The 72,089-nt window shown below is 35.3% G+C and overlaps 1 protein-coding gene, 1 long non-coding RNA gene and 2 pseudogenes across 2 annotated transcripts; 1 reads left to right on the forward strand and 3 right to left on the reverse strand.

The window, feature by feature from the left end:
* Positions 1–19,170: 19,170 nt before the first annotated feature.
* On the reverse strand, positions 19,171–21,216 carry LOC143538950 (uncharacterized; annotated as a pseudogene).
* A 1,246-nt stretch (positions 21,217–22,462) lies between these two features.
* On the reverse strand, positions 22,463–23,950 carry LOC143538954 (leucine aminopeptidase 2, chloroplastic-like). Its single transcript, XM_077032389.1, has 5 exons — positions 23,839–23,950; positions 23,262–23,357; positions 23,101–23,178; positions 22,944–23,004; positions 22,463–22,865 (listed from the first exon to the last, which is right to left on the reverse strand). Exons 1-5 carry the CDS (start codon positions 23,917–23,919, stop codon positions 22,546–22,548), a joined length of 636 nt encoding a protein of 211 aa, XP_076888504.1. The 5' UTR covers positions 23,920–23,950; the 3' UTR covers positions 22,463–22,545.
* A 15,543-nt stretch (positions 23,951–39,493) lies between these two features.
* Positions 39,494–40,711, forward strand: LOC143538955 (uncharacterized; annotated as a pseudogene).
* A 13,817-nt stretch (positions 40,712–54,528) lies between these two features.
* Positions 54,529–54,968, reverse strand: LOC143538956 (uncharacterized). Its single transcript, XR_013136350.1, has 3 exons — positions 54,875–54,968; positions 54,698–54,790; positions 54,529–54,616 (listed from the first exon to the last, which is right to left on the reverse strand). It is a non-coding gene; the product is annotated as an uncharacterized LOC143538956 (long non-coding RNA).
* Positions 54,969–72,089: the final 17,121 nt, after the last annotated feature.

The following is a 72,089-nucleotide window of genomic DNA, read 5'->3' on the forward strand; positions in this document are numbered from 1 at the left end:
ACAAAATTCAATAAATACAAATAAATATAAGCATGACAACATAAACATCATATATGCTCAATAATAGAGTTTTTTTTACCAAAATGAGTGAGTAGGAAAAATTATTTACTTAAATGGGTAAATTGAAAAATATTTACCAAAATGAGTTTTTTTTACTTATATTTTCTCACTCCTAATATTATATTTTCTATTAAAAGTTTCTATATAGGCAAGGTAGATAAAAAAATGAATTAAAAATAATAGAACTTTTAATGTTTATTTTCTCGTTTTTATCAAGCTTATTAAAAAAATATTCTCGGTAACTCTTATTTATATTCATATTTTTTATTTAACAAAACGATTTAAAGAAAAAGAAAATTGTTTTTTGTTTTTAATTGCTTTATTATATGTTATTTTTGTTGATTTTTTCATGTTTTTTTTCTTATATAGGAATTTTCAAAGAATTTTCAAATATTGAATTGGACTTGATATTGATATTGATAACGATATTGTTTAGTCGGAATCGGTTCGAGTAATGGCGATACTGGTATCGATGTTGTTCATCCAAAATCGGTTTAGTTCGTCATGGTACTAATAAAGTACCGATAGTCGTATAGCTTATAATGATAATAAAAAGTACTCTAGTTTGAATACAACTTTGTATTCAACAAAAATTATAACTGAATGTTGAGAAAAAATTATCACAACCGTGTACTATGTTTTTATTTTTAAAAATCAGCGATTGTAAGCATAATGATTAATAAGAAATTTTAAAAGAAAACTAACACTATAAAAAAGTTGTTTTCATACATCAGTTTTCATCATAAAAAACAACCTGAAAAAAATTTGTATTGCTATCATAAAATAAAATAATGGTACTATCAAATCATAATGTGCCCGATATAAAAGAAAAGGGCTAGAAGGAAAAAAACAAAGGAAAAAACAATAATAAATCAACGAAAATAATGAAAAATGCGAAGACATAACTTTTATTTTAAATTAGTTTTGATAAATAAATAATATGAATATAAAAGTCAGTTTCCGAAAACATTTTTTTAATAATTTTGATTTAAACTAGATACAAATTAAAAAAATATAGGTTTTATTATCATTAATTCATTTCTTTATCTATCTTTTTATATCGAAATAATTTTAATCAATAATTAAGTGTTAGAAAACAAGATAAAACTCATTTTGGTAAATAATTTTCAATTAACCCATTTTGGTAAATACTTTTTCCCCCTTCTTCATTTTTGTAAAAAATTTCAATTAACCCATTTTGGTAAATACTTTTTCCCCCTTCTTCATTTTGGTAAAAAAAAAGCTCTATTTATTGAGCATATATGATGTTTATTACTAAAAGAAAATCCGAATTACAAGGCGAATCAATAAACGGATTAAAATATAAATACAAATACAAATTAGACGAATGTTACACTTGGAACCCTCAAAAATTAAACCCACACACACCAATAGCTAAAAAAAACCCTAAAAAAACCATCAAGGTCTAAGAAAGAAATTCCCTAGTCTCTCACTTTTTAAAAGTTCTCTTTAAAATCTAAAACATGGATACATAACTTTTTTTAGGTGAGACGTTTATACTTTATAATATATATTTATAACGACATACGACATAAAGTTGATACGAAGTATTCGTTCACGTATATCATGACTAAAATTATAAAATTTTGTCTGACATGTAAATTACATGTATTGATGGTGACGAAAAATCATTTCCTCATTTATTAAATACTAATTGTTTAATCTAACCTAATTAAACTTCTAACTATATTAATAAAAGAAAACAATAAGGATAATGTGGTAATCTCATATTCATTTTTGGCATAATCCCTATCCTTATTCATCTTACCGATCCATGGGTTATGTGACAAAATCATTTGTCAAATGGTTATAATTTCCTTTCCAATTTTCTAATTTCTCATCTTATATATCCTACCTATCCACGAGTCAAAAACAATTATGACAAATAAGTTATAATTTCCTTATTCTCTTTTCTTATCTAATTCATCATTGTCACTTATGGGTAATGTCAAAATAATTTCGACAAATCTTGTATATCAAGGGATATTTTTGAATTTGTAAATTTGAAATTTTAGATTCCTTGTTGTTTATATTATATATTATATTTTTATTACCTTTCATTTTATTAATTTTTTATTTACTTTTATTATTTGACAAATTTCACGTAATTCATGGGTTGAGAAGGCTATTGATATAAACATGAAGTTGACGGTGAATAAACATTTTCATGTAACGTTAAGCAAATGATATTCATAAAGATATAAATAACATATTTAATATGTTAATGCAGCGGTAAAACAATAATGAAGATCGAATTACGTTGATTCAACGAATACCCGTGATGAACTTTCAAAACCCCAAAATCCAACCTAAAGGTCAGAGAAAGTGAAGAGAAAAAATAATTATTATAAAATTCAAATTTGTATCTCCAAATTACATAACCAACATATAAATAAATGTTCTAATACGAAATGAGCCTAAAATGATCCATGGGCCAAACACAAACCAAAAACAAAAACATAAAAACTGCTGAAAAAACATAAAAGGGCCTATAACTTTATTTAGGAGTCGTTTTTGGGCTTCGGACAGTGGCCAAACTGCTGTAGGCGTTTGCCATAACGTGTTCCTCGTCTCAAGCTTCGATTTGACTGGTAATGGGCCTGAAACGGAGCTTCATGAGCCAAGTTATGCTTTTTTTCGTGAGCCACCTTTTGTAGCGCGATCTTGAACCTCCAGAAACATAATAAACAGGTCCTCAATACTTGGGCCGACATCAAATGTATAACATTAAAATAAGCCAAATTATTATTTTCTCTTATGATCATCTAAATTTATTTATAGATTAACCACATGTTCTAGTAAGTGGGATGGTTGATGGCTGGTGCGAATGTGATGCAATTTCAAAATGATTATAATAAACTAAAAATATATAAAATAGATGGTCGAAAAATCTTATGTACATAAGTATCCCTAGAAGTTGGGCTTCTGGAGTCCATATTGGATAGAAGTTTCGGTTTCAAGATGCTATAACGTTATGTTTTGGACGTATATTTAGATTTGTAGAATGTAAAATGTGTTTTAAATTTTTGAGTCAGATAAGTTGTGTTTGTATCAACCTGTACATAAGTTTTAGCTGACCCATTTAATACTCAAATTAAGATAGGGGTCAACAGGATATACAATGTTTCAATTTTACATTAATTTTCTTTCATTTTAAGCAAATTCGATTTTCTTTCTATAATGGAAATGATACAAAATTGTTTTGTGGCTGTCTTGATATTTAAGGGGTGGCACATGTTGGGGACTTTAACATAGCTTTCTTTGGATAGTGGTGGTACTAATGATATAATAGATTTTTTTTTTAAGGCAAACTTCATTAAAAAAACACAACAACCGGGGAACTCTCAAGACGGGAAACCCCCTAAGTCAAACGTTACAAAACATCAAAAGAAAAAGATTTCCAACCCTTCTAATCCACTCCCCCCGATTTCCCCCTACTACAAAACCAAAGATAACTCAAAGCTTTGACATCCGCCACTAACTCTACGACATTCCTATTCTTGTGAGTAAAAATCCTCTCGTTCCTAGCTTTCCAAATCCGCCAACAAGTCACCACAAAAATCCCATAAAAAATTTCTTTCCTACTTTTCGACCAGCCGAACACTTAACCACTTCGAGCAAGTCTTTAACGGAAAAGAGGAACATCGGAGGTAACCGAAGCCAAATTGCAATGCCCTGCCACACACCAGTCGCCAGACCACAAACGGTAAACACGTGCTCCACTATCTCAACCTGTTCACTGCAAAAATCACAATTACTCTTACCGAGGATAATATTCCTTCTTCGCAACGCCTCTTTAGTAGGGATTCTATCTAAGAGAACCCTCCACATAAAAACATTACACTTTAAAGGCACCCACTTACACCAATGAAATTCAATTTTATCCCTCTCCTCCCCTTCTTACTAATCCATATTTTGGCCTCATGGACTGAAAATCAATTGGGCCGGTATCAAACCAAGCCCATTTATCCCTTGTATTAACGGTGTGCTGGCCCACTAATAAAGAGTGGCAATCAATGAGTTCGTTAAGTTCCTGGGCCGAAGATGGATACGCCCTCCAGTTCCATACACCCGGACCATGATCCCCAATTTTTTCAGCAACATTACACCGCTTATTTACTTCAAGACGAAACAGACTTGGAAAAAGGTGCTTCAGAGGAACATTAACCACCCAAGGGTCTAACCAAAATCTAATAGACGAACCATTGCCCACCAAACCCCGAATCATATTACTCCCACTAGAGTCACCCACTTTAATCTTTGCGCAACTCTTAACCAATCTAGACCACGTACCCGGAATACAAGTTTTACAAGGATACGTCCCCCACTGTCGCGTAGACCCATGAATAGCATCAATGACCCGTCTCCACAAAGAATCTTCTTCCACTCTATAACGCCAAAGCCACTTTAACAAAAACGCATCGTTGCTCTCTCCCAAACGGCAAATACCCAACCCCCCATGTTTCTTAGAAGTAGTAACCTTGTCCTATGCCACCCAATGAACTTTTCTAGTATCCTCATCGCCGCCCCACAGAAATCTTTTGACCAAAGATTCCAGTTTCAAGATGACCGCATTCGGCGCCTTATACAAAGCGAAGTAGTAAGATGGTAAACTTTCCAAGACCGATTTAATCAACACCAACCGACCACCTATCGAAAGCACCTTGGACTTCCACTTAGATAGCCTGTTCTTAAATACTTTGATCACGGGGTCCCAATTATTTATCCTACCCGTGTTCGCCCCCCACAACGATACCAAGATAGTTAAACGGAGTAGCACCAGAGGAACATCCCAGGGTGCGCGCCATATCATTAACCTCATCCATCCCTTTCCCCACACCAAACAGAATAGACTTATGAATATTAATTCGAAGGCCCGAACATAAGTGAAACACTCTAAGCAAACGCCGTAGCGTGTGATGGAGATTCAAAAGTAAACTTTAAAACTTTTGTTGCAAAAGGAATCAAATTTGTCGCCTACAATAAACCTAATATATTGCTTGGAGTAACATACTGAATTTCATTATTGTTTTAAGAAAAGGAGTGGCGAGGTTGATTATATATTGTCTTTTTAACTATAATGAATACATACGATTCTATCATATATATTCTCTTTTTAGTTCCATCAAAAATCTATTTTATGGTATAGATGCTTGGTTCGAGTGAAGAAAAAGACAGAAATGATTAAATCGATAATGTTTTCTAGAGTTATCCATTTTTCTAGAAGGATAAATAAGACATCTTTCACTATTTCAAGGGCTTGCTAAGCTTCTTGTTGATCGATGTCACTAACAACGTAAGAAAGATCAAAAATTGCTAATTCGTATAGGGCCATTGAATCGGCCCTAGGTACGTATTATGAATATATCATATCATTAATCATGCTTGTGTTCGTAGAGGCATAGGGTATCAAGGTAAAGAGTACAATATATTTTGAGTGACACTGTAAAAACCTTTTATATGTAATAAAAAAGTTTTGGTATAGGGTCACACTGTATATTATTGTATAATGGCACCGTATAATATTAGTAAGATGATTATGGAAGACAAAAACAAAAGAGTGCAGGATTTGAATTTTCTTTTTTATTTTTTAACATAAGTTGATTTGTAATATTATTTTTATTATTTGAAACTGATAATTGGTTAAATAGTCCGCACCGTTGACGTTGGAGGCCCTCTTCATAAGATAATATATTCCAAAACCGTAAAATACTACCAAGGTTAATAAACCAAAATTTTTTAAGTGGCACAATGAATTTCGATTAGGCCTTGCATTCTCACATAAACCCAACTCCCCATCTCTTTCAGTATATTTACATTCATGTTATCGGACCATTTTGTTAAACCTTAGATAAGCGAATTAAGAACACCAAACACGATATTTTGCATAAAACGTTTATGGGACTTTTTTCATTAATAAGAAACAAGAACAAATACTTTTGACTCTCTCTACTCTACCAAAAGAAAACTAATGATGGGTTAATATTTTACCCACAATTCTAATCCTACTCAAACTTGGAAACATAATTAAACTATACTTCTAATTTATTTAATAATAAATAAAAGATAACTATGACACTAAGTTATTCAACTTGGTCCATGAACTTTGGATCTCCACCAAACCGCCCATTGAGATCTTCCGTACCACCCTTGCACTTTTCGTATTAGTCATTTGGGTCCTTCAAGTTGGTGTTGCTCCAAGTTTTACACTCCCTCTCAATACCAATTTCCATTGTTCCTCCAAGATCCTTCACACCTTGTAACGCTCGCACTTCCTTGAGCTTGATTCTTGGATTCGACTTTATAACCCTACATTCGGGTTTCTTTTTCCTGTTATTAATTGAGCTAGTTTGGAGATTACCATTATTTAGAACTGCATTACCCGTTTTCAGATAGGAACCAACTTTTGCTTTCTCAACTTCATGACCAACTATCATGGTACTTAAAGCAATTCTTTCATCTCCGCTCGATGCATGCTCCCTCTCGAACTTAACTCCTTCATTCGTTCGTTCATTCGGATCACCCGAACTTTACATGAACCTCATGCAAACTCTAACGTCAACTTTGTTGGTTTGTTGATTTTTAACGTTTTCTATTCCACCATGACAACCCGTAACATGAGACGGAACCATCTCCTCATGCACTTCATTCAACACGGTTTCTTTCTCGTCTTGTTCGGTTACCGTCACGGTTACGTTTTGATCAACCGTACTTTCTTCTTTAAACACAATTTCCTCATCATCTAAATTCAAAATAACAATAGATGATTCCAAGGTTACCTTCAACGGATTCGACTCTGTCACTACTTCCTGACTTGTCCACCAACAGGAGCTTTCTTCAAACCATTCATCTACCAGGTTCGGCTTGAATTCGTGTCAACTCCGTATTTTCCTTGAACCTCGGCCATATTAGCCTCCACATCCCACGGTTCTTCTTCTCTAACAACAGCTGCATTACCTTCCTCCATTGGTTCTCGACAGTACTTTGCCATATGCCCTTTTTGTCCACATTTATGGCACCTAAACGGAAACTGCTTTGGTTTGTACCTTGATTCTTTGTCTCGGTTCTCTTCGTCCGATGAATCTTCTTCAGAGTTTTCATCTCGACCCTTTCGGTTCCATTCTCTCTTCTTGGGTCGGTCACGTTTCTCGTTCTCCCGATAGTTACTCTTACCTTTCTCGCCATAACGGTTATGATTTTTACTAAACCGATGCTTCTCCTTTCTTCCGACATACAAGGCTTCGCTCTCGGTTTTAATCGACACAACGGCTAACTGTTTTGCTAAGGCTTCTTGTCCAGAAAGAATATTCTCGAACTCGGTTATACTCGGTTTTGTCGCCCACCCTTGAATAGCGGTAACAAAGCTACGATACTCCGACCTTAAACCGTGGATGAGTATCCGCTTCATACGAGCATCGCTAACCCGAGACTGTGGATCGAGTTCTCTAATCTCGCGACATATATTCTTAACCTTGCGAAAATATTGTGAAATTGGAAGATCATCTTGGGAAACCGTCGTCAACTCACTTTCGACTAGTTGCAATCGAGCATCATTCTTCTTCGTGAATAAGGTCTCCAGCGTATCCCACGCTTGCTTTAGGTATTCGAGATCTTGAATGTGATCAAGAACATCATCATCCACCATTGTCTTGATGATAAACATCGCACGGCCCGCTTTCACCCGCCACTTCCGATACTGCCGTTAATATCGTTTGCAGGTTGTCTCGTCTCGGTACCGTTCGTTACCTGCCAAAGATTTTGACCTTGAAGATACGATTTAATGCATGTCGACCACTGTTTGTAGTTACTTTGGTTCAATTTCTTGATTCCTCCTACGACCTGAAATTCTGCCATCTTCGTTTAAGATTTCTTTGATCTGGGATGGGTTCTTCGCTGAGATCAGATTGTTTCTTTAAAATAATAACAATGGTTTACCTTCTTATCCATGCAAAAATAAGACACTTTTTCTTGTATCAAAAGAAGCTAATGTTGGCTTCTTTCTTGATCGGCAATGGCAGCACAAAAAAAAATAATAAATTCTTCAATTTCTCTTGAACGTGACAAACAATCGCTCACAAAAGAAAATATATATTTCTTGTGGGTGACGTCAATGATCCACAACCAACTCACAACTTAATTCACAATTCCATTTTAAGGTGGTGGAGCAGTAGGTTTCACGCCTCAAATTCCGTACATAACAATTAATTTGTTCTAACTAAATTGTTTGCTATTACCTATGTGATATCCACAAATTTCTCGCCGACAAAACCTTTGATAGCCGGATTCCGTTTGGAACGGGAACCTCACACTTTCTGGATACGTACTGCTGATTACTCTTAATCAATCTTTAAGTATTCCCCCGGTTTTCTCCACGTGGCGATCTTGAACCGTTTCTTGACCACAGTCGGTTTCTTTTAACACCTTCAACCGGAACCTTAACTACGATAGGTTTCTTGGCCTCTTATGTCTTTGGTTGGAAACTACTACTTCAATAAAGACTTGCCACCGGTCGGAAACACAAGCCTGGATCGTTAGGCTCTGATACCACTTGTTAAACCTTAGACAAGCGAATCAAGAACACCAAACACGATATTTTGCATAAAACGTTTATGCGACTTTTTTCATTAATAAGAAACAAGAACAAATACTTTTGACTCTCTCTACTCTACTAAAAGAAAACTAATGATGGGTTTATATAATACCCACAATTCTAATCCTACTCAAACTAGAAAACATAATTAAACTAGACTTCTAATTTATTTAATAATAAATAAAAGATAACCATGACACCAAGTTATTCAACTTGGTCCATGAACTTTGGATCTCCACCAAACCGCCCCTTGAGATCTTCCGTACCATCCTTGCACTTTTCGTATTAGCCATTTGGGTCCTTCAAGTTGGTGTTGCTCCAAGTTTTACACATTTTTCCTTTACTTTCTTTGTGCCTATATATATATATATATATATATATTAGGTACTTTGAGGCTCTAGGCAGGGGCATTATTTTTTTTTTTTGTTTCTTCTTTAAAGCTTAGAGCCGATGCAACTCAGATTTGGTAAGTGGTAACAACGGGACCAAACCTCTCAATCATAATCATTAGAGAATGGACACATCTTTTACACTGTTTGATACCTCAAGCCCCTATCGGTTTGTTAATTAAGCTAAATAAATAGAATGTTATAATAATATCATATTATTTATAATTGTCATTTTCTAATTTTGGAAATTTAAAAGAGAGATTCACCTATAAGTAATTTCTTTTTTCTTGCATAGGTAATTAATCGTTAGATAACAGTTAGGAAATATATATAAGTAGGGTATAGACCCGCGTGACACGCGGGTGGAATAACATGTCACTAAACATAATCAACTTAAACATCAATTTAAACAAACATATATTTCTTTAACTATTAAAACTTGATAGATTTACATTGTCACTAAACACATCACCATACCAACCAAAAATTAATAGATTTACATTGTCTTAATATTAAAACTTTCAAATTATAAGAATTTAATTTGAGCATAACAACCAAAACACATCAACAAAATAACTAATAATGTTCTTTGTTATTAAACCATCATCAACATCTTGAAAACTTCAACCAAAAGAAAATCACTTTTCCTAACACACCTGAAAATTGTTACAACACAATAGCAGATTATATAAAATATAAACCACACAAAATAACATGTATAATAATTAGTAACATATAAACATTACTAAAGTTGTTATATGAAACCAACAAATTTTAACTTCCAAATTATAGTTATAAGAAAGCGTAAAGAGGTGTTGACCATCTACTACTTGTATTAAATCTAACAACAATATCTAAAGAATTTATATTTTAACTTAAAGTTCATCATCAGACTCCAAATTGTCTGGAAAATCTTCATAATCACTTTCATAATTACAACATTCTTCTAACCATTTCACCTTCAAACTCACTTCCGCTTCCAACTCAATATGTGCAACTTCTTTTCTTGCATTAGATAACTTCAACAGGTCAAGCTCTCTCAACATGATCAAATTATCACATGACAATTCTTTCTAAGACCAATCTCATGAATTTGATGTTTAAAGAGGTTGTTGAACATCATGACGGATTCAATATTATCTTTTTGTGTCATGAATAATTCAAGGATCCGAGAGTTTTAATTTAAGCAAGATATTTGACATAATTAAAATATTTTAACATAATCTTGAATAATTCAAAAAAAATAACCTAGAAAGTATTTTGAGATTTATAAACTTTTAATGCGAGTTTTATTTTAAGCATCCGTTTTGACATAATTAAATTGTCTTCATCTTACAATTATTATACCCAAAATTATGCGTAAATTAAGGAACAAATGGTTTTTATTTTAAGCAATAGTTTTGACATAATTAACATATTATTATAATATAATATTGAATTCAAATTCAATTAGAATCGTGTAACCATTAATTGGTATTTTAATGGAATTTAAAAAAAATCTTGATAGTATTTTGATATTGGAATATTTTTAATGACGGATTTTTAACTTCAAATAACATTATGTAACCATTAATTTGTATTATAATGGATGTTTAACCTTAAACTGGAAATTATTTTAGGTTAATGTATATATTATAAATTTAGTAAAATGCAAATGTCATATTTATATAAAAAAGAATAATTTTACATAAAATATGAGACATTAAATTGTTATGTAAATTCAAATACAAAAACACACAAACACTAACAAAGATAAATAAAAAGTTAAAACATTTTTATAACTTATAACATGATAAAAAAACACATATTAATTAAAAATTAAGCATCTAATTAAATCAACATCCAAAAATTGTAATCTATAAGGAATACTTCAACATGCATAAAGTCCGAGACCTGAAAAATTACAAAACATATTAGTAAATATAGGGGGTAATAATAGTATTTTCGTGTTTTTATCATAAAATCGGTTGCTAAATAAGTATATATATATATATGTTTAACTCTAAAAGGTTTTGAAATATAATTTGTTATTATGGAAATGTCAAATCCGTTTTAAACTAATTTATTGACTGCTTAACAAAAATAGTTTGTAAAACAATCAAGACTTTAATTTGTTCTTATTTGAAATTCAAAATTTGACCACAAATTAAAACATAGTAAAATTTCTTAAACAAAATACAACAAAATTATATATACACAATATAAATATAAATATAAACGTGAATGAATAACTTAAATGTGGACATTTTGGAAACAAATTATTGTAATTATAAATTATTCAAACATTAACAAAAATAAGTTTATAAACACAATCAAGACTTTAATTTGATCAAACTTGAAATTTCAAAGTTTGACCATAATTATTTATTTAATATTTAAGTAATAAAAGTAATATTAACATTCAGTAATATAATAGCCACAACAATTTGCAACAGAACCTTCATCATCAATGTCTTGTGAAAAATAATTTTATGTACATGTATCACCATCAAATATTGTTTTCTTTAAATTACCATAAGTTTGAACATTTAGAATTCATGGTTTTAATATTATTGTTATTACTTGTAAATATCAATATATAAGAATGGTCAAACTTTCGAATTTCATCGTTGATAAGTTGGAAATAAATTAATAAGTTGGGAAACAAAAACAAATATATCATACAAAAGTTAAATTAGTTGTAGATAAATTGTGAAGATATAGATGATTTGAACACTTTCACGAATGCATGGCTGATATATCGCTTATATAGTCATTAAATATTATAATGTTATTTTTGATAACTTTCGTTTAAATAAAAATGGGTATAAATGCTAATTAATTTTCAGATCAATTTTATTTTATTTTGAACTTAAATTAAGGAAAAGTTAAATGCATTATAATGGAAAATATTTTTTGTTTAAATCTGTGTTTGAAATCGTATTTTGATATAAATTTGTAGGTAAATAATGTAACATAATTGAAATATTAAATTAAAATTAAATCTTATTTAAACTTATTAAATAACCATAACATATTTAATGAAGAAAACATTATATTTATACTTATAATTTTTTAAATGTTACCAACCAAAGTATAAATAATAACTGTTTACAAACATTAACAAAATATAAACATATTAAATAAATAGAAGCATACAAAGATTATATGAAATAAAAACACCAGCATGAAGATATTGATTTTGAGTTATAAATTTGTAAGTAAATTCTGAATATAATTGAAATTTTAAATGTTATTAAAATTATTAAATATTATCTAAAACTTTTTACATATATAATTATAATTATAACTATGTAGTAACAAAAATTATATATTGTTGAATAAATTGTGTAAATTAATATTATTATTTACAAAACATGCATCATATCATTGATTTTAATTTGAATGGAATATTTTATTTCAATTTTGGCAGATATTTTGGGTTTGAAAAATTATGATGACTAAATTTTTAGCGCAATAATGTATGGTATAATCAGATAATTTAAAGATAAAAAGTCAAATATATTACATGGTAAAATCTTTTGTGGCATATTTTTATGATTCATTCAACATATATACTCTAAAGATTAAATATGGAAGTTGTAATAATGTTAATTAAAATTGTGTAGTAAAAAATAATATATTTTTTTACTGTGTTGATTTAGTTAAATAGTTGGAAATTATGATTATTAAAATTAAACTCTATAAGTTATGAATTCATATTACTTTGAGAATCAGAATTTGATATTCGGTTAGACATATATATATATTTTTTATTTTTCACATCTAGAAATAAATATATTAATGAATTTAGTTGAAAGTGACATTAAAATCATAATAACTTGAAATCTTTAGAAATGGTTATTAAAAATTATTATTTTATTTAAGGCATGAATATTGAAAAAATTATAAAATGGTCAATTATTCATTAAAATTCGGTTATTTATAAACTGGTGAAAGTCAAACTGTATAACATATTTTTGTAAACTTTATATAAATGGTGAGAATCCGAATTTGAATGGTTAAAATCGGTTTCTAAAATGTCATATTAAATGTGTATTATTTAAAATGTAAAGTACGATAATATTGGAAAATATAATAATATTTTAAATTGCGTTGACATTGATGATTGACAGTGATATTAAATTTCAAATGATTAAAATATAATAAATGGACTTTGACCCAATAATACAAGATTGATTATATAAAAATCAAATAAATTACATAAATTGTGAAAAATACATGAATAATAACAAAAATATACATCAATATTAAACAAAAAATAAGAAATTGTATCAACAAATTCCCAATCCATAAAATTAACTATATCAAGTTGGAGACATAACCTGAAATGAGAAAATTAAATATTAATATTAATATCACAGTAAACTAAAATATTTGAAACATAAAAAAAGCTATTAAAAGGGTAGGAGCTTACACTGTTGCAGAAAATTTGATTATGGAAAATATGATAAACAATTATGTGAAGGGTTCGTATTATACAGTAGGATGTGAAGAATATACATTTTAGTAAACGTATTATGTATAGAAACTTTCTAAACATAAGTTTGAATATAATTAAATTGGTTTATTGCAAATATTTTTTTTCCTAAAATAACCGATTAATTATATTGAAAATGTATATTTATAATGGTTTACTATCTTTAAGGTTAATCAAAATCAGTTAACAAAGACAATAATAAGTTGCTTAATTTAAAAATGAAATAATAATAAGAATAATATATAAACATTAAACTCTCTCCTTAATTATCGTTTTTATAGTCAAACATTATAATATATTTGAATTTCAAATTAGTGAAAAATAAAAGATTAGTTTAAAATAAAAGATTAATATTTTTAGAAAATATGGAATATAATATATTTGGAAAAATAAAAGATCGATCATAAAACAAAGTATATTTAGAATCTATGATTATATACTATTATATAATTTTATTTAATATTATATAAAAACATAAATTATTTCCTTAATTATAGTTTTTTTAGTCAAAACTTTAAATATAGTACGTAATAATTTGAATTTGAATTTCAAATTATAGTCAAAAAGTCAACTAATAATGGAATCAGTTATCACCATTAGTATTTGTATAAAATTCTATAATAAATTTTATTTGGAAGATGAATATTATAATTTAATATGTATCTTAAACATCAATATTATAATTTAGTTTAGTAAGGTTAGTATATTTATAATTTACTAAATGTTAATAAAAAATTGGTAATTTTATAATTAATATTTCAGGAATATTAAATTAAAAATTAAAGATCATAACCCAATAAAACATTAAACAGTATTGAAACAAAACTGGCCGTTGGACGGAATTTATGATTCTTAATATTTAGTAAAGAAAAAAATAAAAATTTGGATGGAAAAATAACATAAAATTTTTAGAACTGGAAAAACAAACAATAAAAAGTTGGGCCAATTTGAAAAATAACATATTTGTGTTATAACATTGATATTATGAAATATTATAATTATAATTTATAATCGGATAATTTAAATGTGTCTTACCGGAATAACGAAATAATGATATTTTCCATGGATGAAGGTGATTTTTTATTTAGAACCTAGAAAACAACATGTAAAACAAAAATACAGGAAAGAAAAATATAAAACGACAAATAAATATAAAACAATCATTGTTATAGGAATAACAAATAACCGGAAAAACTTAACGGAAAAACTTACCGGAAAAATTTAACGGGAAAACTTACCGAAAAAATGTAAATACGTCCACATATTAGCTTCATCGCCGTTTTTGATTTACAACCTAAACTGATTTTAATAAAATCAGTTAACAATGAAAATAAAGATAAAAATGTTAGAGGAAATAATAACCGGAAGAAAATATAATGTTGCTGAAAATATATATATCAACAATCGGAAATTTTTTATAAAATATAAACTTACCGGAAAACGATTAATACAAATCTAGATCTAGATTAGTCGGAATATTTGAGAGGAAAGAAAAATATAAAACTTCAAATAAGTATAAAACAACCATTGTAATAGGTATAACACATAACCGGAAAAACGTAAATACGTCCACATATTAGCTTCATCACCGTTTTTGATTTACAACCTAAAATGATTTTAATAAAATCAGTTGACAATGAAAATAAAGATAAAAAGGTTAGAGGAAACTATAACCGGAAAAAAATACATATATCAACAATCGGAAGTTTATTATAAAATATAAACTTACCGGAAAACGATTAATACAAATCTAGATATAGAGTAGCCGGAATATATTAGATGGTGTAAAGAGATCCGGCTAATAGAGAAAGAGAGAAAAATATGTTTAGGGTGAAAAATTAAGAATTATTAACTCAAATATACATATGATTTATTTCCATTTTTGAGTTAATTTCCGTTGTCCACTTCCAATACAATGTGATTTTTAATATATAGGATATATTTTTCATTCTTAATGATATCAAGATAGCTTAGTTGGATGGTTTGTGTGCTATGTATTAAGACTTTCATCTCGCTCAAAGCCCATGTTTGAATCCCAGTTTACGCAACTAATTTTTGATTTATTAAAAAAAGGTTTGATGACACGTGGCATAATATTAGAGCACATGAGAATGAAAACATGATGACTGGATTGCACATGTGGATAGCCTAGAAGAATGTCATGTGTCCATATTGTATTGCTTTAATAGTATTTAAAGACGTACTTAATTGCATGTTCAAACTCACAAATAACATGACTTAAGATTCGTAAGAATATTTGATTCCGATGACTCTCTTATAAGCTATCAACATGTATAATGTTTCTTTGAATTTTCCTTATATCAAAAACATTCTTCACACCAATGACGTGACATTACTTTGATAATGTCGTCTCCATTATGCATGTGTGCTCGGAAGTATAACCGAACCTTTATGATTTACGTTAGGAAGACATGTATCCAAAATCATACACATGTTATCGATGATACTTAACTACTTTTGATCATTATTGAATACGTACGTTATATGCATGTGCATTCTTAGTATAGTGTATGCATTGATGATTACACTATATTTATTTTGTCTTACTGATTATAATTTTATTGTATCATTGTTGTATAAGATGCATATGTCGCTATGTTTTAACTATTGATACACACTGCATAATATGCATTCAACGTTCTTAGTATAGTGTAACTGTGTAAGCATCGGTGATCCCACTACAGGCATTAAGAATTATAATTTATTTGTTTGCATTATTAACTACTACCTAGCTAAGGGGGACAAACCCAACTCAAATGGATTGTTTTGGGTTAAGATGGATAAATTTTATAAATAAAATAGGTTATGATGGATAATAAAAATTCTTCAAGAAGGTCATGGTTTTTCGAAAATATACAAGTGAGTTTTATTTATAGGTTAAAATGGGTCAAAACAAAATACCCAAGTTATCCAAAATTTATCTAATTCAAAATACTCAAACTATCACGTGCGAAACAAAACCCATCCAAAACCCAAAAAACGATCAAAACGAAACTAAAAAACAAAAACGAAACTGAACCAGAATAGAAAAACGACCAAAACGAAACAAAAAAAAACCGAAATGAAACCGAAAACTGACCAAAACGAAACAAAAAAAAACGAAATGCAACCGAAAAGCTAACCAAAACTAAACTAAAACACCGAATCGACCAAACCGAAACAATCAAAATAGAAAAATGACCAAAACGAAACAAAAAAAAATCGATATGAAACCGAAACGAAACTGAACCGAAATAGAAAAACGACCGAAACGAAAAAAAATCGAAATGAAACCGAAACGAAACTGAACCGAAATAGAAAAACGACCAAAACGAAACAAAAAACTGAATTGAAACTAAAAAACTGACCAAAAGGAAACATAAAAAAGCTAAATGCAATTTAAAAACCGGACCAAAACGAATCAAAAACACTCAACCGACCAAAACGAAACAAAAAAACTGAAATGAAACTGAACCGAAATAGAAAAATGATACAAAAAAAAGCCGATATGAAACCGAAAAGCTGACCAAAACGAAACAAAAAAAAGAGAAATGCAATCAAAAAGCTTACCAAAACGAAACAAAAAAACTGAAACGTAGCCGACCAAAATAAAACAAAATGAATCGAAACGAAACCGAAAAAACTGACTAAAACAAAACAACACTGAAGCCGAAAAAATCGAGAAATTGAAACCGAGCAGATACCGAAACCGACCGAAATGAAAAAAAAACATAACAAAACCGAAAAAAACCCCCGAAAAACTCGAACCTGAACCGGTACAAAATGGTTTTTTTTAATGAACGAGGATGGCGGGGGAAACATTTTAGTTATTTTACATTTTGCATTTTCTATTTATATTTGAATTATTATTTTTTTAATTGTTTTTTTGTATATTTTTTGAGGGTTTTGAAAACCGTTTGTATTTCAACCTTCACTTGGGTCAAGATGGGTTAGTTTTATCCATCTTGACTCATATCCATCCTAACCCTCTATTTAAAAATCCATCATGACCCATACCCATGCTGACCCATATACATTCTAACCCATCACCCAAATCCAACCCAACCCACTCACATTGTCTGGGGCTGTCCAAACTGTTCGCCGCTCGTTCGTCGTTCGCTCGAAAATTGCTTGAAAAATGTTCGTTCGATTTCGGATCGGTTTGGAAGTGAGCCGTTCGGCTCGGTTTGGTTTAAAAACAATCCAAGCACGAGCAAAGCCTCGCTCGGTTTGGTTTGGTTCGGTTCGTTTTGCTCGAATTTTTTTTATTTATTAGTTTTATATATAAACTTTATGTATAATTTTAAAAGTATACTATATTTTTTAAAGTTTTTACAATTTCCTTCTTTTGTGTTGAATTCAAAGTTCAAAGTTAAACTATAGTCGCTCTTTTTATATATGTTTTATTGATAACTTTGAGTTTGATACATTTTAAAGGTTAAAGTTTAAACAATGTAGAGTTAAAAGTCTTGAGTTAATGATATTTTGAAGTTTTAGAAATTTAAAATTGGAAACTTTGTACGAAATCAAACAAAACCAAACCGAACCAAGCCGCTCGGTTTCAAAACCAAATCAAGTTCAAGCATAAAGATATCGCTCATTTCCTTAAATTCAATCTGCTCGGTTCGGCTCGCTTTCAAACCAAACCAAGTATGAGCATGCCCGCATACGGTTCGGTTCGGTTCGTGAACAGCCCTACATTGCCACCTCTACTTACAATGTTAATGATGACACATACATTATATCGATGTTTGTTTGTGATGTATTTCAATTCCTGAATGATTTGTATTTCGTTTATCATTATCGTTTGATTGTTCAAATTATGTTTATTTTCACTATATTCTCGTTTTATTTTTATGAATCAATTGTTTATCGTTTCGATTTGTTCTCATTCTTCGTTTTGTTTGGATCTAGCTCCTCTTTAAATTCATTATTGAGAAAAGTTGATACAAATATAGTAATCTAATCTGACATGTAAGAGAGAGAAGAAAATGACTGAAAGTTGATTTTCTCCCTATAGTGTTAAAAAAGCTTATATCTCATCCTCAATCACTCAAATATGCAACTGAAAAGTTGTTGGAACATTCAGATCTCACGCTACATCTTTGTAAGCATCTCTAGTTCCTCTTCGCGCTCTTGGTCTCTTTGTATCTTAAAAAAATGTACATTCTAGCTTTCGGCCTTGAATTGTGTATTATGGTCTTTAACCTCGAAACCCTTTTTAATATGTTGTTTGTTTTTTCATTAATACTGCTTAGGAAATTCACTTTCCTTGTGTTATGATATTGTTAGGGTGTAGATTTTCAACACGATAATAAACACACGGTTAAACATAACCACAAACACGTTTAGTATAAGATGAAATAGTTGGCTTGGTCCGACCAAGAAAGACATTCTTAAAATGTAACTTACGGCATCCGAAACTAGTAACTGAACAATGTAGTGCACAGAATAGAAAATATAACATGTTCTTCAAAGTTTGATAGCACCTAAACCTGAATAAGTATAAATTTAAAGCACTAGCTAAAAGAGTGAGATATGTAAACTTTTTTCAGGAATCAATTTAAGAAACTAACATTATAAAACCATTTTAGGAACTGAACTCTATTAAAAAAAATGGAAAATTGAACTAGATATTGTAGTGAACAATGATATTGCAGCAAGCAATTAATGCACTAGAGGCACTAAAGTCTAGAAACAGTTTAACATTGACGGACCAACGAAAACAGTATACGCAACTATATGAAAACATCCATTATGTCTTTAACAAGATTGTAAGAACACGTTACAGGATCCGGAAGTTACATCTGCAAACACGAGTATATGGATTAGTGAACTGGTCAAATGAGTCAAAGGTAACCTAAAGTTTATTAAAATGCTCATATTAGTAAAATATACCCGAGCAAGCCACGGCCTCGCCATGTTCTAGGCGTGACAGCAAGGTTAATCAAAGCCCCCTGCCTCATAACTACCATAGGAACAGGAAGCCCTTGATTCATTTGTGCTTCAGATGCAAGCTTTGGTAGCAAATTATCACCATACTCAACTTTCCCAAATTTCACGATTTGATCTCCAAGTTGTAAACCATCTTCTGCTGCTGGTGATTCCTCACTTATTTCATCCACCATTGCAAATGGCCTGCTCACATTCACATCCATCACACTCGTTGATGAACTTATACCCACCATACCTTGGCTACTGGAACCTGAAACACACCTTGTAACGATGAAACTGCAATCCAATTTAAGCTCGAGCGAGCAAGTGGCTCGGCTCGTTTAAACTACTATGTTTAACGATGCTGACCTGAGTCCAAAGTGGTTGAAGATTTAGAAGGAAGCTTTTGTGAATGGAGAAGTTCAATATTTGGCTTATTTTCTCTGTGATATCCTTGTGGTCATTCCTTAGTGCTGTATAGAAGTTCAATGGAAGTAATGATGTAGCAGCTAATACAAATTAGGAATCAATGACAATGCAATTAAGTTTTTGAAATTGGAATTAGAAAAAGGAAACTCAAAAGCATGTGAAATAGGCTTGGCATAAGTGAAAAAAGAATTGCTTTGAGTTCTACATAACCGAGTCAAATAATCATAAAGCTTAAAAAAGTAACCTACGATTATTGTATTTCAATGATAAGTAAACTAAGAACCTGCAAGTCTATGTCGGTCAGCTCGAACGACTGGAATGTCAATGTCAGACCTCGGAAACCCCTGCAGAAAACAAACTTTTCAGAAATGTCACTCCAAGTCAATTTCCAAACTCCCAAATGTGGTTAGGAATTAGGATCATGGCATTTTAGTTTGACATTAGAAAGTTATAAGACAAAAGATCTCATTTAACATGGAAAGTTGAATTACAAATACAGAGTTTAGTTCCACTGCAATAGATAGAGGTGTGTACAAATAGGTCAATGGACCTTTAACTGCTCAAGATTCTACAATTTTGACCAAAACAGAAGAAACTGACCGATACCCACAGACACAACGAATGTTTATGTCTAACTTAGTATGTAAAGATCGATGAGCATAATCATAGCAACAAGGTTCACATTCACTCCATAGAACAGCAATGATAATCTACCTCAACATACTAGTTATTATAATACTATCACAGCTTTCGCCAAAAGCTTTTCTGGTAGAGAGTCATGGTATTAGCGCTAAAAGAGCGCGAGGTGCACTGTAATTAGCTATGTGCACTGTAATTAGCTATGAGGGGCATGTTGTAAATACAAGATACGTAAGTAAGGAGTCAAAAGCAGCAAATTGGTCAAATAAGCAAGATTTGCACACGCAAGTAGGGTTGTTCAACGAATAATATTATAATTACTTGAATCGAATTATTCGAATTTTGAATTCAATTCAAACTCGAAATAGATTCAACAAATTCGATTCGATTCAAAATAGCCAATTCGATTCGAGTTTGAAGGAATTTGATTCGAAATTAGTCAAATAATCATTTATTTTAATTCCAATTTAAAAACTAGTACAAACTTGAGTTTTTCAACAAGAAAAAATACAAGTTTATATAAATCATTCACAGTCACATCCTAAATCAATAATACTCCAATATATAGAGAAACATGAATTAAATTATTATTATTATGTTAGAGTTATAACTTCAGAATCGACGAGATTGCCGGAGAGTCCAGGGCCTCCTGGTTGAGAAAGACGGTCGTTCATCTCCACCTTGTAATGTTAACTTGATCTATCAATACACACTCTCTCTCTCTATCAATACAAATCAACCCCTTGTACTATTTCCATTAGCCCTTGGAATATAAATTCCATGATTAAAGTTTTGTTTAGTTGTTAAAAAAAAAGATTTATGTTTTGATAAATATGAATTAGACAGTATTACCCATGAAAATACAAGTTCAAGTGTAGATGATTTATTTTTACTAATTAAGGTGTGAACGTTTTGAAAATAATAAAAGTAAAGTTTTCTTAAAACCATTTCATTTGGGTCGTTAAGTTGGACCATACTATGTGACTCAATTTCACTTATCGGATGAACCAAGCGTGTTAAGAGGCCCATTCAATTCGACCGCTTTGGAAGAAAATTACAAGCCAAGGCCTTGTTGGACGTGTCACCCAAAACGGCTGGTCTTAGGCTATGCGTAGTACAAAATGTGGCGTTTTGTGCCATGTGGCGCCCAGTCAGCAAAGAGTGAGTTTTTGTTTTAAGGGTGTAGTGGTGTTGTAGCCCAATATATATATATACACACACACACAAAAGAATATAATAATATTTTTCAAACATGCACATGCGACAAATACTCGTCCCCCCCCCCCAACTTATCGCCTGAGGGGTGGTGTTCCAAAAGTTTGTAGCCCCTTATCGCCTGTTTTGACACCCCAGTACGCATAGCCTTAATGGTTTAACAGTTTAACATTATTTTTTTCTTTAGTAATAAAATATTTGAATGAAAAACTCATAAATATAATACATAAACCACCAAACCCTCAAAACTGAACAACATAATCTTAGACTGATCAACTTGCTTTGGCTTAAATTGTTTGATCGGTTGTGATGTTTTATAAGAATAGGATGAGGAACCTGGTAATCTTCATAAACTAGTAAAGAGTTTCAACATGTACCATGGCCTCAATCTACAAGTTGTTGATTGCAAGTTACAACAAGGTAAATGTAGTGTTTAAACTGGCTTGTTTGTTAACACGTGATCCTAAATTTATAAACAACAAAACTAAACTACTTATGAGGAGACCAACTTAAATTGTACTAAATTCAATAACATTATTACTAGTTTTAAATCCCTTGAGACCACTTACCCCCAAAGAACCATATGCAATAGAATTTATTTTGGTATTGCAACAAGATGTAGTGTCCAGCTGGCCAAGACCTAAACTTTGTTTAAATAGATTTAAGACATCAAAAAACTTGTAAAAATAACATCCATCAAAACCACCTGCAAATAGCAAATCTTTCTCAAGTGAGAAAAACACAAATAAACGTTTTTTATTTCCTTCATTGACACTTTCTTATTTCCTTCAACACGAAGAGTTGGACACCACCCATTCGACCAAAGTAGGAACAGCAAACCCTGTTGCAGATTTCTTCTTATCGTTCCAGACGGGACCCGCCATGTCAATATGCAACCACTGTACTTTCTCATCAGCAAACTGCTGTAAGAAAAGAGCTGCAAGAATAGAGTCGCCCTGCCTGCCTCCGCTATTCGCCATATCCGCCACACCTGATTTCATCTTTTCCCAGTAACTCTCCTCCATTGGCATCCTCCAAAGCTTTTCTCCAGCAGATTCCGAGGCTGCAACCACCTCCTTTGCCAGCTCTTCACTCGGTGAGAAAACTCCTGTTTTAGCAGTGTTCAACATCAATATATACCATCAATAAATAATGATGATAATAATAATTTATTTATTGTACGTACCTGCAATGGACGGCCCAAGAGCAATTATGCATGCCCCAGTCAGCGTCGCCAAATCAACTATCTGCAACAAAATGTCATCGAGACAAGTTAACGAAAATATCAAAAAGATATATGAATAACAAATAAAAATAATAAAAAAACAAATAATAAATTATACCTTGTCCACACCTTGGTTACAAGCATATACTAATGCATCCGCAAGTGTAAGCCTTCCTTCAACATCAGTGTTGTTTACCTAAAACAAATATTAACATTGATTATATAAAGTTCTTCATTAATGAATATTTAATGGATTGCAAACATAAACAAGGGAAGCACCTCAATCGTCTTTCCATTTGAGGCTGTCACTATATCCCCAGGCCTCATTCCTGTTCCACTTATCATGTTTTCACAAGCTGCCACAATAAAATGAACCTGCAATCGAGTACATGTATGCTATAAATCACTCTTCACCTTCAATAAATTTTTAAATGTTCATATATTACTGTTGAGGGGAAGAGGAGTAGAGATACACCCAAACTCATTTGAGATGAGTGGATTGGGCAGTATTTAAGAGACTTGCATATTTCTTAGAATATTAATAGGAGTTCTGGAGACGGAGGATTAAGGTTAACAACAAATGACGTTTGGGGGAGGGTGCAGTTTGGACCACGCTTTCTCTTAGGGGCTTAATTTTCCCTTTAAACTTTGGCGACCATTGCATTTTATCTTGGGTCTCTGATGTCTTTATCTTTTGGATTGTTGCTATTATATTGTTTCACAATCTTCCCCTTTTTTTGTTATTAGTAGTTCACTATAACTGTATTTTATAGTGGTGGTTGTTTTACGTTAATGTAAATAACAAGAAAATCATTTGAAAACAGAAATGTTATTCAAAAAAAAAAAAAAAGTTTACCTCTACACCGGGCGGTTTAATTTGACCAAGAGCTTTCGCAGCACCCAAAACTGCAGCTGAGCCTCCCATATCAAATTTCATAAGCTCTATGGAGCAACCTGGCCCTGTTTTAATGTTGTAGCCACCACTGCAAGCAAAGAAGATAAATATTACATGCCGAAAGCAATTTCTCTTACACTAACTAATGATGATACCAAGGGTACTGATTTACTAGGAAAAGAAATAGAATTACTACCTATCAAAAGTGAGTCCCTTCCCTACCAAAGCCAACTTCTTTTTAACGGTCCCACTTGTTGGTTTATAACATAAATGAATAAATTTAGGAGGATTTGCAGAAGCAGCAGCCACACCAAGATAAGAACCCATCTTCAATTCTTTACATTGTTCGGTGTCCAATATTTTCACGCCGGGATAATCCGGGAAATCAAGTATCAAACGTGGGTGGCAAATCCGGTCATTGTTCCAAAGAGCAACGGAACGTGGCGGATGTGCATCGATTTTAAGGATCTAAACAAAGCTTGCCCAAAAGATTGTTATCCGTCCTGAAATTGATCTCAAGGTAGACGTTGTTGCCCCGTTTAAATTCAAATGTTTTCTCGATGCCTACAAAGGTTATCACCAAATCCACATGGCGGCATGTGACGAGGACAAAACAGCATTCCGGACCGATCAAGGCACTTTCTGTTATAAAATGATGCCTTTCGGGCTAAAGAATGCGGGTGCCACATACCAGCGATTAATGGATCAAGCTTTCAAGGGTCAGATAGGCCGAAACCTAGAGGTATACATGGATGACTTAGTGATCAAGAGCGTCGAAGGAGATCAAATGTTGAGAGATATCGAAGAAACTTTCAAAACTCTAAGGAGTATAAACATGAAGTTGAATCCAGCTAAATGTTTGTTCAGAATGGAAGAAGGAAAATTCCTTGGAGTCATAGTCACGGATGCGGGCTTCAAAGCTAACCCCGATAAGGTTCAGGCCCGCATGCCTTCTCCCTCTTCCCTCAAAGAGGTTCCGACACTTAACGGAAGACTCGTGGCACTCAACCGATTCTTAGCAAATCATGCGGCCAAGTCTTACCCATTCGTGTCAACACTGAGAAATTGCCTCAAGAAGGCACATTTCAAATGGACTACGGAGGCCAAACAAGCATTCTTAGACGTTAAGAAATGCTTAATGGAGTTACCCACATTAACATCACCACATGCGGGTGAACCTTTGACGTTGTATCTATCTGCTTCGAACATTGCCATCGGTGCCGTACTATTGACAGACAGAAAGAATGTCCAGACTCCAATTTATTATGTCAGTAGAACGTTGTCGGACCCGGAAACCAAATATTCGATGCAGGAAAAACTAGTGCTAGCATTGGTCTACGCTGCCTGGCGTCTCCGCAGATATTTCCAAGGTCATCCCATCAATGTGCTAACAGGTTACAAACTCAAAAACGTGTTGAGTAAACCTGAGTTATCTGGACGATTGGCGAAGTGGGCCATCGAGTTGGGTGAACATGTGATCGAATACAAACCCAGACCAGCAATCAAGGGGCAGGTGCTTGCGGACTTCGTTACTGAAGTCCCTCAACACAAAGAAAAAGAATGTTTAATTGAGCAACAACCCCACACACCTCCGGAACAAGGACAAGTTTGGTTATTGTTCACGGATGGAGCTTCAAGTGGCGAAGGATCCGGTGCAGGCCTCAGGCTAGTCAACCCTGAATGTCATGAATTCACATATGCCATAAAGTTAGACTTCAAGAGTACTAATAACGAGGCAGAATGCGAAGCCTTCTTGGCAGGCTTGCGGATTGCTAAAAAACTTGGGGTAAAATATTTGGAAGCGCGGGTGGATTCCATGTTAATTGCGGGACATATAAATGGAACCTATGAAGCAAAAAAACGATGTTATGGCTTCTTATCTCTCGCAAGCAAAATACTTAATCAGCCAATTCTCCTCCTTTAACATTGTCCATATCAAGAGGAGTGAGAACAAGTCTGCGGACGCTCTTAGCAAGTTAGCTTCGACAAATTTCGAACATTTTGCTAAAGATATCCGCGTCGAATTCTTGGACCACCCATCCGTTCCCCAAAATCAAGTTCTGGTAATTCAAACGGGTGTCGAATCATGGATGACACCGATCAAGGCTTATTTATCATCCGGAGCCCTCCTAGCACAAGGCTTTGAATTACCAACTGAATGATGGCGTGTTATACCGGAGGTCATTTTTAGGACCATTGTTGCGTTGTGTACATGCCGAAGATGCAAATTATCTAATACGAGAAATTCATGAAGGCATTTGTGGCTTACACGCGGGTCCCAGAATGACTGTTGCAAAAATCATGAACGCGGGGTATTATTAGCCCGGCATGCACTTGGACGCCGTACAAGAAATCAGAAAGTGCGATTCTTGCCAGCGTCATGCCCCCAATACCCTGCATCCCAAAAACGAACTGATCTCGGTAACATCCGCTTGGCCGTTCCAGAAATGGGCTATTGGTATCATGGGACCTTTTCCCAGAAGCACCGGGACGAGTCAAATATTTGATAGTGGCCATCGATTACTTCACCAAATGGGTGGAAGCCAAACCAGTGGCATCAATGACGGCATCAAGTGTTAAGAAATTCCTTTGGGAATTCATCATATGCCGGTTTGGTCTTCCGCAAGTATTGGTAAGTGACAATGGAACCCAATTTGCTAACAGCGGACTACAAGAATGGTTGAAAGAACTACAAGTCATTAAAAATTTTACATCTGTAGCTCATCCGCAAGCAAACAGTCAAGTAGAAAGGACACCGAACTATCAAAGAAGGAATCAAAGCAAGATTAGGTACTAAACGGACAGGCTGGGTGGACGAACTGCCTCATGTACTTTTGGCCTTTCGCACCCAAAAGAATTCTAGCAATTCAGAGACGCCGTTTAGTTTAACTTATGGCACCAAGGCCATAATTCCGGCTAAAATTGGGATTCCGTCCGCAAGAGTTTTGCTGATTGATGATAATGATCACGAACTCCGGTTAAATCTCGATTTGCTTGAAGAAAGAAGAGAACTGGCATCGATCCGCGAGCATAATTATAAGCGACAGCTTCAGAAGTATTACAATTCGCGGGTCCAGAAATGTGAGTTCGATGCGGGAGACTTCGTCTTCCACAACAACGAGGCTTCCGGCCAGGAACCTTCGGGCAAGTTAGCCCCAACTTAGGAAGGCCCTTATAAGATAAAGCAAGTTCTATCCAAGGGTGCTTACAAGTTAGAAAAGTTAGACGGGACTAAGATCCCTCGAACTTGGAATGTGGTGCAGTTAAAAAAATGTTACATGTAACAACTTCGTTTACCTTTACTTTGGCCTGCGCGCCCAAATAGATTAGCTAAATTTATGTAATTTCGCATTTTGTACTATGGCTTATGCCTGGGCTATGAAAATTTTGTGGTTGTAATATTTTATTGACAAAATCGAAAGTCCGGCAGAGCACTTATATTATAATGTATAAGACAAAGTGTACCGGAGAAAACAAAACTTCTTATTTATTATCAAAAGAGATTACAAACAGAAATACATATACAATTACATAAAGAGTAGATCTATATGTGGGGAGGTGCATCTTTAGTTCCGTTTATTGTATTTAATTATGATTATTCCGGTTAATAACTAAAGTTCCGTTTAGTTAGAATAATATGTTATTTAACATTTATTTAATTTTATCATTTCAGCTTATGGCTCCCAACTAGAAATGCTAATGTCATGGATGGAGTATTTGTTGTAAAAATGTCTTACTTTTTGTACAAGATTAGATGTATATATTTTTATTATTCATGTATTTTTGTATTTTCACAATTCATGTAATTTAATTGATTTTTGTATAATTAATCTTATATTGTTGTTGGTCAAAGTGTATTTAATAAATTTCCATGATTTTGAATATTTTCAAAATCGTTTTAATATATTTCTCTGGTTATTATTATTGGTCAAATTCTATTTAATATGTTTCCATATTTTTAATTTAAATTTAATATCTTATGCAACTAAATCACCAATGTCAACGAAATTTAACAAATTTGTATACTTTCCAATATTATCAAACTTTATATTTTAAAATAATACACATTTATGTGCTTATCCAAACTCATTTCTAAAGAATACTGTAAAAAGAAAGCTATGTTTCTATAATATATTAAACTATTCTCTAGCCAAGGTCATTGTGCAATTTGATTTGTATTATCAATATATCATATGTTGGAGACACTTGTCTTCGTGGATATAAAGATTATTAATATAGAACAATAACTTAAACCAATAATTTAAGATTTATACATACTGTTGGGCTCAATGAGAACTATTAAATATTTACGAACCACTAAAAAATATTTAGTTCACCTTTTGTATGTATTAAAAGATTAATACATTATTAGTATCTTACTACTGGAAAATAAAATGTGTCACTATATCAAATGGTTGCCACATCCAGACTGTTATTAGCAGCCATATGGATATGTAGTTAGGCATGTCAAAATGTAATGTTGTGCAACTTCTTGTCAAGATTTAGAACATGTTTGAGCTAATATGGCTTATTAGCATCTTGAGTTCAAGTCATAACAAGTTCAAGTCAAGATTAAAGTGTATACAAGTTATGGCTCTATGAATCGTTAACAAGTCATATAAGTCAATTGATGTTTCTAAGTGTTCAGTTATTAGCTATTAAAAATACCAATTTATTCCTTTTCATATTAATCTTTGACAACACCGAAATACTACAAATTAAAGTATAAACCTTGTATACAAGGAAGTATTTAGGGAGCTGTAAATACTAAATTTATAATACTTTTGTTAAATAGATAGTTAAATTGTATAGACTTTTGTTCGTGTTTATTTTAAATTACACTTCAAGTAGTTCTTCCTACATCTTGTCAAAGTGAAACGTACTTAAACTATCAAAAAAAACACGAGGCTCACAGTTGGATGTCAATTCTTACATGTTGAAGAGATAAAATAATTTGCGAATTAACTATTGGATATAGGTGAAGGGAATGTTGGTGGGTCTAAATGACGACGAATGAATGTACAAATTCCCAATGATATTTTAATTAACAATTCATTATATTCAGTATATGATTTAATAGACTTTGTATATCCTTCGATTTTAGACAAGTTCAATGAACTTACTTTCAAGAATTGACAATATTGTCGATTAAAATTATATATGTTTATTAGACGATTTTTATATTTTCACCTGTGGCGCTCACGGGTTAATAACCTAGTATATAATATAAAGCTAAAAAACATAGTATTTGAATTCTCATTGAAAGTTAAATGATTTAATTGAAATAAATTAAAGTTTGACTAAACTAATTGAGACAAATTGAAAGTTCAGTAAACTAAATAAATAAGACCAAAAAAAAAAAAAATTGAATGATTTAATTGAAAAAAACTTGATTACTATTTTACATTGTTACCTCTATTTTCCAAACACACAACTCTTTTTGTCCAGTATAAGTATTTTCTTAAGAAATATGTTTTCTATGCAAAGTGAATTTAATTTGTACATTGCATATTTGATCAATCGTGTATATAAAATTAATGCGTAAAATTTGTTTGTCAATGAATGACTATATTTAATTGATTAGGTACATATAAATAGATATATGTATGATAAACATTTTTAACTGCTCATGATTGTTTTGATATGTTTTTACTAATAATAATAATAATAATAATAATATAATTTTACGACATGAAATACTTAACAATTCATGCGAGTAAAATACACTATTTGTTGTCCATATATGTAGCAAAGTCAAATTATATTATGATTTTGAGCCTATGTTTATATATCACTTTTGGTGGTTGACAACAAGTAATATTAAACTTGTCTTTTCTAAAATAATCAAACAACTACCTAATTTGCTTATATTGAGCAAGCAGAAAAACTTGAAAATAAACCCGGTCCCTTTCCCTTCCCATCTTTCAATCCACTCCGCTAATAAATTACTACCTCCGACCTCAAAAATTCAGTCTTACCTCTTTAAAAAAATAAAAACCCTTGTCTCCATATGCCTCAAAAATTCAGTAAATCGAGATCACATGCTTCTTTTGGCAATAATGACAATGATTAATGGATGAGAAAAAGGACGGCAATCGGCTACAATCTTAAAAGGTCTCTTGTGTCCATTTCATATACATTAAAATAAAATTAATCATGAATTTAACAACAATAAATTCTACTTTTGAAAAAGTAAACAAAGTTACACTCCTAATACGAGAAAAAATGTCACTTAAGTTTTCAACACAAATCCGTCGGTCGGCTATGTTAAGTTTTGAACCAAATCCGTCTTCTTCGTACAATCTTAAATTTGTCTTGGATATTTAAATAAGTGTCCTTTTGAGCCAAATCCGTATCCTTTGACAAACTTCAACTCAACTTCGTCTTCTCCGACCAATTTCAACTCAACTTCGTTTTCTCTAACTATTTTCAACTCACCTTTGTCTCCTCCAACCATTTTCAAGTGTACAATTTCAACTCAAAATGGGGGGGGGGGGGGGGGTTGACATTTTTTAAACTTCGTCTTCTCATTAGAATTTCAAACCAAATCTGTCGCCGACTACAGATTTTAAGGGTCACTTTGAAAAGTTTTCAGGAAAAAGGGCTATTTTAGAAATGAACTACTTTAAGAATATTTTTTTACTAAGAGCATCTACAACAATACCCTAGGTTTGGATGAGTTGGCAATAGAGGCAAACAAAAGTGAGCTTAATTTATTGTTGTGGTGCAAAGTTTGTGAGAGTAGGTTTGAATATGCAAACCTGCAACAAGCAAGGGGGTGGTGGGTCCAATTTTCCACCCTCTCACATGCATATGTACATACACTATACATATATAGTTTTAAAGAGGTTTGTAAAAGTTTGTTGTTATAGAAGAAAGTTTGGAATCTGACGTGTCGGTTTGTAAATGTGTGTTGTTGTGGATGCTCTAAATATATGTAGGGTTATATTAGATTGATATAAATATAAAAACATATAGAACCGTTGAAGAGGGATGCGAATTGATGAGCTTAGGTTTGATTGGTTGGTTACGGTTTTGAGACACCAACATATAACATAATACTCGAAAAAGTTAATGATTTCATATTCAAGTAAGACAAAACACCAAACAGTTATAGTTACAACAACCAACACGCATCATCGATTTCTTCTTTTCTTTTCTTATTTACTAGTATAATTCTTTCCAACTTACATCCATCCGATTCATTCATTTGATTAACCCTACTTCATATTTCGATTCCTAAGTCTGATTATTGGTGGTGGTTGATATGGGTTTGATCTGGGATTCTTTGACTTTTGCAGGTAGGTTAAATGCCTCTCTCAATATATTTATTTACTGATGATATATCTTTAATATGTTCATAATTAAATTAACCTATGATCGAGAAAACACACGTTCAAAAATGATGTCAGAAGAAACAAGCACAAGCACGCTATTTTCACTCAACAACAACTTTTGCAAAAGCTTTACAATGAGTTAGAAGTTGAAAGGGAGTCTTCTGCTACCGCAGCCAGTGAAGCGTTAGCGATGATGATATTACGGCTTCAAGGAGAAAATGGAATCCGAGACTGGTACCATGCTGAAGAATCCATGGAAATATTTGAAGAATTAATTCACCAAAAAGAAACGGAAATTGCTAATTTGGATTATCAACTTCAATCCTATTGAAGAAACTCTGTGCCACCAAAACTTTTTAAATTGGCTTATTTGAAAAGGAGCAGTCTTGAAAGGAATCGATCGGCAAGTCCAGACTCTGATACTGAACGGTCGGACGAAAGTCATCTAAACTTGGATTCAGATAAACAAACATACTGGGAACAGATTCGGAAGTTAGATAAGATAGTTGAAGAGATGACAAAAGAATCAGAAAATGGCCAAAGGCAACAAAAGTCAACGGATGAGATGGTTTTAGATGCTTGTAATTTGAGTGTGCTTGACGTCCCTGAAACCAATGAGAATCTTGATATCGGGAAATCAATCTTGGAAGATGAAAACAAAATTGAAAAAGTTTCAACCTTTGTAGAAGATCAGGATTCTATAAAATCGTTTAAAAAACATTGTTTTTGAATAAAAAGGATAATATGGTTGTTGATTGTCGCATGGCGGTTAATGTTGTGGAAGGTGAAGGGTCATCTCAACAAGTGAGATAACCCAGGATGATGCTAATGTTAGGTCTTGAGAGCCTGTTATAATTAGAGGAAGGGAAGATGAGATGTTGAGATTGTTGTATGAGATAAACAGGAAGTTAGATTGTATACAAGCTGCAAGTGAAAGTGGTAAAACTGAAGAAGAGAAACAACCGTCTTCAAACTATGACTTACCTATGCTTCAACTTCGAGAGGTATTATCACATTTTCTTTAATCTTTAATCTTTATATGCATTTATAATAAGTATTGTGTTTGTCGTAATGTATGCACATGCAATGCTGCATTTTTGGATGTGATGTGAATAGCCAGCTTTCTAATTGATGACTTGATAAATGCTACCGTGTAAGTGTTTTTGTTTCTAACAATTAATGCGGTTTGGTGTGTATGGTGATTGGTGAGTAATTGGTGTGATTTAATTGACTGGTAGCAGTGTATATTTGTATGTGCTTTACATATATACTTGTATAGAAAAGTGAAAAAGGATGTGGAATGTATTTGGACAATTGGACTTGAAGTTGTAACTGGTATTGCAAGTTAATCTAGTGATGGTTGGATTTGTCACTTTTAACTACCTGTGCACAGTAATGCTTAAGGTGGCTTAATTTTGTGAATCATTGTATTCGGTTTGTTATTGGAACGTACAGACCTTCGTATTTAGGACCCGATAATATTTTGATTACATGCCAATCAATGTTTGTTAAAGTTGATTCACAAGGTACTGCTTTTGATTGTGGCATGGATACTAAAATGTGGAATGCTGAGCTGTTCCATAAACTGATCAATGATCATTACGTGGAGGATGCTGAAACTGAAACTCCTATGGGTTTTGATTGATGAGTGATAAATAACGGATTCATACACGGATAGGTGGGAGTGTGGAATTGTAGAAGACCTGAAGAAATGACAGTAAATCCAACTTCAATTTTAAAGTTTTTTTTTTTTTTAATTTTCATTTAATTACTTAACTGTGTATTTAATTTCTTAGTTGTAATTCATGCGGTTGATTAATTGTCACATTTAATTACTTAACTGTGTATTTATTTTCTTAGTTGTAAATTGATGACATATGGTTAGAATCTCTTATAAAAGTAACATATATATTGTGACCTTGAAAACTCATTCTCTCTCTTATATGCCACAAACTGCAATCCTGTTATGGGATGGTATTCCGTGGTCAAACCCGATGATTCTCAGGAATAATGATGATATGTCACATTATGATATAAGAGTATTCGAATTTGTTTATTGTTTCTTTTCTTTTTTAATTTAGCAACTGTAGACGTTAACGATTTAAAACATACCACCATGGCTTAATTTGCAAGATAAGACCAAGAAAACCACAGCCTATGATGACAAGTAATGGACTAGAAACGTTGACCGGTTACACTAATACTTTGATTGGTTACTAATTAACTAAATGATTAGAACACACTCCAAATAATGAACATAAAACGTACTTGCAGTAAACTATGAATAGACATCGTATCTAATACTTTGATTGGTTACTAATTAGAAAACCCATAGGAGTTTCAGCATCCTCCACATATCGATCGTTGATCACTAATACTTGGAATCAAGGGTTTGACTCTTGGGATTGGTAGGAGAAGTCAACTCAGTTAAGCGGTTGATCATTCAAAGTCAGGATAATAGCAATAACTACATCATGAAATGCGAGTCTGGATAGGAATCAACAGATCATGTTTTCACAGGTTGCGAGATTGCGGCGGTGATTTGGAAAAATATAAATTGGTGGTGTAAAGTTCCGCCGCCAATTCATGAGTTTACGGTTAGAGACTTGACCTTTCCAAAACGATGGATTTAGAGGTGCCAGAGAGGAGATGATCCACAGAATAATTATTATTACATGTTGGAGAATATGAAAAGCAAGAAATGAGAAAAAAAACCCATTTATCACTCACATATGTTATGAAAAAAAGCCATTTATCAAAAATATGATTTATGATATACTTTGTCATAAGCATTATTATTTTACTATGTATTCATTATTTCACCATATATGACCTTGGGTTTTCTCTTATATTTAAATTGTTTCTCTCTTATGACTTTTTTGAGTAGTGAATCAAATCTAAAAATGGGACCTTGACTTTGACTATCTTGTCAGATACATTGTTTCATAAAGTTTTGACCAATGCTTAAACCCAAGGTCATATTAATATGGTAATCAAAACAAACATAGGCAGCAGCTATAAACTTTACAAAAATCTAATATAGAATGGAGGGAATGCAAAACTCCAAAAATGTGTGTATAAGTTACCGTTTGATACAAGTTTTACAAAAGCTTTACAATGAGTTAGAATAGAAAGAGAATCCTCTGCTACTGCAGCCAATTTATAAACAGCTAACTAGGGAAAAACTAGATGAGTTTGTTGAAGGGATAGCAAGAGAATCAAAAAATGGTCAAAGTCAACAACAGTCAGCGAATGAGATGGTTTCAGATGCTTGTAATTTGTGTGTGTTTGAAGTCCCTGAAACCAAAGAAAATCTAACTATTGGGAAATCAATCTTGGAAGATGAAACAAAGGTTGAAAAAGTTTCAACCTTCATAGAAGATCAAGATCCAATGAAGTCATTTGAAAATACATTGTTTCTGAATAAAAAAGATAATAATATTGTTGCTGAATGTCGCATGGCGATTAATGTTGCGGAAAGTGAAGTGTCATCTCAACAAGTGAGATAAGTGTTCGATTGACGGGTATTGGTGTATATTTGTTTGTGCTTTTACTTATATACTTGTACATAAAACTGAAAAGAGGATTTTATGCATTTAGACTTGAAGTTGTTACTGGAATTGAAAGTTAACCTAGTGGATTTGTCAGTTTAACTGTTTGCGGACAATTATGTTGGTTGGCTTGATTTTGAGCATCAGTGTATTCGGTTTTACATTTTGCTACAAACCTTCGTATTTAAAAGCTTTACAATGAGTTAGAAAAGATGTTCCACAGAATAATAATTTTCTGTGGAATATTATTTAACCGTTTGATACAAGTTTTACAAAAGATGTTCCACAGAATAATAATTTAACCGTTTGATACAAGTTTTACAAAAGATGTTCCACAGAATAATAATTTTCACAGCAGCTTTTTCGTATTTAAAAGTGGGTCGTGTTTTTCATGTATAGTGGTCAAGTTTGTTATCTGCTATACTTATTATTATTTGATTTGTTATTTATCTTTAAGTTTGTGAGATTATTCTAACTCTAGTTTAAATATCAGGGCAGTGATAAATGTTTTATTATTATATAATTAGTTGATTAGTCTTATCAATTATCATTATCCTTTTCCATGTAACCTCTCTATATAAAAAGATTTGGTTTTCTGTTATTTAGTAATAGAAAATACTATTCACTACTATTTCTTCGTCTTAACAATTTCAATATATGTTGAATCAAAATTTGTCAAGATTGATACACATTTTAATGGGTTTGATTGTGGTATAAGTATTAAGATGTGGAATGATGAGCTATTCCACAAAGTGGTTAATGGTCGGTAGGCGAAGAATGTCAAAACCCGTATGATTTTTGATTGACGAGTGATAAATAACGTAATTAGCGGATTCATACATGGATAATTGGGAGCATGGTAGACGTGAAAAAAGGATAACTAGTGCAACTTGATTTAAATAACTATAGTGACTTCCCACAATCCCACATGATGAGGCGTATTTAGATTTTGCTGCCAATGTTAAAACTGAAGAATCTCAAAATGATGATGATATGTCACATCAATACCATTATATAGAGGTTGAAGTCATAAATTTGAAAGTGGCCAAAGTATACGGTTTTGTTACTGATTTTCGAACGCTTTAGAAATTGTAGATGTATAGATATGCAACGATTCAAAACATTTGAAAACATCCCCTAGTGAATTCTTTTGCAATATAACAAGGAAAAAAAAAAGAAAACACTCATGGTATTAAAGAAAACAACATTTAATGAAGTGGTTGCTATAATCTGTATATAGTAAGACTACAAAAATGGCTGCTTCTAGAGGTATCCATACCAAGAAACAAGTTCAAACGAAAGTGCTAACCAAAACCCTTGTCAAGATCACCTAGAACCAACTAGTATTATGTTTTAAGTTGCAAGTAAACTTTAGAATACTTCAACCAACAAACCCTATTTATTTTTGTATGTACTCTTGTAAGACTTGTGTGCTCAACTAACTAGAAAAATGAACTCTACGTTAAACGAAGCAAGATCAAATATAACTCATCCATCTTATCTTTGATCGAACTTGTTAGAGATCTTCAAAATTAGATAAAAAGACTTATCTTCATGGGCTTCAGAACCATAGAGAACAAAAGAGAATGTCCAAAAAGTCTAAATGTTGGCAAGCGTGTAACCGTTCAAATCATCTACCAATAGCGACATTTTGTTATGTGACGCATGTTGCGCACATATATCGAATTGGCACACCCAATGTGACGAGTAAAGTGACAAAAGTCTGGCTTGGGTTTTCGTGGAAGTTACCGTTGATGGTGATCTACCGGACCAAGCAAACGTTCACTTCCATCTTAGAATTAGAATAAGAATAAGCCCTCTGCATTTACTTGCACTTCATCTATTGAATAATAACGTACAGAAGCCCCCCATGTTGCTCATTGTTTAGTTCAACATAAAGGTGTTCAAAATATTGTTGCAGACAATCTAAAGAATAGAAATTGGGTTAAAGAGGTAAACAAGTTGCATGTTCCTTCAATTCCAAGGCTGAATGACGGGTTTAAGCAGGTTAAAGGAATAGAAAGTCTGCCTCATTACATGATCCTGCTACTTCTAAGCAACACGGTCAAAAGGGTTTTTCTAGTGGCAGAAAAGACCACTTTTGAGCGAGATAAGGTCTAACCATTCGGAGCTGGTCATCTTGGGTAGTGAATCGAATCTACAAAATATGGGATGCTGACTTTGACTATTTTAACGGACACATTGTTCCATAAAATATTTGACCAATGCTTAAACCTAAGGTCAATACAGGCACAGGCTGTAAACTTTGTGTAGCCAAAAATCTAACTAAATCTAATCTAGAATGTAGAGAATGTGAAACTTCAAAAACATTATTAGAACTTACAGTTTGTCACAATGAACCTAACTAGGTATCGTAACTAATCAATTAACTGCACCACTTACCAAACTGTTGATACAGCTAACTAATCAATTAACTGCACCACTTACCAAACTAACTGTAACTAACTACCTAAATACATTTTCTACTATTAGCACCAGCAAACAAACAAAACAACTAGGGTACATGAGATATCAGTGTGTAATTCATCATATCACTGCAAGCCACACAGATACTTGCTAAGCAGATAAGAAACCACAACTACACATCCATAGATACCAACATAAGCATCCAAACATAATCTTTTGCCATCAATCATCCATAACTTTTATCAATCATACAACAGCATCCTCCTGATGCAGATTCAAAAGTCACACACATTCATCCTAATCAAACGTCAGATTGCAAAACTAATCAAGAAGAGCAAACGCTGAAGTTAAATGCACTGTTACTAATGCAACTTCAAAATCACATTTTTCCAACCAGATAAAAAAAAAGCATAAAAATAGAATAAGTAGCCGCATAACATAAATTGATCACAAGATATACTATATAACAAGTAATCAGACCTAGATGTGTTTATAACAATTTATATAATATAAATCCTATAGAAAGCTTCTTAAATTCAATCGATAACCTAGAACTTCAATCAATAGTCAATACGCAAGCAAGCGGAGCATAAACCGAACTCGATAAATACATTATCAGATCAAGTGCCTATGATTCTTCAATATATCAAAATCATTATCCGGTTTCTATACACACACAACAAAGTTTGAACGATCGTACAGCTTGTAGAGTACCAAAAATCGAAACAACCTTACCTAGCTGGTGTCGTCGTCTTCCTTCTTTGACCCGCTGCTGCAACCGTGATCATGACAGTCCTCATCATCATCGTCGCTGGTGTCTTCATCAAAAGGCTTTTGTTTGTGGAATATGCAGCATTTCTTGGAGCTCTTCTTCTGCATGAATTCGTTATCGACGGTGCCTTCTTTCACGTCACCTTCTTCTTCCGTGGATTGAGCGTCAGCGTCAAGGTCGTTGTTGTTTGTGATGGAGTTGGATTTGCTAGGGTTATTGTGGTGGTTTCACAACTTGATGTCTCGCCAGGGTTTGGGGAAAACAAATGAGATTTATGATGATTTTATATTTATATATTAGCCATTTTTACATTTTTCAATTTAGTTCCTCATTACTTTTTGGCCACTGTAGTTTTTTTAGTGGATCCGGGTTAAACTTTAAGTAAGAATCATCGACATGAAAAAACGCTTTGGTGGAGTTGATATATTGTTGATAAACATGGTTACAGAAGGTGATCATTTTATCTAGACATATAATCATTGTCCGCTTTGGATTTAAAACCTTACCACATCGTACGACACCCATATGAAAGCTTACCACAACAACAACAACTCAACACATCGTACGATACCTTAGCACATCGTATGGCACTTTACCACACCATACGCCACTTTAGAACAATGTATGACATCTTAGGACACCACACAACACCATATATAGAGTGCAAAGGATTTGACTCGTTCAAATGATCCTTCATTGTCTTATGTTATATATCTCCAAATTCACCATCCAACATCTATATTTTGTTGTCCCACAAATCAAGATAGGAATGCGGAATACAAAATGAGGTAAGAGTTGTTTAGACGCGTTGTTTCAATAGGATTTTATGTTTACTTGAACACTTTCGGTGTGGCTCGCAAGAGTTGGCTAGTATAGATGAGATAATTATTATTTACGAAGGGAGAGACACCACTCTTTTTATTCAAAAAAAACCCACCAATACGCCTCGTATAAATAATAACTGAACTCTGGAGACGAAAAATGATTGCGTCATTTCGCTTCAAATCTAGACAGTGAAACTCCTCCTAATTAGGGTTTCATATATATTGTTTTGTTGCGGGTACAAGAAATCTTATTAATTAAATTAACCTCCGGTTAGCTCTAATCCCTCGATCTACTTTAATTTCTAGTTATCTGATTGAACCGGTGCTTGTGTAAGATTTCTATAGCAATTAGTTAGCTCGCAAGCAATGATCATCCTCATTTTATTGATTATTATTAACCACTCGTCCTCTAACTTTATCTTATCAAGGTTCATTGATTGTCATAATACTTTTCCCCGTTGTGAGTTTTAATCTCATTATCATAATTGAATTTGTCATCATAAACACAATCCGTTATAAACTTCTATTCAATTTAGTTGTTTATTTCACAGACGATTAGACTCGTACAGTTGCATTGCTGTCGAGATATGCGCTGACTTGAAATCTTTTCACTCGTTTCTAGTTTGGAAGAAGCAAAAAGCCCTAAATCTTATTAAAGATTTCGTCTTCCGAAACAAATTGCTAGCTACGATATCGTTCAGAAAGATGGATACAGATCAGGAGTGTGACAGTTTGATCACTTTAGATACAATAATTAAACAAATGCAAAAGAGATGTGAAGCCGTCTCGAAATTTTACCAAACTAAAGTCTATCCTGCAAGCGCACGCTCACTAGATTAGTCCAATCAGAGCTCGCTTTTCTCTCCCGCCTTTCATCAACCGACTCCACAGCGTCTGTTTGTGTCAACATCGGTCATATTGAATCAGTGGTCCACGTCCTTCAACAACCAAACATATCAGGAGTGTCACGTGTCTGCAAGACAATCGGGCTTCAAAACGCGTGCATGTTGATATAGTTTGCACTTTCGAAGGGAACCTGGTTTGGTATATTGTATCTGACAGGAACCCAACGTACATATCTTGGCACAGTCAACCAGAATCTTCTAGAAACAAGGGTTTACGTGATAGAATTCAACTTCTTCTTGAAGTTGCTCATAACTCTGTAGCATTAAAACCCGTTTCCATAATATTCTTCTTCTCAAACGGGCTCGATAGATTCACACTAGACAAGTTTCATACAGAATTTGAACCCGTTGACCTTAAGTCAAAGTTTTCTAACTTTGACTTTAGTTTCTCCAAAGAGTTAGAAGGTGAGTGGATAGATTATTCTTTCAAGATCGTATCAACACGCATCGGTTCTTGAAATTAAGGTTAATTGCCCTCAAATGGATAAAAATCAACTCCCGTTTATAAAACCTAATAACACCAATTTGACCGGTGATCTTACTTCATTAATGATGTCATCCAATAATGGAAAAACGGACACAAAAGCTTTTAGATACACCCGATGATGAACTGAAAGCCAGATTTAAAGGGAACACGGAATTTGTGATCGGTCAGGTTTTGTCTGAAATTGAGAGTCCAATACATATGGATATTATTAAGGTTATAAGTGGGAGAAAGTGTGTGATATGTGAAAGTGTTTGTGCTGAGTTTAAGGAGTTGGTTTTAATGTGTGGTGGGGTTAATGAGAAATTAAGGGCGGAACGGTGGCGGTGGTTGTACCAGATTCTCCCTCGGGGCGTATGATGAGCCTTCCGACTACTAGAAAACTGGGTTTGAAGAATAAGATTGTGTTTGGGACCGGGGATTATTGGCACGCGCCAACGTTAACGGCTAATATGGGTTTTGTGAGAGCGGTTTTGCAGACAGGTGTCTTTGTTTACTTTTGAGCATAGACCACGGGCTTTGAGCGGGGATTAAATCGGTTCATCGTTTGTAGTTGTATATGAGTCATGAAAATGTAACAGATTCATGTGTTCACATCACTTATCTAGCGCATTATTTAGTTATGAGGTATACGTTTCCATGTTTGTTATTATTAAACGTTGTTTTGAAAAGTTGTGAAGGGTTTTTGTCCCAATCAGTTTTAGATCATCGTCAACGATAATAGAATTTACTGATGAGTAGCTATGTGATGTATGAACTTAAATACGTTACTCATTGTCTACGTGCCTTAAATAGCAGACACAAGTATTGTCTTGCCATTTCTGCCTTAGATACATGATGACTAATGAATACAGGTAATGTGTGCGTCCATTTTGTGTGTAAATATTGATTTTTTTTTCATGTAACCGCCACCATAGGCACATTTCTTAATAATAAGCAAGTTGAAGAAACACGGATCTACTCCCCACTAGTGGGTTCTAGATCCGATGAGTCTACAGGGTAGGATATGGTTAACTGCCGGTACGATATGACCACAACTACTAAAGTCCAGTGACGTGAATCCTGCAAAACAGAACACCGTGAGCTCGTTACGGGAAGGATGAGGTGGGGGGTCTTCCCGTAACCACCCTCCGGCGTGAGAATAAGTACAGTTCTGACTTGAGAGATAAAGTACTTAAGTAAATTGAGAGAGTACAGTATGAGTGAATGAATACCTCATGATGATTGAGAGGGTATTTATAGCCGAAGGATGGGGGAAGGAGATTGGGCCAACTGTCCCTTTGGAAGATGCTCTTATAACCGTCTGGACACGTGTCCTCCTATTACTGGTTAAATTCATACGTTGCATGTGCATGTATAACAACCCGGACACGTGTCCTCTTGTGATAGGATAATGAATAACCCTGGCCATGTGCTAGGTTATAACAACCTGGACAGGTGTCCTTCAATAATAGGTTGGTACATCACGTATTGCTTAAGAGAGCATCTTGGTAAATCTTCTAGAGTGTTATTACACGCTGACAGCTGTCCCGGGGCATTACCTCGTAGTTGTTTATGCGGACGGTCTGTCTGTCCTGCGGACGACTTTTGAGGGTGCCAGGATGCTTCCGCATGCCTTATGGGAGTGTTTCTTCCGTTCATGGTTATACGGATGATTTGTATGCCCCGCGGGTGCCTTATGAGGGACTTCCGATTAACCCGCGGGTGTCACTTAAGGGTATTCGGGTCTTTTTGGTACCCTACCTCTATAAGTCCCCCCAGTCCAGTGTTTCTTCCGTGTGAAGTATTTTATGCGGGTGAAATTCTGGACTTAACATGGGTTTGGGGATTTTTGATTTTGCAAGTTGGTGAGAAATATCCTTTGTTGTTGTGGATAATCATGAAAAAAAGGACAAGTTGACCACTCGCAGGCGCGTGTGCAGGTGACAGGACGTTTTTGACGGCTGTTACTGTACCCGACTGTACAACTTTTTCCCTTTTTCGAATTTCCCGCGTGACGTGGCGATCTGTTATTGGACGGTTTTTTCTCTCTCTACTGTTTGCATCCCATCGCATTAATTGCGGTGGGTATAAATAGAGGGAGTTAACTTCTTTTTGAAGTTTTATCACCTTTGAATCTTAAATACAAACTTGTTTTCTTTCTTCCATCTATTACTCAATCTTTCCTGGTATTTGCCATGGCAACTGCTCAATCTGAAGTCGATGAAATAGAGGTTTGTTGGGACCTAGGAGAGTACCAGAAATTCATTACGACTTATGGTATTCCAGCAGAATGGGAACCGGAGTTCCCTTCTGCCGGCTCTATTGCTAGCTTCCCACCTCCTGGAAAGATGGCTTTATACGCCGATTATTTTGACCGTGGGAACTTTTGCCTTCCTATCACAAAGTTTTTTCTGCGTTTGATTAAGGCATTTGGGATTCATTTATCCCAACTTCACCCACACGCTGTCATGCGCATACGCCATTTCGAGTTCGTGTGCATGGCACACGACTTAGTTCCCCGGTTGGATCGGTTCGCTGTATTTTACAAGATGGCGAACCGAAACGGATGGTACACTTGCCACTGTGTGCCGGATAGAGTTATCGGCAATATGACCGAAGAAATTTCCAAGGATTGGAAGAAGAAATTCTTCTGGATCTCTGAGGACGTAGTGCCTGAAACAATGACTCGTCGTTCTCCTAACGACGCCTTTTATAGATATTACTCCCTCTGCTCACGAGAAGCGAGATTGGTTCCGTAAGCTTACCACTCCACCCACATCAATGCGGATGCTTCCTGAGGAAGCCCTTGTATGGGCGGGCATTAGCCGTTTGTGGCCTTCACCTTTCATGAAGCTCGTTTTCGTTGAATTAAACGGCCGTAAGTCTTACTATTTTGTTTTTTCCATATTTTTGTGTTTTGAGGCTTTGTTGATAACGTTTGCCGTTTGTTTTCAGGTTTTGGTTCGATGTTGAACGTTCTAGAGGATGATAGGGGCTGCGTGAGTAAAACTATTCGCGATGTGAAACATACGCCCATTCTGGAGAAGACTGCCCAGCATTTCCTCTTTCCGGTCAAAGTGCGTGCTGAACCGATTGTCTCGGAAGCTATCTTTGAAACAGGTGCGTACATCCTGAATCCTCCGCCTCTTAATGCGCTAACTTCCGATGGGATAATCGTTATTTTAAGTGACGATTCTGCCATCCTTGAGGAAGGAAGCTCAGATGATACTTCTAAAGTTTTCATCTGTCTGTCACTTGTTGGCAGAGCTGTACCGGAAGAGATCTCTCCGTGCTTCCCAGGCAAGTGACGCGGGTACTAGTGCCGCGGATGCCGGGAAGGAACCGAAGACGAAGAAACGTCGGACGCATCGTCCGAGAAGACCACTACCACCCAACCTTTCGGAGCGTTTGGGTACAGTGAAAGGTGCGTTTTTCTTGTTAACTTTTGCTGCTCATGGCAATGAGATTTGACTTATGATTTTGTTATGTAGATCCGTCCATTGCTGAACGCCCGGTGGCTGGTAGGCTGTCAAAGCCGACTCCGACTGTTGAGAAACAACTGTCACCTCCACTGGAGAAGGAGGCGGAGAAGCCAGTTACCCCTCCTGTTGAGACGGTCGAGGAGGGATCGAACGTTCAATCGATAACGTCCGGGTCCTTAGACCATTTGTTCCAGAATGTTGACGCCACCGGTCCTCAACAAGAAAACCCTGAAGCTGCCGCGGAAGGTTTTAGGACCAATGAAGCTTTGATGCAACCTCCTCCCCAATTTTACACTTCTTCCTCGTTCTTTTCGACGGGTGAGGGAGATGGTTTGGACCCTCTACCCATGAGGCTAGGGGAGGTTCATATCAGGGTGAGCCACAACAGTCTACCTCTTCTCCCGTTCGTATCGTGCCTTCAAGCTCTCAATTCTTTGGGAGCGTGCAGTTGGGAGGGGACTACGACTTGTTCGTCCCGCCGTGGGACATTGTCAACGGGTCTCGGGTTTCTAACTCCAAGACCTGTTTGAGTTTTGTTGAACATTGTATGCCGCCGGCGGAAAAGACATACCAGCTAAACCGTTCCCGCCAAGAACTCCACTCTGACTTGGCCGTTTCTTTGACTAACAGTTTAGCCTGTAGTCAAGAGATCTTGCGGGAGTGGCGAACAATGGGCGGAAAGCTTGGTGCTGCTTCCGATGAAGTAAAAGCTTCCAAGAAAGAAGCTGAGGAGCACCGCAAGGCGGCGAGTGCAGCTAGGTGCCAAAAATCTGACGCCGAGGCTGCACTCCAGAAAGAAAAAGATCGGAATGCCGATGCCGCTAAGCGGTGGAAGGAGGCTTGTGAGAGATCCAATGCCACCCTTGAAGCTTTTCGAGCTGAGACTCTAAAGAAGAAGGACGAGTTGGCGAAGGCACAAGACGAAGTGTCCCAACAAAGCGTCCAGATTCAAGAGATCGAGGAAGCTTTGAGATTGCAAGGGGAGCAATCTGAGATAAAAGACAAGACTGTTGTTGAAATGCAGTCTGCATACGACTCCCTCTTGCAATCTCACACTGAAGCAGGCAATCGTGCTTCCGCCGAGCTACAAGAACTTCGTAGTAGGGCGGAGCGCGCTGAGCGTGAAAGGCAATACTTCCTTGATCGTGGCCTTGACTCGGTAAGTTTTCCCTTGGATACTGCTTAATTTCTTTGTCTACTTCTTTTCATGACGTTTAACGAACTTTTTCTATAGGTCATCCGTCATGTTAAGAGGAGCACGGAGCTGACCTATTGCTTCGTGAATTTAACGACTGCTTCGGAAGGTGTTGGCCGGGTGACAGGCTTCAATGAAGGATTGGCGTTTGCACAATCTGGACAACCTATCGAGAGCCACCCGCTTTATGGCCTTGACGCGAAGCAGGAGTTGGACATGCGGGTTCAAGAGTATGATGGTCTTGTCTTTGCGCTGCAGAACATGCTTCCGGAATTTGCCTCATCTGAAGATGGCGTGAAGCATCTGCGGGTTTATATAGATGATGAATCTGATGACGAGTCTGATGATGACCAGTCAGGTGATGACAAAGCGGATGATGCGGGCCAACATGCTTTGGAAGATACGACGCCTCCGAACCCATAGGATAGGCATGAAAATTCGAACTTGCACTTTTCTTTTCATATTTTTATAGTCAATATTTCAGATATTAATGAAAAGAATCTTTGCAAAATATCTTTCTTCCAACTTTGGACTTGTGCAAGTTGAATGGATAGTACTGGTGACGTGGCGGACAGAAGATTTTAAGTGAGGGCTGACAGGACATCTGTTTGACAGCCTGTAATCACTTTTTCGAATCTCCCGCCTGACGTGTCTATCATCCGATGGCCCTTATTTTCTCTTTCCTCTTTTAGTCAGATGGTCGCATTAATTGCGATGAGTATAAATAGGCCTTAATGTCTCTCATTTCTTCTTCTCACTTACATATTTTTCTCTTCAATCAGAGAATTTTCCTGTCATATACCTGTCTTAAATACTTGTTTCCAATGGCTACCTAGAAAAAGAATCCTCCTTCTATTACTGAAGTCGGATGCGACATCAAGGAGAAAGACTTCGAGGATATTACAAACGTATACGGCTTTCCATTGGATTGGGAAGCCGAACGTCCAGCAAAAGGGTCCATTTACTGCTCCACCGCCAAAGAAAATGGCTGTCTATTTGGACTACTTTACCACGGGTAACTTCTGGTTACCCATGACGAAGTTCGTTAGGTCCATTATGAAAAAATACGGGCTTCATCTATCCCAAATTCACCCGTTTGGGATGCTGCGGATTCGACACTTTGAATTCTGTTGCCAATCTCACAATTACGAGCCATCCGTCAATATGTTTGCCATTCTTTACAAGATGACATATCGTGACGGGTGGTATGGTTTCGCTACTACCGAAAAAGGTTCGATTGGCTTTGAATGGCTCTGGAGTATCCACGGTGGAAATCCAAGTTCTTTTGGATTCGGGAAGATGTCATCCCTTTTACGATGACTCGGCGGAAACCGGAAGATCCACTTCCTGAGATTCCTGTCATTGAGTATGTGGGTCACAAGTGGTTCGACACTTTGACTAAAACGCCTACACCCATGCGTCCTATTCATGAAGGGGCCTTGGTACATGCGAAGATGAGTCGTTTGTGGCCTTTCCCTCGATTAGAACCATATTACGAGAAAAACGGGTGGAAGTAAGTACGTTGTTAATTCGTTCTTGGTATCTTTCCTTGCTTTTAACTTTTTTTGTTTTTCTTGTGTAGGTGAGGGTTCTGTATTTAACACTCTTTTAGACCGCGAGGGCGGTATGATGGTACGTCGCGAAGTTGATCAAAGGGACGCACCGTTCTTGGAGCGCACTCGAATGTACTTTCTATTCTCCACTACCCTGAGCCCGGAGCCTATAGTTTCTGAAGCAATGTATGCTCAAGGTGAGGAATTTGTCAAAAAGTGCGAAGGTATTTTTCAACCTCGACCTATAACTTCCGCTACTTCAAGCGGAGTGATAGTACTACTCTCATCTAGTGAGGAGTCGTCACTCTGCGAAGGAGGGTTATCGAATGATGCTATTAACCCTTCGCATTTGTCTGTAGGTTTGACCCGAAAGCAGGATTCGAAGGCCATCGCCGATCCGTTAGTGGGTGAGGAAGGTGGTCCTCAATCCATTGAGGGCGAACCTCAAGCTGCGGAAGCGGGTGCTTCAAAGGCAGCCGGGAAACGGAAGGCACAAGCTTCCGATGCTGTGCCTAAGAAGAAGAAAAAGAAGAAGGCCAAGGTTGAGGTTCCGGATCTGGGCGCTCGTTTTCGGGAGCTTTCTGCCCACGACGTTTCGAAAGGTAAAACTTGGCCCCTTATGATTATTCCTCAATTTCTCGCTTCTTGGAAGCATAAAGATTTTTATTCTTTGGAAAATTTCAGGTCTGAAGGACTCTGTTGCTTCCAAACTCCCTACTCCGCCTGCTTCACCAAAGACCACTATTCAAGAACCGATCGATTTATCATACTCTTCTCCTATTAAGGACAAAGAGGTTGACGAAGCTGAGCAGTTCCACACATCTCCACCCCGTGATGAGCATGACTCCTAAGATTAGGGTGGGGTCAGTGTGTTTAAACGTGGAGGAGAAGCTTCTTCCTCTCAAGCGGGTGAGGATACCGCTCCGCACCATCCCCGATGGTCGTTGCGGCGGAACTCAGTACTGAGTAATGCGGATGTATTCCAAGAGTATCTCGACGAAAGTCTTCCTCCAGCAGAGAAGGACAACGAGAATTAGACTAGAAATGACAAGCTATCAAAGACAAGGGACTAAAAGTGAAAAATAATATTTAGGGACCCATCGCGCTACGCGATGAGTCCAAGAAGACGTCCATCGCGTACCGCGATGGGCCGTGGTGACACATCAACACACTTGTCACACTCTGGTGACACGTTGAAGCAGGGAAGGACACGTGGCAGGCCACGTGGCGCCCATGCAGAAATGGCGGCGTCGCGGTACGCGACGGCCGAGGAAGAGGACCCATCGTGTACCGCGATGGGATCCAAAATCAGCTATAAATAGGGGGTTCACGGCATTCATTCCTCACACCAAATTCCTTTCTCTCTCTAGATTTACTCTCTCACTACCTCGGTTTCCGTGCCAACCCGACAATCGTTACCTCGTAATCCGTGCCACATACCGACGGTACCTCGAAGTGCGTGCCATCCGTAAATAACCCGACATTCTATCTCAAAGTACGTGCACGTCATGACGGCCATCATATGTTTCCTCGTTTTGCGTGCCAACCTCGAAGTTCGTGCTAAGCCCCGAAGTTCTGACAATCTAAGCACCAGTACGCGACATAGAGTAGAAGTGCTGCTCGTACAAACTTAGGTATCTAACTTCGAATACCCGTGTAAGGTAAGGGTTCTGACCTAAGTCATTATGGTATTATTATTATATGGCTTAGACCATAGTCAGGGGTATAGCCCAAACCTTGATCATAATTGTGTTTACATAAGCTTTAATCATACAAAGGATTATAATAGTGTTTCTTTACAACTAAGAAACATCAGTTTTACATTCATAAGGAAATATAGTTTCTTCACGATTAAGAAACATAGCATTCGTATACAAAGAATATAGTTAACGCTGTGTTCCAGAGTTGATTTTTGGAGGGAAAGGAAAGGAAAATGGGAGAATTTAAGGGGAAAGAGTTGTTCTAGAGTTTTATAATAGAAGGAAAGGAATTGAAAGGAAAGGAAAAAGAGATAAAATTGATGGTATTTACTTTCTTTCCAAATTGGAGATAATAGGAGGGAAAGGAAAAGAAAAGGGTTAAAATTACAGTATTATCCTCTTCTAATTTTAATTAGGTCAAATAATTCTTATCTTCTTCAACCAGACGTTCATCCTCATCATCAAAGTACTCCATAGAAAAGGAAGAAGAGGAGAGGAGGTGATCGAGCGGGATACACGAAATACTTTCCATATGCCTCAATCGCCATTTATCATCTCCAAATGAGTATATTCTTCGTGCAATTATGTCCCCTGGCGACCTGAGGTAAGTTAGTTCTTCATCTTGTTCTGTTAATTATTCATTTGTTCAAGGCTTCAAGCCTACACGAGCATGATCGAATCAGCCATTTGGTTTTGTTTTCAACTATTTGTAAGATGTTGATTGCAGATTAGTAAACTGATCATGTAAATTTTATGAAACTTACACATGTTGACCAGAGGAATTTTGTCAAATTTCTTGATTTCTTAATTAGGGCATAATCCATGTTTTGATATTGATTATGTAGTTGAAGTTATGGGGGATTTGATTTTGATTTTCATGACTGGTTCATGTTTGGTACTGCATTTGAAATTGCTCCTTTCTATTTGGGAATTTTGTTTTTGAACCTCCCAGTTTAGCAAATTCATATATTTGTAAACAAGAGCTCAGATGTTTTTGAGCTATATTTTAAGTGCAGATTGTTAATTTTATGGTTTAGAGAAACGAGTAATGGACACTAGGAAGTAACCTAAGGATATAATGGTAAAATTGTAACTTTCCTTTCTTTTCCTCCTAACTAGGGAACACATAAAATGTAGACTTTCCTTTCCTTTCATTAAACTCGGGAACACGAAACAAAATCACATATTTTCCTTTCCTTTCTCTCCCATTTTCCTTTCTTTTACTTTCTCTCTTTAAATGAAACTCTGGAACAGAGTGTAAAACATTGTTTCTTCATGTGTAAGAAACATAAGATTTTACATGCATAGCAGTCAATGAATGTTTCTTCTTGAAAAAGAAACAGATTATAGATGTTTCTTCATGAAGAAGAAACTCATCTTATGATTTGGTAAATATACAGAAAGACTACGGGTCTAAATATTTTATTCAAACAAATGATCAATCAAAGTTTAAAGCTATTTAAACCAGACTAAAGGTCTATAGTCGGATCAAGAGACGATCCGGATATTTATATACTAATTTTATTATATGTCAATCAATCAATCAATCAATCAGTCAGTCAATCAATCATTCATTTACAGTCAAGGTTTCAAATGCACACCGGCGGTACAGGTGAATACGTTAACCTTTTCTTATCAGTCAAAACATATTTATACTCAATAAGACGAACAGGTGTTTGTCTTAACGAGTCAATCAAATGTTTATATGAGATCGATTAATCTATAAAACTTTATAATACAAAGTAGAAAATAAAGACAACTCAGACCGAATACACATGTGTCTGGATCCAAACATAACTGTTCAGCCTAAATCATTCCAAAGCTACGTAGTCGCGGGCTAATGGTCATAACAAGTCTCCCAGTAAGGGCTACGTGGCTCGGGAACAATTGTGTGTGTAGGGCAGTGGTACATAGACCAGAAGTAGAAATGCTTCTGCTGAGCTTGTAGAGAAAACTATGTTTGTATTATAATCGTCATTCAAATGTTCTATAGAGTCATACGTGTTCACCAGCATATAGATGACGTATTTTTCCCCACATTTCAGGAATACAGATTAGTACAGGTAGCAAGACATTCATGGAGTTAGATGCTCGCAAGGTAATGATGGCTCAGTTTTAAATTATTAAAATATTACAAACGGTATTTCAACAAGCTTTATAAATCAAACACCGGGTATTTATTATCCGAGAAGTTTTCAAATAAATTAATATTCTATTCAACCAAAGTCTTCCGCTAAAATAACCCGTAACTCTGATGTATTTACAAAACAGGTACCAACTATTGGTCATACGCCTAGGCCCTAAGCCGGGGTGTGACAACGAGACGATCTTTCCATTCGTTTAAAACACATCTCTCTCACCATCTCCCGCTCCGCCATCCTACGATTTCCTATCTACCCCTCCTCACCCTCACCTTTGGACACAAATCAACCCATCTCCCTCCAAACAAACCTCATTACCTTCGGCAGACTCCATGCCACCCTCACCCTCATTTCACACCCCACCCCAACAAAGCTACCCTACATCGGCCCAAACCACATCTCAAATATCAGCCCAATCCATGCCCACATTACCACACACAACACCACCCTCTCCCAATGAACCGTCACCAGCCACGAACCATACCCCACCCACCCAACCTACGCAAACAGCAAACACTACCATCCAGCCACTTGTTTCAGTAGTGGCCCCCGACACATCCTCTCGTACCATGCGCACTAGAGTCATGGACGGAATCCTAAAGCCAAAGAAAATTTTTAACCTTTCTTCTAGCACCGTTATCTCGATTCCGAAAAACCCTGCCCACGCGTTGTCCACACAGGAATGGCGAACCGCCATGGCCAATGAATTTGACGCCCTTATTAAAAATGCGACTTGGGAGTTGGTCCCACGTCATCCACAAGTGAATGTGATCAGTAGCATGTGGTTGTTTAAACATAAATTTTGTTCGGATGGCACACTTGAGCGCTACAAGGCTCGGTTGGTTTGTGACGGTCGTACACGGCAGGTTGGTATTGATTGTGGGGATAGGTTTAGCCCGGTGGTTAAACCAGCAACCATTCGCACCGTTTTGTCCATTGCCTTATCACGGTCGTGGCCCGTTCATCAATTAGACGTTACGAATGCTTTCTTACACGGGAAATTGAATGAAACGGTTTACATGTATCAACCTATTGGGTTTCGGAACACGGAATACCCGAATCACGTGTGTCGCCTTAAAAAGTCTCTTTATAGGTTGAAGAAAGCACCCCGAGCTTGGTATCAAAGGTTTATGGATTATGTATTGACTTTGGGTTTTCGGCAAAGTAGGTGTGACACCTCTTTGTTTATCTTGAACTCAGGCACCGATTCGGCTTATCTTTTACTGTACGTAGATGGCATTCTTCTCACCACATCCTCAGATGATCTCCGCAACCAGTTAATGGCCAATCTGTCATCCGAGTTTGCCATGAAGGACCTCGGTCACCTCAGCTTCTTTCTTGGCATTTCTGTCACTCGTACATGTGATACTATATACCTTTCTCAGGGTAATTATGCTCGCGAAGTCATACAACGGGCGGGAATGCAACACTGCAAACCCTTTGCCACACTGGTGGACACTAATGGTAAGCTAAGTTCCATCGCGGGCACACCATTTGATGACCCTACACTCTACCGGAGCCTAGCCGATGCACTACAGTATCTAACATTTACTCGCCCCGACATCAGTATGCGGTACAACAAATATGCATGCACATGCATGCTCTCATGACCACCCATTGGGATGCTCTAAAGCGAATTTTGAGGTATATTCAAGGCACACTCAATCTCGGTCTCACACTTGGAAGGTCCGTAAACTCCTAATTGCTTGCTTACACGGACGCCGATTGGGCTGGGTGTCCGGATACCAGACGTTCCACATCGGGTTATTGTGTCTACTACGGGTCGAATTTGATATCTTGGTCATCAAAACGCCAACCCACTATCTCAAGATCCAGTGCCAAGGCGGAATATCGGGGTGTAGCGAATGTAGTTTCCGAAATATGTTGGCTTCGAAATCTCTTGATGGAACTCAATCGACCATAGTCTCGGGCCACTTTAGTTTATTGTGAAAACGTGAGCGTCATTTACCTATCAGGTAATCCGATACAACATCTGCGAACGAAGCATATAGAACTTGACATTCACTTTGTTCGAGAACAGGTACAGCGGGGTCAAGTTCGGGTTCTACATGTCCCGTCTCCTTTTCAGATTGCCGACATCTTTACCAAGGGTCTCCCACGCACGATTTTTGAAGATTTTCGGTCCAGACTCAGCATCCGTTCTCCTCCTGCTTCGACTGCGGGGGTGTAATAGACATTTATATTTAGTAAATATTGTAATAGATATCTTGTATGATTTAGATGATCTTGTATGATTTTAGATGGTCCTCTTTGATTTGGTTTTGTACCTACATATGGTTGGAATGAGAATGGGGGAGGCAACGATTCTATTACAATACTCTTTCAATCTCGCTTATGACTTTTCTTAACCGAGCCGGCTTCCCTTCAAATACCAAGGAATTTCTTTCCAACCAAATACACCAAATCGTAGTGAGACATACCGCGTGGAACACTTTTGCTTTGCGGTTAGGCAAACAAGAGAACCTATGTAATTCCAACAAGTCCCTAGTCGAGAAAGCATATATAGGCGGGACCTTACACCAACACGAAATTACACTCCACACCAACTGAGCAAATTGACATGTCACAAATAAATGTTCCGCCGTCTCAAGTTCTTCCGAACAAAACGGGCACAATAGCGAACCAATCGGAATGTTCCAAAAGAAACTATTTGAATAAGTTAAGGGTGGCAAACCCAACCCAAATGGATTGTTTTGGGTCAAGATGGATAAACTTTAAAAGTAAAATGGGTTAAGACGGATCATAAAAATTCTTCAAGTGAGTCAGGATGGGTTGGAAATATACAAGTGAGTTTCATTTGTAGGTTAAAATGGGTCAAAACAAAATATTCAAGTTATCCAAAATTTATCTAATTCAAAATACCCAAACTATCACATGTGAAATAAAACTCACCCGAAACCCAAAAAACGATCCAAACGAAACAAAAACCCCGAACCGACTAATACGAAACAAAAAAACAAAAACGAAACTGAACGGAAATAGAAAAACGACCAAAATGAAACAAAAAAAACCGGAATGAACCCGAAAAACTGACCAAAACGAAACAAAAAAAGTGAAATGCAACCGAAAAGCTAACCAAAACTAAACAAAAACACCAAATCAACCAAACCGAAACATAACTGAATCGAAATAGAAAAACGACCAAAACGAAACAAAAAAAACGATATGAAACCGAAAAGTTGACAAAAAAAAGCGAAATGCAATTTAAAAGCTGACCAAAACAAAACAAAAACCCCGAACCGACCAAAACGAAACAAAAAAACCGAAACGAAACCGAATTGAAATATAAAAAAGACCAAAACGAAACAAAAAAACCGATATGAAACCGAAAAACTGACAAAAATGAAACAAAAAAAAGTGAAATGCAACTGAAAAACTGATCAATACAAAACCAAAACACTAAATTGACCGAAACGAAACAAAAAAACCAAAACGAAACTGAACCGAAATAGAAAAACGACCAAATCGAAACAAAAAAAGCGAAATACAACTGAAAAGTTGACCAAAACAAAAAAAAACACTGAACCGACCAAAACGAAACAAAAAAACCGAAACGAAACTTAACCGAAATAGAAAAACAATCGAAACGAAATAAGAAAAAACTGAATTGAAACTTAAAAACTGACCAAAAATAACATAAAAAAAACTAAATGCAATTTAAAAACCGGACCAAAACGAATCAAAAACACCGAACCGACCAAAACGAAACAAAAAAAACTGAACCGAAATAGAAAAACGACCAAAACGATACAAAAAAACCGATATGACACCGAAAAACTTACTAAAACGAAACAAAAAAAACGAAATGCAATCAAAAAGCTTACCAAAACGAAACAAAAAAGCTGAAACGTAGCTGACCAAAATAAAACAAAATAAATCGAAACGAAACAAAAAAAAAACGAAATGAAACCGAAAAAATTGACTAAAACAAAACAACACTGAAACCGAAAAAACAGAGAAATCGAAACCGAAACCGAATTAAATTTGACTTCTCATAGTCCAATAGTTTCATCTTCGTATCAATTAAATTCCAGCCCACTAACCTTATCCAAATTTTCTGTGTAACATTTTATTGAAAGACCAAAATACCCAGGGTTTGGTCTTTAAGTGAAACGTTAACAGAAAATTAAAATTGATACGAAAACGAAACTATTGGGCTAAAAAAACTCAAATTGAAACTAACAAACTAAAAGGGCTATTTGGGTCAAACCACATTTAGTCTTCTTTTACATAACATAGTAAACAAGTAATAAAACTTTGGTTAAAGAATATTATGTACCATGTAACCCTTGAGATTAATGGGACTCCCCGTGTTTGCTTTGTTATATCTCACAATCGCTTGGCTTAATTGTGGAACATAATGTCCTGAAAATGAAAACAACCTAATCAAATTATTATAAACTATAGCGCATGTAAAAGGAACAATGTTTATTTACACTTATGTACCTGCATAGCTCTCGCCTGTTAGATAAAATTCCCTTCCTTTATATTCAGGTAACCGTTCAAGCCAATTCAATAGAAATTGAAGTGCATCTTCTGCTGTAAGTTGTAACATAATTAGAAATCAAGAAAACTGCATAAGCATCATAATGATAGTATATACAAATTAATTTGAAGTTTTACCACTTCTTTTATCGCCATTGCTCCTAATATCCGAAGAGGTATTCGAGTACGAATAACCAACTCCAACAGGCGAATCAAGAAACAGCAAATTCGCCACTGCAAATCAGTTAAGCATACAACTTATTTAAACCAGGGGTATGGTTTTTAACCGGAAACCGACCCGAAGTCACCCGAACCCGAATTAGAGAATACCTGAAAAACCCGAACACGAATAACCCAAACCATAAAAGGTTCAGTTACCGGTCATTTTTTATCAACAAAAAACCCAAACAACCCGACCCGAAAAACAACCCAAACATTTATTGTCTTTTCTTTATAGATGTGTTTTGGTTTGAAGTCTTATCTATCTTAATTTAATGTTTTATAGTTTGTTATTGGACTTTGAAAATTATCGTATGATGTTTGAATTTTTGTGATATTTATTTAGTAACATGATGATATTTTGTGAATAAAACTTCTTTTTTTTTTAGAATTTACATTTAAAACCGAAAACCTGACCTGAACTAACCAGTACCTGAGAATTTAAATGGGTCGGTTATTGGGCCACTATTCTCGATCGATAATCAAACACGAAATAAGCGAATAACTCTCGTTTATATTAATCTGAAAATATAACTAAAGAAAAAAACAGATTACAATATCTCAAACCCTAACTCGATTTGACTCTTGATAAACCTAAGTTGATTGCATCTAGATGAAGCCTAACTCGGTTACATCTCGTGTGTGTGTCTATAGATAACCCTAACTTGGTTGCACCTCAGACGCTCTATAATGTCTAATCATGACTCAATTTAGATAACCCTAACTTGGTTGCACCTCGTTACGCTCTATAATATCTTCATTTAGGTTTGGTTTGGTTTAGTGTGATGAAGATAGTGTGAGTGTGAGTCTGAGCACCGAGGAAGGATGGGGTATTAATTAATTAATAATAGTTGTGGTGGAAGATCAATGTGTTAAAAGTTGAAGTTAAGGGACCATGCCTTTAGTCCGTAGTCAATCTTATTTTCAATACAACACTTCACTGAATTAGGATCGCAGATAAAAAAGAACCAGGGGGAGTTAACCTTTGTGCTGTGATGATGGGACAGAATTTGACCGGTATTGGTTTGGTTTGTTTTGTTAAGATACCGTGCAGACTGTTGTTACTCGTAATAGTAACCAAAGGGAAATTCAAAAAATAAATTTGTAATATGCCTAAAAACACATCGACACATGTTTGGTTTTTTTTTTTTTACTTTTATTTTAATAAAATAATAATAATAAATAAAGTAAAGATGAAAACACTGGAATAGGGGATGGTGGTGATGTTTATGGGATTCAAGCCCACAAGTGAAGGAACGCAACAACTACCAGACCAAGCAATGGATTGTTCTTTCTTTATGTTCATTTCTCGTGTATTTAAAAGATCTAATGATAGTGTATAACAGCATTTTCATCAGCTCCTCTAAAAATTGTGTGAGAGAAATCTCTAAAAAATTTTAGAGATTGGTAAGTGGTTGTGAGTAGAGGAGAGAGAAAATTTAAAGAGATGGGTAAATTTTGAGTAAATTTGGATGAACACTGTTCATCATCTATTTATTTTTTAATATATTTGAAAGTGGTTGTGAGTGGAGGAAAACGAAAAAATAATAATAAAGATGAAAAAAAATATTATTTAATTAAGTTACAAAGTAGGATTGTTAAGTAGAGGAATTACTAGATTTTGTAATGAAGTCCAGATAAACATGTGGAGTTTCATCACAATCTTAAAAGATAGCGTCTTAATCAAATTATTATTTTTTATTATTTGTCGTATTCTTCTTATTAAATTATTTTGTAAATAATAAATTGCACATTTTTCTAAGTGGCGAAATTTATCAATACAAGCTAACAGACAAAAGATTAGCAAGTAACTAGTCAGTAGTCACCTTCTCACCGAGGCGACGAGGTACAACAAGAGCTCACCATATTAGAACATGCACACCAAACATATAATAATAGTTGCCTTCCTTGATTATTTGTGTATTAGGCTATGTGTAGTGAGGGGGCTACAAATTGAGTGGGAGAAGTGACATATGGCGTCTAGTCAACTATAGCTTGAATCCGTAGTCAATCCTATTTCCGATAGAGACAGTTGACAACCGAATCCAAGTTTTTCCATTCTTTTCATATCCGCAATAGTGCGAAAAGAAGGCTCGGCCCTAAGTTGTTCAAGAATAGTGTCGTTGAATTTCTCGAACCTTTGTCTTAAGATTAGTTAGTTCTATTTCTTGATGGGGGCAAGGAAGGGATATAACTCAGCGGTAGGGTGTTACCTTGACGTGGTGGAAGTCATCAGTTCGAGCCTAACTATCCCTAAACCCAATGTAACTTTTTCTCATCAATTATTCTATGTATACATGTTTATCCTTCATCTTTTCTGAAGTTTCGATAGAAGGATTCCTCTACCAACGTAAGACAATCAACTCCATTTGTTAGAACAACTTCCATCGAATCTCTACACCTATCCTTTTTTTATTTTCGATTTTTGAACCTTAGTTTGTTTTTAGAAAACGTGATGCCCATAATTTTTTTTATTCCAAGGTTTCTCTGAATTTGAAAGTTATCACTACCAAGCTAACTAGCACGGGAACGGGTACGGGACCAGGATACGAGGATGTTACAGGTACGGGAAACGACAAAATTAAATATCCAAGATACGGGTACGACGAGGGTACGGCAAAAAAAATATATAAAAAAATACAAATATATAATAAATAGCTATTTATAATTTTTTATAAATTTATAATGTCAATTTTAAACCTTTTATGTATAAATTTATAAGTTTAAGGACCAAATATAAACTAGTAAAGATAGAGGGGAGTTAATTGTTGAAATACACAAACTAATTTTACACTTTCTTATGTAGAAACAATCAAATTACAGGGACTGAATGTAAACTATTGAAAGAGAAATGGATTAATTATTAAAACACTTTAAACTGATTTAAACCCTAAAATTAAAAAACAACACCCAGCCGCCTTCTTCTTCTTCCTGACCTCGATAACTATTTCCGGCAGAAATTGCGTCAGAAACCGCTATATGGTCGTCAGGAAACGCTTCTGAAACCTCAAATAATCTGTACCCAAGCCCAGAAACGTATTTAGGCCCATCCCCGTAATTCAGAGACGGTCGGGAAATGTTTACCCGGCGTATCCGTCCCCAACACGTCGACTCCACATACTGTAGCGTTTCGGTGCAACATAGCTACCAAGGCTCAATCTAATTAAGTCCGTAGTTGCGCCTCAACGCATTTCGGGGAGAACCATCTAGCTTTGGGTCGAGTGGCATTTCACCCCTAACCATAACTTATCCGATGATTCTTCAACATCAGTCGGTTCGGACTTCCACTTAGTTTCACCCAAGCTTCACCTGGTCATGGATAGATCACCCAGGTTCAGGTCCATAAGCAGTGACAATTGGCCTATGAAGACTTGCTTTCGCTACGCCTCCAGTGGGTTCCCTTAACCAAGCCACTCATAGCAAGAGGGAATTTTTTTTAGAGATGTAGTGGTATTATAGCAAAATATGTGTGTGTGTGTGTGAGCGTGCGCGTGTGTGTATAACACATAATCATAAAATAATAATATTATCAAATAATATCACAGGCGACAAATCCATGCCCCCCCTCCCGGCGGTTGTCGCCCCACATATCACCGGGAGAGAGATGTTACCACCTAAAATCGCCTCAAATGTGAGGATTTGTCGCCCGCTACATGTGGACTTAAAGATACAATATGACCTTGAAATACGTAAAATATAAGTTAATATGGCTTTTAATTGTAAGTTAATATAATTTTTTTATTTTGCAATTGTAGGACCTGCTATCTTGATTTTACTCAAGTCGTTGCCTATTAGAGCATTCTCATTCGAACCATCAAATTTGATGAGTGAGTTTTTTTTTATAATTTAGGGAGTGGTTTAGCGTATCGTGAGTATATGAGTGAGAAAATACAGTGATTTTTCTGTAAACTGAAAATCTATTGTTCACCTCCTATAACTTTTTAATATTTGTTGAAAATGGTTGTGAGTGAAAGAAAGAGAAAATGTAATTACAAAAGTATCAAAAATATTATATAACTAAAAAGAATAGAGAAAATGTAATATTTTTTAGTGTAATTTTGGATTTAGAGATTGTGGATTGGATGAGAATGCTCTTGCAATTTACACAATTACTTATGTTATATAATTTATTATATAAACCTTAACGGACTTTACACTTAATTAGAAATAAAAATTTGACACTAGCTTTGGCTTTAGTACTCTCTAATTTCCCGCGATAGGTGAATTACAACGCTATATGTTCCCAGTTAAGTTTAACTCGCAATCTAAAACACTTTTTTTTCCATTTTATTAAGCTCATGGTTGTAAAAATCCCAATTATGCGCCTCTTAATCGTCTATTAATCTTGATTAATCGCCAATTAATTCCAACTAATAGCTGGTTCTCATCTCACCGTCCAACTAGCGACTAGCAATTACCACATCAGCTTTTACTAAGCTATTTGTTGATTTCAACTCAACCTTTATCTTTTTCTTACGAAGTTAGGATGTTTATTTTTGTGAAGTTTCTACACGTTTTAAAAATTTTAAAGTTAAATTAACTATTGTATTCATCTTCTTTTATACATTTGTATCGCAATTTTGTAGAATGTCTTTTTGATAAACAGGTTAATAACATTTGGTATTAAGGTTGGAGTTAATTAAGATGCTAATAAACTTATTTTGTAATAGATGTTACATGATATGTATTGATGACGTGGGTACTCTTACCCACTCACAAGCAGAGGCTCACAAGCTCAGGAAGCTTAGGAATATAGAAGAAGTTAGCACAAGCTGCCTGGTAGGGAAACTCGAAACTCTCCCTGCAAGATTCTTAAGTTGACCAGGAAACTCTTGGTACAACAAACGACAAAAAACGTCATATCTAAAGTAAAACTGTTACCTTCTATAAAGTAAAAGTTTGTCATGATAGGACAGACAAAGGCTGGACAAAGGTTACACGAAAATAACAATTACCCAGTCTGCATAAGCTGAAAGAAGAGTTGACATTTTCCCCTTAAGAAGCTTAAGCTATCCTCGGAGAAGCTTCCAATTGCCTATAAAAGGAACATTTTAGCCAAAGGTATTCACATTTTAATTCACTCTATTCCTCTCTACTCTATCTTCATACTTACTCTCCTATCAATATTCGTATCATATCACTGATTCTCGCACCAGAGGTTGATCGTAGGAGACCCCCTCCTACGGTGAGACTAACCGGTCGTGTTTTCTTTGAATCTTAGCAGGTTAGGAAGCTTTGTTAATACAACACTCTTGGACCGCCATGCCCTTATTGTCAGCTATATTCGTTATAGAAACAAGTGGCGCCCACTATGGGGTTGGCGCTACTTAGAACAAAGATTCTGGTAGTTTCAGTTCAATTGTTCTCAAGTATTGGTCTTCTATGGCTGAAAAGAGTAATCCTAATTAACAAGAGTATTCCTCCGAACGATAAATAGTCGGAGAATAACTCCTCGCCGAAGGAAAACGTCGGCTGTAGTTCGTCGGAAACGAGCAGCCTTTAGTCACGTTTTCACCACAATCATTCTAGTTCCAAACTCCATCTTCATTTAGAAGTGGATTTTTCTCTCTACTAAGTGATTTTTTACTCCCCGTAGAAAGAATAGATATGACGCCGGAGGGTGTTAAACGGAACTTCATCCAGCTCAGGGAGCTGATGAATAACTATTCTTAAGAAGAACGAGCTAAAAGGGTTTAAGTAAGGTTATATTATACTGAGGAACCTGAGGTTACACTCTCCCTAATGCCTAGTCCACCAAGCACGAGTACACCTTCCCCTTTGAGAACAAACACTCAAGGATTAGGAAGCTCCTAGGTGAAAACATGAACCCCCCCCCTCGGGAAAGAGTGAGCTTGACAACTTCACCCATAACTCCCATGGGAACAAGAGAATATACCTTAGAGAAGCTTTTCTAAAGCTCACCTGCTGTAGTACCTCCCCCGACAAACACTTCCTTGGCAGAAGCTCTAATGTCCATATCTATAACAGGAAGCATGGTAGCCTCATCATATGGTAGGAATTGCATACTCCATGCCTCAAGCTTACCTAAAACCAGGGCTCATGCTACCTAGCATGAAGTACTCTCAGATGGCTAACTCAAAAACCAGTTTGAGTTGAAACCGGTTTGGGTTGATCAACAAAAGTCAAAACCGGTTTAAGAACAGTTTCGGTTCGGGTTGAAACCGTTTCTTGACTAGGTTACGATTGGTTTTGGTTCGGGTTTTAATCGGGTCCGGTTTTTGACCAGGTTTTACCCGGTTTCAGTTCCAAACATGTTCAGTTTTGGTTCAATTTTACAGTAGGTTCGGTTACCCGGTTTGTTTGCCCACTTATACTTCAAGGTACATAATCAATCAAACTCTTTATTATTGCAAGTGAAAACTAACTTTAAAACTCGTTATATAATTCTCTATTGATCACATCTCTAAAGCCTCTAACCAAGGTTACGATTGGTTTTGGTTCGGGTTTTAATCAGTTTCGGTTTGGTTTTTGACCTGGTTTGCCCGGTTTCGGTTTCAAACATGTTCGGTTTCGGTTCAATTTTAGGGTCGGTTCGGTTAACCGGTTTGTTTGCCCACCTATACTTCAAGGCACATGATCAGTCAAACTCTTTATTATTGCAAATGAAAACTAACTTTAAAACTCGTTATAATAATTATCTATTTATCACACCTATAAAGCCTCTAACCAAGCCTTATCTTTATACCTAGTTTTAGAGCCCGTGTAACACACGTGATTATCCAAATTATAAAATTACAAGTGAAGAAAATAATTAACGTATATAAAAAAATCTATTGCATTTATATTTGTATCTATACTATGTGTATACAAATTAATTTTATTTATATCATAAGATGATTTTTTAAATGAACTTAATAAAGTAATGCACGTTCAAAAACGTACCCGGTAAGGCTCCTTTTTATTGAAACTTTCATTGTAAGTGTCATATGTGTATAATTAAAAAAATTAGGAAGAAGACTCCTCATACAATAGCTATACAACTCAGTGATGTGCTAAAAGTAGTTAAATAATTATTAATTGAAATTACGCTAAACTAGACACTAAGTAATACTCTAGACTCTTAAACTACTAACCGTCAAGTGAACCGGTCGACTCTAGTACAGCTAAGTAAGTCCGGATATCGAACCCATGAGACTCTTTAAATTACGTACGCTAGCTAAATTAGACTTAACTACAGACATGACTATTTATTTATATTATTATGAGGGGTTTTACTAAAATACTTAAATTAAACTAATATTAAAACTAATTAATAAAACTTAAAACGACTTAAACCTGGACTTTATTCAGATGATGACGAACAACCACCTAGGCTACAATCCCTAATGTATCAATTATCAAATGGTTGGAAAATGCTAAGTTATGGAACCTGGATCTTAAACTATTCACTTAATGGGAAACCGAACAGGACCTTTGACAATTATCAATAAGACACCTATGGAATCCTAATAAGCTATTAAAATTACCGGTTTTAATTAGACTCCCTTACGGTCGCTAATTTATTTTATGACAAGTACCTCTATAAGAAATCCTACCTTACAACGCAGAAATCAAAGGCAGTTTAAAGAACTCAGGGGCTGTTTGTTTACATCTGAATGGAACCATTCAGAGGTAAACATCTGATTCATTCAGACTTCAGACTGTTTGGTTTTCAAACAGAAAAATATCTAAATGGTTAAAATTAGGCCTGAATCATTTAGACTTATTGTTGTTGCTGAATGGGAAAGAGGCTCATTCAGATCTGACTCATTCAGATCTGAATGAACCAAACAACCCCCACTCGACTAGATATACAAGGCAAATAAACCAAACCTCGACAGACTCCATACGACGAAATAAATCTAGCAATTCATCAACCAAGACCTATCACATAGTCTATCACCTTACAGCTATTTAGATTAGCATCACACTTAGGTCTACTTGTTTTATTAATATTGTTCCTATGGTATTATTCAAAGTATAGTGTAGTATGTATGATATGTGTATGTGAATAAGGAAGTATGTACGACTATGATATGTATGGTATTAAATGTATGGATTGATAATGAAAGGTAAGGTAAAGTTAAAGTATTGCATACCCTAATAATATATGCGAAGTTTAAAGAGTTACATACCCTAATAATATATGCGGAGGTTAAAGGGTTGCATACTCTAATAATAAATGCGAAGGTTAAAGGGTTGCATACCCTAATAATATATGCGAAGGTTAAAGGGTTGCATACCCTAATAATATATGCGAAGGTTATAGGGCGAAATGCTCTTTAGAACGTAAGGTACGAATATATTATAAAAGAAAGAATGGAGGTAAGCAAGTATGAAAGTATGAATGAAAGTTTGTATGTGTGTATGTAGTGGACGTTATGTGATTAACTAGAACTCACTCAGCGTAACTGACTTTTAGTATGCACATAGGTGAGTAGAATGAAGCAGCTCGCTTGAGGGGAACACATGGCATGGAACTGAAGAACTGGCATCTCAAGGAAGTGTTATGTTATTATAAAGACAATGTTTTCTGTTTAAACTACTTTGAATGTTTATGCTGATAAGATTTGAAAGCTATGTATTATATTCGGGTTGAAGTTTTAATATTCCGCGAATGTTTTTATTAACTCTGATATTTAGAACTGTGTTTATGAGTTAATCCAACGTCCAATGTGAGGCACCGGTAATGTGGCCTTACAAGTTGGTATCAGAGCAAAGTTCGAGAGATTTAAGCATCCTACATGCTTAGACTCGAACAGAGAATGGGAGTTAAGTAAGAAAAGAAAATAAGATGCCAGTTCAAGATAGCCATGTGTCACTCAGGCAAGCTCAGTAAAGGTAAAGTGTATGATTAAATATAAATGTTAATGTTAGCTTAGTTTCTAGAGAAAAGATATGTTAGTGATACGGATATGATTTCTTGATCTTTGACTGGTTAACTGTTTGAGATTAGAACCAGCACAAATAGACTCATAAGAGGAAGTGTATAGGACACGGAAAGTAACGTGATCAGCTAATCACAGCTGGCCACTGTTATTACCTGTTAGCCTTACTATCATTGTACTAGATGGTTCCTTGAGTGATGACGTTTGTGTTTCTACTTTTTAGAATACGATGGCTGGATCTAGGGCAGTTGCTGGAGCAGGAGGCCGCACTGGACATCGTGGCAGGCCTCGTCGTGTCCAACAACCTTCTGTTGAAGCAGCTTCCAACACCGAAGAAGAAGGAAGCGCAGCTGGAGGAAACCTTAACAACAATGACGGGGTTCAGCTAGATCCCTTAATCCAAGCAGCTATTGTCCAAGCAGTAGCCACGGCTGTGAAAAACATGAATCCGGAGCGGTCTGCTGGAGGCTGTGAAAGAAAAGCTGAAGGAGCGGGAGGAGGTGGTAGGAAGGATGATGAAGGAGAGAGGGAGGCTTCGAGTGTGGTAAGGTCTGTGAAGGTTGACGATAGAAAGAGGGGCCGAGGTGGGTGCAACTATAAGTCCTTCAAAGGTTGTGACCCGCCGAAGCTGACTGGTTTGGGAGACACAATCGCTACTCTTCAGTGGATAACCGCCATGGATAAAATTATCCGCATTAGCGAGTGCCGTCCCGACCTAGCTGTGGGTTATGCTACTCAGTCATTCGGTGAATAAGCTATGTATTGGTGGGAAAGTGTGGAACAGAGGAAGACCCAGGACGAGATTAAAGCTCTAATGTGGGAGGATCTGAAGGAGTTAGTGATTAAGAGGTTATGTGCTGACGCTGGGGTTGAGAGGGCGGAGATGAAGTTTCTGAACTTGAAAGCTGGAACGATGACACATCGTGAGTATACCACCGAGTTTAACCGAATGTCTAGGTTGGTGCCTAACATGGTTAACACGGAGGCTAAAAGGATCAAGTGCTATGTGAGGGGATTGCCACAGAGAGTTCGCACGCTAGTCAGGACGAGTAAACCTGCTACCTTTGACTCTGCTGTCGAGATCGCAGAGATGGTTTATGCAGACCTGGCTGCGGATGATATTGTGGTGGAGGAAGAGAAGAAAGATAAGAAGTGGATCAATGTCAAACGACCCGGTACTCAGTTGTGGCACTCCAAGGAAAAGAAGCAAAAGGTGTGGGAGAAGAGATCGTGCAAGACGTGTGGTAAAATGCACGGTGGCAAGTGCAAGTGGGGTAAGGGGTCAGATGTTTGTTTTAAATGTGGAAAGGCGCATGGAGGAGAGTGCAGAGTAGTGTCAAACGCTTGTTAAAAGTGCGGAAAGGTGGGACACTATGCTCATGAGTGCAGCGAGAAGACGGCGTGTTTCAGGTGTGGTAAGACGGGCCACATGGCCAGAGAGTGTACTGAAGCTGGTGGAAGCGGGAAGAAGGATGTTGAACCATCAAGGCCAAGGACCAGGGCCTACATGTTGACCCAAGAGCAAGCCAGACAGATCCCATATGTCATGACAGATACGTTTCTAGTAAACGGTATATCTGCTTCAGTATTATTCGATTCAGGTGCAAACAAAAGTTTCGTAGCCACCCCATTTAGTAAATTAGCTAAAATGAAATGTTGTCGAGTGTTTGAAACTTGTATAGTAGAAACCGCTAGTGACACCTCGGTTAAGATAATGAGAATGGTTAAGGACTGTAAGATAGAATTAGAGGGACATGAGTTCCCTGTTACTTTGTATGTTATGACCTTAGGAGGGTTCGATGTGGTTTTGGGTATGGATTGGTTGTCTGATATGAAGCTAAGATAGTGTGTAAGAGTAGGATAATAAGGTTAAAGTTTATGGTGATAAAGAAAGTTCTGGGCTTAATGTCATTTCGATGATAAAAGCCGAGGGCTTGTTATGGCGAGGGTGCGGTGATTACCTGGCGTATGTTGTCAATGCTACGACCGAGACGAAAGAAATGAAAGATGTTCCTATCGTGCGCGACTACCCAGAAGTATTCCCTGAGGATCTTCCGGGGTTGCCACCGGAGCGAGAGATAGAATTCCAGATAGATTTAGTACCAGGAGCCCAACCCGTCGCGAAAGCGCCTTACCCTCTAGCACCGTCCGAGATGAAAGAATTGATGTCCCAACTGCAAGAACTCCTCGACAAAGGTTTTATAAGACCAAGTGTTTCCCCGTGGGGCGCACCAGTGTTATTCGTAAAGAAGAATGATGGAAGTATGAGAATGTGCATACACTATCGCGAGTTGAATAAGCTGACGGTAAAGAATAGATAGCCTCTGCCAAGGATTGATGATCTGTTTGACCAACTGCAAGGTTCAAGTTGGTTCTCACGAATAGATCTTAGATCAGGCTATCATCAATTGAAAGTGTAGTATGTATGATATGTGTATGTGAATAAGGAAGTATGTACGACTATGATATGTATGGTATTAAATGTATGTATATGATAATGAAAGGTAAGGTAAAGTTAAAGGGTTGCATACCCTAATAATATATGCGAATGTTAAAGGGTTGCATACCCTAATAATATATGCGGAGGTTAAAAGGTTTCATACCCTAATAATAAATGCGAAGGTTAAAGGGTTGCATACCCTAATAATATATGCAAAGGTTAAAGGGTTGCATACCCTAATAATATATGCGAAGGTTATAGGGCGAAATGCTCTTTAGAACGTAAGGTACGAATATATTATAAAAGAAAGAATGGAGGTAAGCAAGTATGAAAGTATGAATGAAAGTTTGTATGTGTGTATGTAGTGGACGTTATGTGATTAACTAGAACTCACTTAGCGTAGCTGACTTTTAGTATGCACGCAGGTGAGTAGAATGAGGCAGCTCGCTTGAGGGGAACACATGGCATGGAATTCAAGAACTGGCATCTCAAGGAAGTGTTATGTTACTATAACGACAATGTTTTCTGTTTAAACTACTTTGAATGTTTATGCTGATAAGATTTGGAAGCTATGTTTTATATTCGGGTTGAAGTTTTAATATTCCGCGAATGTTTTTATTAACTCTGATATTTAGAAATGTGTTTATGAGTAAATCCAACGTCCAATGTGAGGCACCGGTAACGGGGCCTTACAGAAAACAATAAAATCAAACCGAATAATAATAATGTTTGGATAAGTAGATGTCGAACCCAAACGATCTTTGCTCGAACCAATATGCTCTTCTCCTTCAAAACTACTTTCTTTATTTGTCTTTTCTTGGTTCGGGTCGAACCTCTCTCTCTCACACTGCCATCAACCCCCAGAATTCTTGTCCAAGTTATATAAATATAACTTTTTTTCTTTTTTTATGCCATAAATAAATCCACCGATATAAGGCCTCCTTTCCTTTGATTTTCTTTTGTTAATTCAGTCCATCACAACCCACGATACTAATGGCCCAAGCTTCAAATTAAAATCCAGTAAATAGTGACCATGTGCATCACATATACAATAATATTGACCATTTGCTTTCTTACTCGTTTATTACATCTGATAGCAAACAAACAACATGTAAGTGTCTTTCTTTTTAACTTTGTTTTTATTTATTTTCTTTTATTCAAAGTCATTTTCATTGCCACTTATAATAAATATGGTTAAATCCTAATATGTGAATATTATTACCCACAAATCTCATATTTTATATGATTGTAATTCTTTGATATATATTGTCTCCATGACTACAATTTATAAAAACATGATACTAATTATTGAGTCGATTTAAATCGTTATACCCCGTTTCCACTCAGAACCATAATAATCCAACAATGAACTAACTAGGAGCAATTTTTAATAAAAATTAGCTTAAAAGTACTCCAAAGTGTAGGAATATTAATATAGAAAGTATGTCTAATTTAGTTCACATCACTCAGCCTAAATCTTAATGAAGCATTACCTTTATTAATATATTTATCAATTTACAACCCATAGAAGAAAAGGAGAACATTAAATTATAACAACAGATGTTCTTCAAGAACTATTTTTTCTAATCTAAACCATGAAACTTTTTTTTGATAAGTTTAAAAACATAAAAAATAACATGTTAACTCATTCAATTTTGTGAATGTTTTGCTTCATTTTAGCATAGTTTTGCATGACATGTTTCACATACAACATTCTGATCATCATTGAAGGAAAAGTTAATGCTAACACAAATGTTTCAAATTTGATACAGGTTAGAATGATTGATAGGCATGGGGTGGCATGTAGTAAGTGTTCATTATCTATTGTTAAATTTTAATAGTCAAAGGAAAAATAGTCAATTTACTAAATCCCGAACCTTTTGATTCTTTTCTAAAAATGTCATTGAAAATAAATTTGAAACCCAAATCATGTTTAAAATTATAACTTACATCAATTTGACATTTTCAACTCAACACTTTGAACCCGTAACATATTTGACGATAAATTTATTTTCATTCTCAAACTTTTAAAAATACTTAGATTTACCATTTTTGACCCATAACAAATTTTGACTCAAATGCAGTTAACCTTTACTAAACAATCTATTTACCAATTTTTGACTTTAAAAACAAAAGTTAAGTTCCACAAAACCCGAAACAATCCTTATTAAAAAAAGTAAGAAGTTAAATGTGATAAACTTTGTTATATATGAAAGTGATTTGTATATATTTACTAAATTAACCGAAAAATATATAGTTTACTAAATTAACCGAAAAATAAATTGATAGATTTAAAGCATATTTTAATAATTTATGAGTTTACGTTAACATTAACTAAATTAAGTATTAAACTAAAAATGTTAACGTATGTCATAATGAGTTTACGTTAACATTAATATATAGAAGATTATGTATGTAAGGCCCCGTTACCGGTAGCCCTACTTGGTGTTGGATTTACTCATAAACGCAGTTCTAAACATCAGAGTTAATTAAAACATTCGCGGAATATTAAAAATTTCATAAAACATTTCATAACAATCCATATCTTGTCTTAAAACAACATCCCGTCTTTCAAAATAAACTAAACATTTAAACTTAAATGTCTCGAGCCTACCGATGCCAGCCTCTTATTCAATGCACGTATCCCCTCAAGCGAGCTGTCTCATTCTACTCACATGCGTGCATACTAAAAGTCAGCTACGCTGAGTGAGTTCTAGTTAATCACACAACATACAATACATTCATAACTACATGCTTTCATATTTTCATTTATATTATACTTACTTACCTTCGCACTTTCATTCATATACTCGCCTTACGTTTTAAAGAGCATTACGCCCTATAACCTTCGCATATATTATTAGGGTATGCAACCCCTTTAACCTTCGCATATATTATTAGGGTATGCAACCCTTTAACCTTCGCATATATTATTAGGGTATGCAACCCTTTAACCTTACCTTACATTTCATTATCATAACCATACGTTTAATACCATACACAACATAATCGTACATACTCCCTTATGCACATACACATATCATACATACTACACTATACTTGCCTTAACAATACGTGCAATACCCGAAGGTCGTTCACATACTGTCAAGCATACATACTGTCAAGCATACCTGCATACGTTCCATTTAAGGTAAGTGTATTAACATTCACATCGAGTATGCATACAACCCCGAAAACATAACAAGGAAATGGGGCTAGAAACTCACCTGAAGTCGGTTACGTTCCCCGTTTATGGTTATTCCTCTCTTGAGTTGTGCACGACTAACTGTATAACAATTACACGTATCAATCAACTATCGCTATCTATATTGTGTTTATAGCTCAATTATAACCCACAACGAACGGGGTCCGGGGGAAGCGCCCCTGGCAGCGGGGTCCTAGGGGCGACAGCCCCTAGCAGGGTCCAAGGGGCAGAGCCCTTGGCTGGTTTAAATCAGGTCCAAATATCCCTTATCTGGCTCAATTTGGGTTCAAGCCCAAGGCCCAACAGGACTGTGGCCGAGAACTCAAAACAGAGAACCCACCGAGAACTCGTGACCGAGGATTCGTGACCGAGAACTCATGACCGAGAACTCGCGACCGAGAACTTATTGGCCGAGAACCTGTTTTGGCCGAAATCTAAGGTTGATCAAGAACCACATGGTTGACCATGGATTCTCAAATTTTGGCCGAGAACCCTCAGGTCCAATGTTTTCAGCTCATTTCTCCATCCTAATCATTTTTGCTCTTCACTGTTAACTGTTTTATGGTTTAATACATGAGCTTTTAACCCTTAATCATCATCAGTCATACCCGTTTTACACCCATTACTATCACGGCTTCAAGATCTATCCCGTTTTAGGCATAAAGCTTAGACCTTTATACCTTTAAAACGTCCTAGGCTAGATCTAGGGTTCATCTATGAGCCGTATATAACCATATGTCCATTAAGTCCGTTTTAATCATCAAGTTTGCTACTTTATGCTTTATCTAGACCCGATCTACTATACGTTCAAGTTTCATGGCTAACTGTTCATAAAAACGTAAGCTTAAAGATCAAGAACGTACCTTTAATCGTTTTTAGACTTCGGGTTAGCTCGTTTATGGACTAGGATCTTGTATCTATCTTGTATAATGAAGATCTATCTATATTTAGATTGATTTTGGTCTTGGATCTCTCTCTCTAGCTTGCGGCTGTTAGAGGGTATTTTAGGTGTGTGTTTGGAGTGTGTAGGGAGAATAAGATGGATGTTATGGATGGAAATTGAAAGGATTAGGGTTTAAGGGGTATTTATACTCCCTTAAGCCCATGGACCTAAGGCTCATCTTTCCTATTTGGTCTATCATTACCACCATCTAAATTATCTACTTATCTTACCATCAACTATTCTACCATTTATTTATTAATTCAAGTAAACTTTCCGTCATAACAATAAATATAAAATATTATTATTCGCCATAACAATGTAAAACTAAAAACAAAATATGTTAATGTAATTATTACCATAAAAATATAGACAATCATAAAATTTCACAAGAAAACATTTAGAAAATCATAAAATTTAGCATAACTTTATAAACACAATCTTAGAAATTCAGATGCTTTAAAAAAAATGCAACAAACTGCTCATCAAAATCATAATATTTTTTCACTCTCATATTAAACAAACACACATAATACACATAACTTAGTAACCAAACTATTGATTATTCAGATTGTCTTAATACAAGCTTAATAATAAAACAAACTAAATATACACATAAAAAGGAGAGACCAAAAGAAGATCTAAACATGTTGGAGTCAAATTTACCATCAACTTCTTCAAAATTTCACCAAAAAAAAGCAAATTACCTTCACAACCTGACAAACAAAATAAACGAGAAGTTTATTGTACGTTTTTGGAAGTTTCTAGTTATGAACTAAATTAATAACTTAAACAGAAAAAAACAAAGTAAACACTGAAAGTAAAAAATTTAGAGTAATCAACTACATAACTAAGTTATTGAATAATTGTTACCTTAAATTTAATCTTTAAATTCCAAAGAGTTTAGAAAATCATCAAACTTTGACTCACATTTTTCACAATCTAACAACCACTTTACCTTCTTACTAAATTCATTTTCCAAATCCAAATGTGTCATTTCTTTCAAACATTAGCAAGATTCAAGTGATTCAAATCTCTTAAAAGAAACATATAATTAGATTCTAATATTGATTAAGGATAGTACCCGTGTTACACATGGTGGAACATATTTAAAACATAATATATATGTAACATCATATATATTTAATGAAATGCAAATGTTGTACTTATAAATAAATGATACTTGACATGAATTAAAGACATCATAACTTATTTGAATCAAATACATAAAAATACAAAGACTAACAAAGATAAATGAAAAGTTAAAATATTTTATAACTTATACCATCAGTACAATAATAAGCAAACAAAGGAGATTAGTCTCAAAATCAATAAAACAATTCTACAATGTTAATTCAACAAAACTTCTATCTCAATGTTGATTCAAAAGATAAACTCTATCTAAAACATTTATTACACATCAATAACTGTAATGTTTATTACTCTAAGATAATACCTGCGTTTATTTACACATCAATTTTAAACTTTTATTACACATTAATGTTAAAAAATGTTAAAAGATAAACAATATATAAGACATTTCTTTTTATAAGGATATTATAAAATTTTGTTACAAAACAAACTGTTATGACAATCAAAAACCTAAATCTAGTCTTTCATAATACTATAATTAATTAATCTTTAAAATAAAGTCTTAATCA

This window comes from Bidens hawaiensis, unplaced genomic scaffold (assembly GCF_021521415.1).
Source record: "Bidens hawaiensis isolate Kalapana, Puna unplaced genomic scaffold, B.hawaiensis_p1.1 tig00011786_1, whole genome shotgun sequence".
Lineage (NCBI taxonomy): Eukaryota > Viridiplantae > Streptophyta > Magnoliopsida > Asterales > Asteraceae > Bidens > Bidens hawaiensis.

Excerpts from the sequence above, each read along its gene's own strand:
- LOC143538954 (XM_077032389.1), bottom strand. The coding sequence starts at position 23,919 with ATGAAATTTGATATGGGAGGCTCAGCTGCAGTTTTGGGTGCTGCGAAA. Across the intron at positions 23,358-23,838 it reads TTAAACCGCCCGGTGTAGAG|GTTCATTTTATTGTGGCAGC; the intron begins GTAAACTTTTTT and ends ACTCGATTGCAG. Across the intron at positions 23,005-23,100 it reads GTAACCAAGGTGTGGACAAG|ATAGTTGATTTGGCGACGCT; the intron begins GTATAATTTATT and ends ATTTTGTTGCAG.